The 70,625-nt window shown below is 32.2% G+C and overlaps 3 protein-coding genes, 1 long non-coding RNA gene and 1 pseudogene across 4 annotated transcripts; 3 read left to right on the top strand and 2 right to left on the bottom strand.

Annotated features, from left to right (window-relative positions):
• Window positions 1-28,066: 28,066 nt before the first annotated feature.
• LOC130824552 (uncharacterized) lies at window positions 28,067-28,590 on the bottom strand. Its single transcript, XM_057689607.1, has 2 exons — window positions 28,487-28,590; window positions 28,067-28,411 (listed from the first exon to the last, which is right to left on the bottom strand). The coding sequence occupies exons 1-2, from the start codon at window positions 28,571-28,573 to the stop codon at window positions 28,106-28,108; spliced, it is 393 nt and encodes a 130-aa protein (XP_057545590.1). The 5' UTR covers window positions 28,574-28,590; the 3' UTR covers window positions 28,067-28,105.
• A 3,851-nt stretch (window positions 28,591-32,441) lies between these two features.
• Window positions 32,442-33,702, top strand: LOC130823316 (uncharacterized; annotated as a pseudogene).
• Window positions 33,703-46,267: 12,565 nt separating this feature from the next.
• On the bottom strand, window positions 46,268-48,820 carry LOC130823315 (uncharacterized). Its single transcript, XM_057687933.1, has one exon. It carries the CDS (start codon window positions 48,818-48,820, stop codon window positions 46,268-46,270), a length of 2,553 nt encoding a protein of 850 aa, XP_057543916.1.
• Window positions 48,821-54,687: 5,867 nt separating this feature from the next.
• LOC130823313 (uncharacterized) lies at window positions 54,688-57,240 on the top strand. Its single transcript, XM_057687932.1, has one exon. It carries the CDS (start codon window positions 54,688-54,690, stop codon window positions 57,238-57,240), a length of 2,553 nt encoding a protein of 850 aa, XP_057543915.1.
• Window positions 57,241-62,733: 5,493 nt separating this feature from the next.
• On the top strand, window positions 62,734-67,043 carry LOC130824551 (uncharacterized). Its single transcript, XR_009046734.1, has 2 exons — window positions 62,734-62,956; window positions 66,775-67,043. It is a non-coding gene; the product is annotated as an uncharacterized LOC130824551 (long non-coding RNA).
• Window positions 67,044-70,625: the final 3,582 nt, after the last annotated feature.

Here is a 70,625-nt window from a genome sequence, read left to right as displayed (position 1 = left end):
ATGGGAAAGTATGATTAAGGTTTGATTATGAAAATATAATAGTTTACTTAGAAAATTTTAGTTAAAACTATATTTAAAGTTAATAAGAAAAATGTTAGTTAATTTTTAGGTATAAAATAATTAAATCGAAGTTGTAAAGTTAAAATGATAAGTAGTAAAGTTAGTTTAAGGAAACGAAATTGAAACTTAACGTTTTAATAAAACCGTAAATATAATATTAAAATTTTCGTAGTATAAAATAATAAAATACTATTTTAATGCTTATAAAGAAATTTAAGAATATATATACATAATTTTTTTTAAAGTTTAATATTTGGGAGAAATTACAAAATCGGAATAAGGTTTAGGAATTAAAGGTGATTTGAATTAGATAACCAAAGCATTAGGAATTTGAAAAGAAATTTCGGAATAATTAATCGGAAGATTAAGATTAAGAAATTTGAACCTGTTACATTGTTGGTATAGAGTGGATTCAATATGTGAACACGTACTAATACGTAATTTTTATATGTGTGTTTAGGTGTAGGACCTTGATTCTTAAGAGGTTGAGATACTGTACGTGAGGTAATTGTGTTGGATTGTCGTGCTACTAAGGTATACGCTTAGACCATACTTTTGTAAATGGCTATGTAAAATAATGTTGTATTCATTCTATGATGGGATATTGTATACTCCCTCAGTCCCATATAGTTTGAATCAAAGTTAAAATTATTGTTATTTAAGAAAAAAAGGTAGATAATGGTAATAAATGAAGACAGAGAATAGATTGTATGGATAAAAATAAAAGAGACTTAAAATGTATGGATGAGATTAAAAGGTTGTGGTGGGCCATAGTCCAAAAATAGAAATGATTCAAATTAAGCGGGACGAACAAAATGGAAAAATGCTGCAAATTAAATGGGACGGAGGGAGTATCACTTAAGGTTTAGACACCCCGAATAATTTGAAAGAGTTTAACTTGTAAATTAAGGATGATTGTTTTTATCACTCGTATGGGATTATTAGATTGGATTTGGAATTATTATTATTATTCGTTCTTATGGCAGTTATATTACGGTCGCCATGAGGGTATGCATACTTTACCTTTGACGACCCGAATAGGACGGGCAACGTCTTAGGTCAGAGGTTGCCTTGGGGTTAGCTTTCCCATGTGTATTCCTCCAAATTTTGTTAATACTTTGGCGACCCGAACAGGACGGGCAATGACATGAGTTGGGAAATTGGAAAATCGAATATGAATTAAAAATGTTAGAGCCTTTGCATGCTAGGATGAACTCATTACTTGTATGTAACCGATATAATGCACTGTATGAAGTCTCTAACGTGTACCTGTTGATGTTCTTTGAAACATACAATGATATTGTTATTCGATAATTAGCAGGCTGCTAGCAGGTTAATTGCAGGTAGGATTGAAAGAGTGAGAATTAGACATTAGATTCTGTAGTTGAGATATCCGATACACTTGATTATTGTTATATGTTTAATGAACATTAATTTATTTTTAAATCCCAAGTACTTTTACCTTATAGAAATTAATTGGTTTGATGAGGCTAAAAGGTTCTCGAGTTGTAAACTATTAAGACGCTAGTTGTGGGGCCACGTGCAAAGCACGCGGTCTCCCAAGTTATACTATCAGATTTGGTGACATTATGCGAAATCATGGTAAACGAAAACCGTGTGGAGAAGAGTGTGCAATAAACATTGTAAGTTTTGCTGAAATAAGAATATAATTTAAGCAAGCATTGGTTTTTTTGACATAATTTATTCAAAGGGATACATATAGAGAAGGTCTATGAAGTAGCATACTCCATATTGTTACAAATATAATCTAATGTTTTCAAAAAGTATCCCATAAACAAGTCTTAAGTATCCATGATTCGTCTACAAAAGTTTAAATGCATAGCATGAAGAGTTTTCAAAAGTTGTGCATAGCATAAAGAGCCCAAAGATAAGCATAATATAATTTTAGAGGTGGTGTCATCTGGATTAAAACTGCACTTCATCTGTCCAAAATCTAAACGGTGACGCACTTGCAGATCATGTCCTTTTGCATTCGGCGCTGGTGGACTTGTTGAAGATGATTTAGCGAGAACAACTTTATCATTTGGGCTTATAAACTCTGCTAACTGTTGGCCTGGAGTTGCCCGATTTGTGACTTAATTTCTTGTGTCGAAGCTGGCTTGATTGAAAGTAATTTTAATACCCACTTTAGGACTCCTTTTTTTGATAGCGCAATTGTGGGCTCTACTTCAATGCAGATTGGTCTATCTTTGAATGAGTTTGCTATCTCTTGATAAGCAGTAATCTCTTCCTATTATTGCAAAATATATTAATAATTACGGTTATTAATAAACGAAGTATGATTTTCATTACTTACATAAGTTGTGGGAGCATATAAAGCATTAATTGTTTTGCCAAACAACTTTGCAAAGTTGTTATTGAAAGCCGTGAGATTAATACAACCTGTGCTATCTACTTCGTCAAATGTTAGAGCTAAAGTGAAAAGATGCATTATATAAGAACATCAATGCTAGGTTGAAGATACAAATAAAGCATAATGGTGGTCTGTAATCATAAACCTTTGTAAGTTAATGGCATGTTTTATCACGATCAGATGATACTAATCTCTTTCTTCCTAAATGATTCCCGTGATAATTTGGTAGCTTAAGAGAATAAATTTGAGCTGAATGCAAAATTAGAAAATTCAAATTAGTTAAGACAAAAAAAGAGTAGCAACTATTGGACATAATCTAAAGTGGAAAGAGGACATAGCAAAAGTATTAAATTGAACAACGAAAATAGCAATAGCAGTAAATTGCAAACACAATAATCAGCATTAAATTGTAAACAACATAATCAGCAATAACCGATATAGCAACATCACAAAAATAGCACCAATAACAGTGAATTGCAAATAACATAAAATTAAATTGCAACAAATTGAACTAAAAATCGAAACTTGTGTGCATTAAAATTATTAAATTGCAAGAAAAAAAAAAATGCAAGACATAAATTTAACATACCATTGAGTTGGAGCGTATGAACAAGGGAAGTTGTGCAATAAATAGAGTTGCCATGGAAATGAAGAGAGAGGAGATGTGAGAAGCAACTAATGAAGTCCCTGCCAAGGAACTAGGCGCAACAATGAGAATCAACTTTGAGATCTTGTTTAAGCAAAAGCATGGATGGAATTGGAAGTTGCAGGCCGGAAGAGTGAAAAGTTAGGAAGACAATGGAAAAAGGCAAGGTCAAATGGAAAGCCATGGATTGAATTGGAAGGATTTTGCAGTAGAGTGAAAAAGCTAAGAAGAATAGGATCCAATAAGGTGCTAAGTGGCAAGAAGACAAGAAGACTATGGAAAAAGAAAGGTTAGCTAAGTGGCAAGAAGACAAGAAGAATCTGGAAAACGAAACGTCAGCTGAGTGGCAAGAAGACAAGAACACTATGGAAAAAGCAAGGTCAAATGGAAACCCATGGATCAAATTGGAAGGATCTTGCAGAGGAGTGAAAAAGGTAGGAAGAAATAGGATGTAATAAGATGATGAGTGGCAAGAATATTGTTCATTTCAAATTAAATGAACAGTGTATGAGGCTTACAAACATTTTATAGTTTAAGGATTCGCTGACTTATTTATTATTGTTGTTGTTTATTTATTTCTTTGTCACTAGAATGTCATCGATCCTAGAATCCAGTTTAACTTAAATGTCCGATGTGTTACCCGGAATTATATTTACATGTGAATATTTAATTCATTTTAACTCGGACTATTACAGACCGACTTCTCAAGGTCAAGAATAAAGTGTTAGAACTACGAACCCAGCATTATGCATTGGGCAATCTCCATGATTAGTAGCTCCTAACTAGAGAGCATGACAGATAATAAAAAGTAGGATAAATCACAAAATGTTGAATACTTTTAAATTGGATGATTGTCGGTGCAGTTGGAGCGTACTGTGTTGCTTCGATAATACCTAGTGGCGTCGTCCATCGATGATGGAGAGGAACCACGACATGTAATCCGCACTAGTAGGTGCCCCAGCCTCCTCAACAGACGTACTATGTAATAGAAGCTCCAACCTGTGGTCCCACCGCGCTATATGACGTATATTGATCATACTCCAATTTTTCAATATGTTGTCCTTTCTCAAAATGCAATGCATCTCGACGTCTGGGTCACATGCTAGAGGGATGCCTTGTACCAGGACATATTAGAGCATTACGTGCTATAGGAGATAAATTTTAATATCAAAGCAAATGAGTGGTACAAATGCCCTCAACACACCTATCAGTGTCCTCGAGTACTAAGTTAATGTTAGTACTTAGTAACATTGTACCTATAACCCTCATCGTGACACATAGACCAATAGACATGTCAACCACTTAATCAATCAAAAAAATGGCCTCTTACTTTGAAGCTCTAAATGCCCTCAAGCCGTTGATTACGTTATGTGGTTCTCTTTGTTTTATAGTCTTACCAAACAATTTTTTAAAATTCACATTTCCCTTATGGTGGTTAAAGATGCTAAGCAAATGACGTGTACAAAACCTATGATGGTGATGAGGTATGTGGTTACCATTTTGTCTCCTTCATTCTCGCTAAAATGCCTTGATGTCTATCCATATGATACATAAACTCATCCTCTATGCCAAATGCTTACGAATACAAGTCTCAAACCAAGACCACGCTGCTATGAATTTCTTCTCTACAAAAGCAAAGGAAAAAAATAACTCCTCTTTTACCATCTTAGGCAATCGTAGTCAAAAGGGTATGACGCGATGGCGATAAGAGGTTTACAACGCTTGAACCCCTCAATGCTATATTTAAAGGCCTAAAACACACATTGGTAGGTTCTATTATTACTACGAACATTCAAATTGACATTATTGTCCTCTTTGAAAAACCACTCAACCATTGTCCCCAAGTTAGAATGTTGCATTGCTTTCAAGAAGTGTGGGAGGAAAGGATAAGAGTCTTCCAAAGTACCGTATATGCATAAAAAGACTTGTCACTTAGCACACCATGCCCACTTATAAGTCACATTTATACCAAATTCGTCTTTCACCATCTGTTGCACCACCGAGACCTTAATTGATGGGTCTTGTGCACTATAGTTTCTAGTTAAGTTGTTAATCACAGTATGTTAAAATGAATGTGTCTAGCTGACAAATTGTCACCACCTAATACACAAGACTCATGGTTCCCTTTGTGTCTTACAATGTACCATGCAGATGAATACGTATTTTTCATAGCCCTATGTTTCCAACTACATCCCTATTACACTTCAACGCTATGACAATTTGATTGGAAGTCTCAATTTTATACTTAAAGAGGTTCAAATCAAAACGACAATTTTATTAAAATGTTAAAGTACACAAAGATGTTAATTGGGTCTCGCAAGAAAAGTAATCTAGATACGAAATAAATAAATAATAATAATAATGAGTAAGAGGCTTTAAAAACCCTACTTGCCAAACCAGCCGCCATTCACCTCACCTCATTCCCCTTCTCTCTTTCTCTCACTCCCTCCTCCCTCACTGTTAGCAGCCGGCAGCATCCATGAGCAGCAGCAGCAGGCGTGCCTCCTCTTCACGAGCAGCCAGCAGCAGGCTGCGTTGTACCCTCACAGCAGCAACATAAGTTTGCGTCCCTTCTCACCCACCCACGACAGCTGAGCTGCGAAACAGCCACCAGCAAACGACCGACAGCAGCAGCCGCTCCTCTCCCTCCTAGCAGCAGCCACGGCTGCCTCCTTGGTCCCCTAACAGTACTGGGCTGCTGTAAAGCCATAGCACTACCACAACACCACTTAGTCTTCACTCCTTTTTGTAATTGCCCCTTTGTAAGCCTCTCAAGTTTACTCTAAGTAATCTTCCTAGTATCTAATTTTAATTTTACTAAGTTTATGAGTTTGGTGTTAATTTTGTATGATTGTCATTGAATCTTGTTATGGGTAAGAATTTGATTGATGATTACTTTGTTATTGAGTTTACTAACTACTTGAGTATTTGAAATGGGTAATGGTTAAAAATATCATCTTTAGACATGAAATGATTAGGGTTTGATTTAGTGAGGAGATTGTTAATGGTGTGTGCTTTTATGCTATATTTTGGTTTGTAGAAATGCTAATAGATGATCGAATGCAACAAGAGGGGGGGTGAATTGTTGTATATTAGGTTTAAGATTTTTGCCTCTAATTTTTGCGAAATTGTATCAAGTAAAGAACAAAACTTAAACTCAAAAACGAAAAGAAAAATAATAAAAGGAGACAAAGATTTTACGTGGAAACCTTCTTGGCCTAATAAGATGGAAAAACCACGACCCCCCGGGATTTCAAAATTCTCACTATGTTTTAGGCAATCAATTACAATTACATAAAACAAATATGCTTCACTTGAAGCTTCTCTACTCTAGACCTATTTCTCTTCTCTTCTTTTCTCCTTCTCTTTCTCTTCTCACGCTTTACTTGAAGCTTCTCTATTCCCCTAGACTTCCCTTAAGTCTAGTTACAACAAAAACACTCAATTACCCTTACAAGGCCAATTCTTAAGAAGATTAAAATTAAGTAGTTGCTCAAGAAAAATATAATGAATTAATTGGCATTAAAATAACTTTGAATATTTTTCTTATTTTGATCTCACCTTAAGGACACTCTAAGATGGATATCGGTTGAGCATAGCTTCCCTCGTTTATAAAGGGAACAGCCAACAGTGCACTCACCCCACGATTTCCATGTAGTGCACTCACCCCATGACTTCCATTTACTACTTGCTCCCAAAGGAAATTGGGAAGTTATTGAAAGTAGAGGTGGAAAATGACTACGGTTCTCTTGTACGGTTACTAGTACATGAGTCACTAGGAAGATCCTAATTTATAGAAGACTTGTTCAAAGTAGAGAATAAATCTCTTGGGTGTCCGAATTTATAGGAGACTAATTCAAAGTAAAGAATAAGTCTTCTCCATATTTTTAGGCGTTTAAAAAGAACCTTTTTGCCAATTAATAAATAAATTTAATTAAGCAACTAATTAAACTTTTAACCTTTTACATTAACTAAAAACAGAAAACGTAATTTTCATAACTTCCAGTCAACGTCTTCTCCAGACCTGTATCGTGGGGAACAGCGCACTGTCTCCATCTACAACTTTAGTCAGGACTTTAACTCTAGGAACAGTAAACTGTCTTCTAAAGAAATTGTCCAACTTCTTTGGATATTTGAGACATGTACAACTTCCACGAACCAAGTCATAGGCTTCATCAACGATTAACAAAATCGGATATTCACCTACAAAACAATCTCTAAAATATGTTTGTTTATTAAAAGTGAAGTCATCATCAAAACCTAAGAGGCCAACAGGTGGTATGATGATTGTTGGATAATCTTACAAGTTGTTTTTAGGCCTACTTGATTGATTAACTGTTGTTGTATGAAAGTAGTAATGGTTAGTTGTCAATTGGGAGTAATAGTTGTTAAATGTTGTGGTTTGATTGTTTGAATTACGACTACCCTTGCTAGATTATTGAAGTTGTAAATAAATAGTTTTAGTAAAGTTATGACCATAGTGTCAACTTATAGTTGAGAGTTGCTACATGGTATTTGATTATAGTTCTTCCTAACTTTGGAGAATGTAATAAATGATGTTGTGACTCGATAACCTTAAGAATTGTCGTTATTATCCCATTAGTGCTATATTACCACCGTAAGATTTAAATGTGACGCGTTATTCTATTAAGTGGTAACGTAAATCTTTATGACTCAAAGTTAGTTGATGTAAGGAAACAGTTGACATAATCTTTTTATTCCTTGTCGATGGAAAGACTTGTGTTATTGTTGAATTGACGATTATGTTTGGTGCTAAATGAGTTGCGTACGTGCTAGAAGTAATTGGAAACATGTGGTGAATGGATGATAGTAGTCACTTTGGCTTTTAGCTGGTAAGACAAAGTAGTTAAGAGAACTTATTAGTTCTATTCCTAACTTGTATAGGTTCCCAGTTCATAAGAGGAAAGTGGAACTTTAGTTGGGTGATTTTTGTAACTTTGGTCGTGCAGTGACGCTTGTAGGTACGTACACGCAGTAATTAATTATTATATTCATCGTTTCAAAGTATTATCAATATTACATGATTATATGCATCGCATTAGAATTATAGAACGCCAGAAAGTAAACCATGCTAGTGAATAGTCATAATAGTGATATAGGCAAGTAGAATAAAAGCATTAGGAGACTATGAGAACAGATTTCTAAATAGTAGAGAACGCACCATGGTTGTGTGTGGTATCAAAGTGATTCCCTACTTATTGAGCCTTGATTTATGATTAGTTGGCGTGACTCAACTGGATTATGTCCGGTTGATTTAGTAGTCCCCTAGGTGAGGTCCGACGGGAGCACCGTAAGTAGGGGTGTTCAAAACCGGATACCGGGTCGACTCGGTTCTGAAAAACCGGGTACCCGATTTTCCAGATACTTAAAATTCTGTTACGGATCCGATCCGGCTTAAATCGGATTGGATACCGGATACCCGATTTTGTTAAAAAACTTTTTTTTCCTTATTTCTTTTAACATTTTTTTATATATAATTCAAATACATGTGTAATTAAATGGCTAATAACTATTGTCTACTCTTCGTACTTCAAGGAACATCTTATAAACAGAATCAACAAGACCTGTTAACGTCAAAAAATCCATAGCTACATGACAATCCAAGAAAATTTGTTTTCCAATTTTTGGTGCTGAATATACAAGTGCTAATTTCCTATGAAAGTTCAAGTTAACTAAGTTACTATATGCAAATAAACTAATAATCTAATATCTTAATGAATTAATTGTTGTATTTTCCCATGATTTCTACAAAATAGCTTTAGATCTTCAAGAGAAGTGGTTCATTAAAAAGCAATTAGAAGTATATAGAAAGTTGACCTGGAAAAATCCATTATTCTTGAACTTTCTACACAATATGAACTTTCTAGAGACACATGTTTATGCATATAACTACTTAAAATTCCTCTTTTGCTTTTGAAAATAAGTACACTGTAAAATGCATCTTTAAGCTTCATGAAGAAAAATGCATCAACAAGTAAATGCGAAATGGCGAAACTGGCGAAAATGGCGAAAACCCGAAACTTACCTAATTAAAAACGGTGAAGAAGAAGAATGGCAGTGGTCTGGATTCTTGTCGACGTCTCAACGTGAACGGTGAAGAAGAAGCAAGATGACGACAGCAAGATTGAAGAAGATGGGAGTCAAGCAGCGGTGAAGAAGAAGCAAGATGAGTAGATGACGGCCAGCAAGAAGCCAAGAATGAAGACGGGATTTCCAAAGGTAGATTTAGCCAAATTCATGATTTAGGGTTTTGAAAATAAAATTTTTAAAAAAATATTAAAAACCGGATACCGGGTACCCGGTTTCCCAAAATTCGCGATCCGTATCCAACCCGAACCGAATTATCCAAATTTGGTAAACCGGGTAATTTACTCGGTTTTAAAAATCGGATACCGGGTTTTTTAGATTGGGTTTTTCAAACCGGATATTTTTGAACACCCCTAACCGTAAGGGGGGTATGAGCATGCTTGGGTCATAGGGCGTCAGGTGAACGATACCGCCCCTTGACCGAGTTGTTGCCATGCGAGCCTTGCAAACCCTAATATGGTGGCCTCTTCACTGGTTTAGTACCCCAGTGTGTTAGTTTTTCCGAAGGTAGGACCCGAGAGGGTCAGCTGGAGGGGGCATGAGCTCATACTTAGCCATGGGCGCCGGGTGGCTGATAACGCCCTTGGCCGTGTCACTATGCCATGAACAGAGAAAGATCCACTACCTTTGAATAAACTTCGAGAGATTAGTAGTTTGAAAGAGAAATTATGAGTAAATGGAGGTGTTTAGACAGATAAGTAGACTCGTTATTGCCATACTATATCGTTGTCTATAGTTTTGATTAATGGCTCTAATTGTTATAAGTTCATTAATTACTGACGTATATGTGTTTGTTGTTGTTTGTTCATGACTCTCTATGATATTCCTGCTATGACACATCTGACTATGGTCATTATGTTGAGCAGCAGGACGATCATAGCTTGACATGACAGGTATAGGAGCTTCTTTTACTTTGCATTGGGGGAAAGAGTGGAGTACGGTCGTAACAATTGTGTACAAATTGCCTAATGCTTGTAGCTTCTATTTTACTTGTAAAGTTTTCTTTTGGGATTGTATAATTTTATTTCGTATGGAGCCATGTGACTCCTTGTATGATCCATAGTTCCGCTGCGTAGTTTTTGGATGTATAGTAGTGAGAATACTTCTTTAGTATCCGTCAAATTGATGCGTTAACATTGGAACCCCGATCCTCGTTAGAGTTGATGATTTGAGAAACCGACGATGATTCATTCCGTCGTGATGTATTTTTGAAAGGCATTAAAGGCCTTAGATTAGTTTAGTTATGTTATCCATTTATATATCCTTATCACATTCTGAGTTTTTAGAAGAGATGCTGCCGAAATTTCCACTTACTCACCTTTTTAATTAATCTTTAACTTCTATTTTAATTATTTTCCCTTTTCTTTTTATGTAACGCCCCAATTTCCTCCCTGCCTTCACGATTCTGGTTTCGTTTAAGGGGTTGGAAATTCAAGGGTGTTATAATCTAACATACGTTTAGAGGAATGTTGCCTATCGTGGAATGTTGCCTATCATCAAGTCATTGTCTAGGGCATCCTCATCTATACCCACATCGCCCTTAGAAGGAGCTTCCATAAATAAACTACTCTCATTATCCAAGTCCAAATATACTTGCTTATTTATTGCTCCTAAGTTAAGCCTGATGTCATTTGAAAGTTGGATTTACGAGGTTCAATAGGAGTACAAGAGGAGAATGGAACAAAGGGATTTTGAGTTTCTAGGGTTAAAAATGGCATAAGCATCGGGGAAGGAGTAATAAAGTTACATTCAAAACTTAATGCGTTTCAAATTTTTTTTTCTTAAGGGTACTTCTTCTACATACAACTATAAAGAAGGAATATGGATAGACTTAAATGCTTCCATATAGTCTCTAATGCCTCATAGGATAGCTAAGAATTATTCATTTAAATCATTTAAAACGTATATTCACACTGTACTTGTTGAGTTAACCCCAATCCTTGAACATAAATAAAGTTATAATTCATTCAAGTCCATGTTCGAATTGCGTACGAAAAGTTTATGTTTACACCAACATACTCAACATTCCTATTGTTTGAATTTTTTCCATTCCAAAAAAGGTATAATCACACGATATGAAGTTATTTTCTACTAAAATTCATATAAAATCAACATCATTATCAATTTCATGAAAAAACAAGTACATTAAACATAAGCATCATGTTGTAATTCATTAAACAAAACTAATTATAACTACTAAAATCATGAACAACTACAATTCACCATCAACAATTATGCTCCAAAAAAATATACATTAAGTACTAAAATCAACTAATAAGTACCTTAATAAAATGAGGATAAGCTAGTGGAGTATTACTTTGTAAATGTGTGACCTATATTTGATTGAACATAGGACAATAGATAAAACCCTAATATAAAAAAAACACATAAATTGAGCAACTTTTTACCTTAGAGCAACCTAACTATGTTCTAGAATACTTCACTAAATTCAAAGATGTAAGAGTGATTTTAGAGACTAAAGAAGTTTTAGTGGAGATTTTGAAGGTGAAATGTCAATTTTTTTAAAACTTAGGGTTTACTGATTTGGGGGAAATAGGAAAGAAGAAGACATATTGTTAGTTTTACCCCATGTATGTTCCCTGTAATTAATAACAAACAAAACAACTGGTAAAAAAAAGTCAAACTTCTTTATTCGCTGTTACCAATAGCGTACAGAGTTGTCTGACTTTTTTCTTGACCATTTTCTAATTTGTTCGTTGTTACTAATAGCGAACAAATGTCATACCTTTGGTTTGGACTGGATATGCTTATTTTAAAAATTTTGTTTTTTCAAACTAAGTTTTTTTTTTTTTGAGAAACAATTGTTCTTTTATTTCAATGCTTCTAAATTGAGCACTACAAGTCCATGTTTAATAGCAGGGCTGTAAAAACGGGTTAAAAGGTCGGAAACAGGTCTGTCAAAAACAGGTTCGGTAAAAAACGGTCGGTCAAAAGCAGGTCGTATAAGTCTTTCGGTACCGGTCGGTATCGGTCGGTTTATTCGGTATCCGGTCGAATCCGGTTTTTTTCTGGTTGCGGGTGTCGGTCGGTATGGGTCCGGTATTTTTCGGTCCGGTCATTACCGGAAACAGGTCACATTCGGTCGGTCAAAAACGGTTTTTTGCAGGTCGTAATCGGTATACAGATCATAACCGGGCGGTCAAAATCGGTAATCGGTCGGTCACAATCGGTATGCGGGTCAGAATCGGTCGGTCACAATCGGTCGGTTTTGGTCGGTATCGGTTCAGTTCAATTTAGTTGAACCGGGATTCAGTTCTGTTCAGTTCAGTTTTGGTTGGTATCGGTTCGGTTCAATTCAGTTAAACTGATATTCCGGTTAATTTGGTTGATATCGGTTCAGTTCAATTCGTTTAAACCATGATTTAATTCAGTTCAATTATGTTCCAATTATTCTGTTCCAATTTGGTAAAAAATCGCATCGTGTTGCCTCATAATGTCATTGATCATGCGTTTATCCATGATGGGAATGATATATAGAAGGTGGAACCTCACATCAAGTTTTATAGATGTCGTTAGGTTATGAGTTTTATGACATCAAATTCAACTAATCAACTCCGTCTAAGTTAATTAATAGATCATAACATGTTAATTGATCGACTTCATCTAATATCAATTAGACAATTACAATTTACAACAATAATATGTTATTAATGTCACAATGTAAGTTTGTTAGATTGTCTTAATAATATATCTTCATCACTGATTGAATTGACCTTCGTTTGTCCATGGGGTGTGTTATTTTCAACTAATGTGATCGGTCATAATTAGAGGTGTTCATTCGGTTGATCGGGTCGGTTTCGGACGGGTGTTATTCGGTTCGGTTGTATTTCGGATCGGTTATTTTTCGGCTATCATTGACTTATAGAGTTATAGTTATAGACTTATAGACTATCATTGACATTTGACTGTTAACTCAATGTTATTACTTATTACTATTAGTTATTAGTTATTATTGATCTTGAATACTCTAAACTCTAAAGTAATTTATAGGCTATTATTAATAATCGATCGTAATTCAAAGTTCACTTATCATAATTCGATCTATTATAGATTATAGTAAATGAAACTAGTGTAGTACTCCACCTTTTTTTTTACTTTGAATTAAATAGCCTAAATTATGTAATTTGACCAAATTCAATAATAAAAATATTTAATATTTGATATAAAATATTTATATTACTCAAATAAATTATTTTAGATATAATCATATAATTGTCCAATTTGATGATAAAATGTTATTGGTTATATTGATAGCACACGGATAACGGGTTTAAGCCGTTGGATTTATAATGGTAATATCATATCAGTGGTCAAGATTGTGCCACGTCGCCGGCCCTAAAAATTAAAAGAGGAAAGACGCTTTATTTCATTTCACTATTTCAGCCGGCCCTAATCTGCAGTTCTCCTTCCTTCTTCTTCATCCTCATTCCTCAGCCTTCCTTCTTCTTCATCATCTCCATTCCCAGTCATCATCATCTCCGGCCCTAAATTTGAAGTACCAATTTCATTTGTTTACTTGTTGACTTGTAGTTAATTTTAGTATGAATCGATGTTTTCTTCGAATTCCTCGCGAATTTCTCGGCGTGTAGGTTCCAGTTTCTTCGTTGGTCCTCCTAAGATCGCTTTCATGTTCCTCACTCGCCGTCATCTTCCTCTTGACTTTTTCTGGGTTAGCTTCTTCAAGGTTTTTGTTTTTCGAAGAAATTGTTTAAATTTAATTATATTTTGGTGCTTGGTTTTTGTTGTTTGATCTTATTTTGGTAGCTTTCCTGTTTAAACTTGAACTTGAACTTTACTGGGTTGATTTTAATGGGTTCTTGTTATTTCTTGGTTGAATTTTGTGTTTGTTCTACCAAATATTACTCTATATATTTTTACATTATGGTGCATTTGTAATTCTATTAATGAATGTACTCCATATCCTTTTGATTTTTTGGTCATTTAATTTTGGGTTTTTGTGAATTTTTTCTTGAGCTTTATTGAATTGGTACTGAATTATGGTTTTAATGGGCTTTTGCTCTTTGTTCTTTAGCTTTACTAAATTGGGGTTTTAATGGATTTTTTCATGTTTCTAAATTAACTTTCTTTATTCTTGTTCTTTGTGTTTGTGAATACTGTATAGCAAGCATTTGTTCTTTAGCTTTACTAAATTGTTGTTTGATCTTATTTTGGTAGCTTTCCTGTTTGTTTTTGTTGTGCCCATTAATAAAATTGTTCTGGATTGTTCTGGATTGTAAGTAAATATTTGCACATCCCATATTTGCTTAATGCTTGCTGAGCCATGTTTGCTGATTCAGAGCTTTAAAATATTTCCTGATTGTTCTGGATTATTTTGGTAGCTTTAAAATCTTGCAGAGAATTTGGGTTCAAAACTTACTGATTTCATAGAACATACTAATGCATAAAATTTGGTAGCTTTATTATTTGGTTTATTTAAGCATAACATAAAACAAATCTGAAACATTTATAAACATACTAATGCACAAAGGTGAAACTAATATTTGTGATTTTGCTTCATTTTGTTTTGCGGTATGGTGTTCAAAAGTGGTATTGATTTTTAAATTTAAGTGTAATGTTGCTTCATTGTCTTTCTTTTTTTGCATTTTGAGAAATAAAGAGATTCATAGCTAATTAAATAGTTCGTTTTTTATTTGTGTGAAGATAACAATTCTCTTGAAGACGGTGTTGAAATTCCGATTTTGCGGGATCCAAACAAAGAACCTCAAGTTATCGGCGTAGAAGAGAGCGGAGTTGAAATTCTTGAAGATGATGATTTTTAGTAAATGTTGTCTTAGATTATCAAATAGTAGACTATGAACAAGTTTATTAAATTGTAATTGTCATACTTTGTTGAACTAATTTTATTTTCTGTTTCATGCAACTTTTGATATGTACTCTATATAAGTTACAATTTTATCGTAATAGGTACATATTAATATATTATCGTAATAGGTACACTACATAACATATTAATATATTATCATTGACGTAAATTATTTTTTCAAAAAAGTGCAAAACCCGTTGGGTCAACCCGAACCCGATAACTTAGGGTCTTAAACAAGGTAGTCAAAACCCGAAACCGTAATTTTTTAAACCCGTTCAACCCGAACCCGAAAATATTTTTATACAACCCGACCCGTCCGACCTGTTTGACAGGTCTAGTTGCAAAGTATGAACTATGTTTATGCAATTTTGCAATTTCTGAGTTTTGTAAAATTTATACTTAATTTTTTAGAAAAGAAAAAGGCTTTACTAAATTACTGAGTTAATATATATTAACTTATAATTTATATATTTATTTTATAAAAATTTATATTTAATTTAATTTTTATCATATAGAAATAATATAATTAAGTTTAATTTAATTATTTTATATAAAATTTTATTATATTTTGACAACTTAGAAGAATTATGTAGATAAGTTCGGTCCAAAACAGGTTCGGTACAAAACAGGTTCCAGGTTCGGTATAATACAGGTTCGGTACAATATAGATTCGGTCAAAAACGGTCGGTTAAAAACGGGTATTAAGCGGGTCGAAAACAGGTTTCGGTCTGAAAACAGGTTCGGTATCGGTCGGTCACGGTATGATAAAAACAGGTCGAAAACGATTTTCGGTTTAAAACAGGTTCGGTACCGGTCGGTTTCGGTATGTGTAAAACAGGTCGGAAACGGTTTTGGTCACCATTCGGGTTCGGTAGCGGTCGGTATCTGGTCACTTGTATTCGGTCAAAAACGGGTTCGGTATCGGTCGGTAACAAGTCGGTAAAACAGGTTTCTGACCACATTTACAGCCCTATTTAATAGTGTAAGTAAGGCCTGACTCTTCAAAATTGATTTGATTTACCTAAAATAGAGTATAGCCCGACCTAAGCGAAAATAATTCCTATAAAAAAAAATCAAAATTAAATTGTTAAGATATTTATATATGTTCAAGAATCAAAATTAATCCGACTCGAGATCAAAGGTGTTCAAAATAGACCCAACCCAACATTTGCTCGATATTGTATAACTAAACCCGACTTTTACCCATCATCAAAAATAGATTTACATGGAATGATATAAAAGTCATTGTTGAGTCAAGATCCCATTTTAATCCGACCTAAAAACATCGTATCTAAAAATTGATCCAAAGGGCAGAATAAACACCTCTATCCAAAATTTTACTTCCTCCTATTCATCGTAAGTGTCTCATTTCTTTATTTGGTCAAATCATCCTAAATGTCACAATTCTATTTAGGGTATGTTAACTTTACCAATTTACCCTTACTAAACTTACCTTTTTCAAACATTTACACCTACTAACCCCACTTTACCTCAATTAAAATTTAAAAATACTATACTTTTTCTTTCACATGTGGTCCCATTTAACCATCTAAATATGCTGAAAAGTCAAATAGGACACAATAGATGAATAGGAGGGACTATAACTAAAACTTTCCCCTATACTCGTATGGAGACTTCTAGTGTAATTGAGGTAAAAAAAAGTAGATAAGATTAAACATTATGGTTATTTTGCTTCATTAAGCAGAATAATCATTAAAGTTGATTTCTTTAAATCTTGTTTAGTATGCCTTAGAGTTGTTTAATTTATAGACGGGTTTAGACGGGTTAGCATGATTAGCTTGCCTTTAAAAATTATTTTGTAGGTAAATTTCAAATTTTCAAATTTCGTCTATTTTAACAAACCTATTTAATTGCCGCAACTCGTCTTTTTCTTTGTGAGTGGGACCCACAAATTAATTAACTTCTTTAAAATTTTTTTTTTTAAGTATTCTACTTTTCGAGCATTTTTTAGGCATATTTATTAAGCATTTTCTTAATAAACTACTTAAGGGTGTGAAGATTATGCTAAATCCTCAAATAAAAGTGGTAACACTATTCTCCGAGGATTAAGAAATATGCTAAGAAAGAGTTTTACGAGTTAAAGATTTTTCTAATGTAGTTTCTACACTAGAAGAAAAAACATTATATGTTATGTTTTTTTTGGACTTTAAATAATACCCTTATTTGCTCTAGTTTTCATAGAATGGGAGCTTAAAGTCTCATTTATATATATATATAGAATGAGACTTTATATCTATTTTAAAAACCAGTGCATAATGTTTCATTGTTTATAATATATTTATATTTCGAAAAATAATAATAGTATAATAATAATTATTATTTTATATTTTTACCTAATAACTCAAAAATCCATTGCAACCATCAGTGCATCACAATATCCCCATATTCACCGAATAATAGTGACGTAGCAACTATTACCATATATTAAAAAAACCATAGCAAGATAACATGTAACATATAATTTTTCCACCAGTGCTATGAAGCTTGATACTATTCCCTCTGTTCTTTTTTGTTTGTCCACATTAAACGAGTAGTTCTATAAGTTTGTCCACTTTAAAATCATATTCTTTATTTGGACATAAATTTTTCTAAAACTATCCTCATACTCATTGTACTCTATGTTTAAGTAATCTATGTTAGTATTCAACTAACCAATATTTAAGTAATTTATGTTAGCATTCAACTAACTAATAGAAAACGAGATTATTATAAGACATGGATTACCATATTAATGATTAGTAATGATTATCATATCTATTTGTTTTTCTGATTTTATCTTTCCAAAACATGAATAGACATTTTATTTTTTCTTTTAAATAATGTTCTATATTAAGTAAAGATTCCTTTTTAAAATTTTGCCTAAAAGTCAATAATGGACAATCATAAAAAAACAGAGAGAGTATAAGAATTACTTTTATTGTTTAAATTAACATTAGGAAACAAATAAGTGGCGGATCTTCAAATGACATTTTTGATGAGGTTTAATACTTGAAAAACTTGATGGTAACTTTAGAAGAATTACATACCCTTAAAAAATCCCCCCTCTAATAAACAGATCAAATAAAATTATTTTGTGGTCCATGATCCGACCCGTAATGTATAACTTTTTCCGTTTTGTGACCCGCCAATTAAAATACGGGTCAACGGGTCAGGTCAAACAGATCGGTCTTTTGTTTTGAATAGGCCTAGTGTTGACATTCATAGGAAGCACATACTTTGGCATAGGTTTAGGCATCAATATCATGATCGGGTTTGGCATGGTGTGAGAGAGTTTACGAAGGAAAATTATTCTAATGGGTATGAGACAGATGAAGAAAATGTCAATGAGCATGCATATTGTGTTGATGAGATGATGAAGGAGGTTGAGGACGAGTTAGTGAAACGTTCTTGTGTTGTTGACTTGTTAATAGAGGCTTTTCAAATGCCTTTGTACCCTGGATGTGCAAAATTTACCAAACTAACAATCGTGTTGATAATTTTCAACATTAAGTCAAAGTTCAATTTGAGTGATATTAGTTTCATAATGTTATGAAAAACATTACGTGATGTTTCCTCATAGAAATGAACTCCAAAAGCGACATATTATGCCAAAAATATCATTAGTCCTTTGGGCTTAAAGTATTAAAAAAAATTATGCGTGTCTCACTAGTTGTGTATTATATTGGAATGAAAATGAAAACTTAGAAAACTATCCACGGTGTGGGTTGTTGCGTTACAAGCGTAAAGGGTTTAGTAAAAAGAAGGGAGGAGTGCCATTAATGAATCAAGAAAATTTTGGCAGTTAAAAATTTAAATATGTGATGCCCTTCTAGTAAAATGTATTAGACATCATCATTATTATCATCATTATCATCGTACCCAGCGTATTCCGTCCTTAGAAAACTATGATAAAAAAATGTATTAGGCATATGATGTTATTTTTAACCAATTAAATATGTCAAATGGGAAAATTGATGATAAAAAGAATTTTATGAATTTTTTTTTAAAGAAAATAAATTGGAAGAATAAAAAAGAAAGAGGGAACATTACCAACTAGTGATGGCCGTAGACGGGTTACCTAAAACCAAATCGATCACGAAACGATGAAGAATCGTTTCGAACTGGAATTGATCTGACCCGCAAATCTATGAAGGTTCCGAAATCTCATTTAATGGAACCAATGACAACATTTGAACCAAAATTGACAGAGGGATTTGAACTGAAATCGTGAACAAGAACTATCCAGGGGAGCCGAATCGTATGGTTTAATGGAATAGACTCGAAACTGAACAAAAATCACTTGGTTCTACTAAATCTTCTAATTCTCCTTAACCATCAAAATTAGCTGTTGGAGAAGTAGTCGTTAGAGCCTATACTAGCTGTGCACGTCAACAATGACGGTTCTAATAAATTCTTAACGTCAATACTAAAGAGAATGATAGATAAGTGGATAACGTATTTTATTGATTTTTCTTATATATATATATATATATATATATATATATATATGGAATTACAGTAATTTTAAAGTTTGGTCTTAAGAGAAAAAAAATATGTTCAAATTGATAGGCTATTATTATAATTGTGTAGGTCCTCCGCAAAGTGATATGGATTTTATTATGTTGGAAACTGTAGGCCGCTATAAGGAAATTGTTTTGATTTTTATACAACCGTATATAACACTAACAACGATATGTCTAGGAATGCTAGTGCCTTAGTACGTCACACTAGGTTTTATCCCATCATAGCTAACTTAATTAGTCAAGATTATAGTCTTATAGGACCTTCTTCATTCTCATCCTCTTCATATATGGAAATAGATAATTATCTAAAACATCGTTATGAAATAACACCATATTGTTTTAATGTTTTAGAATGTGGGAAGAAAAATAAAAAATTTCCAATACTACTGAGAATTCACCATTACGTCGGAGTCTACTTTTAGTGCATGTAGGAGAATTCTTGATGAAAATAGATTTTGTAGTTATTCACTTACTATACAAATATGTATTTACAAGAAAGATTAAAATCAAGTTGATGTCAAAACACAAAGACTCAAGTGTAACATTTGAGAAATCAATATTTCAGAATTGTAGAATTTTAAATAAATAGCAAGAAGATAAGGTTATTTGGGTCCAAGTATATGATTAATATTAGCTCTATTTTAATTATTTAGTTGTTCCTTGCCTTTTTCTCATTTTAATTATTTTTACTCAATTTTAGTTTTCTTATTAATCTCATTTCTATTTCTATTTGGCAAAAAGAAAAAAAAAGAAAAACGACAAAACAACAAAACAACAAAACAACAAAAACCAGAATTTTTCTAATTCCCATGTTACTATTCATCACCATCCTCATTCGTCCAAAAATTAAACCGTGCACATCAAGAACCCACATATATCCTCCATTCGAAAACCCTTAATCCTCTTCCTCTGAATTCTTGCAGTCTTGTTCTTCACTCACCTCAAGTTAAACTTAAACTACCATTGTTGCTTGCTCAAGCATCGAACACAACAACACACTTTGAGATTTTGAAACCCACGGCTCACTAACTCAAAAGAAAAGCCCCATTGCTGCTGTTCAATGATCCATTCATTCAAAACAAGCGCTCAATCTCTCTTGCAATTGAGGTAATTGTTTTATGGGATATTCTACTTGTTAGGTACAAACTATTGCAAAAGACCTGAGATAGCAAATCTTAAAAAAAATTCCACAAAATGACGTTGAACTTTTGGAATTCAAGCTGCCGTAACATTATGAACCAAAAAACGTTTGATTTTCAGTTATCTTGAGAATTTTCCTTTTGCCCTTATTTTCTTCTTCATCCATATTCTCCGTCTTCATCCATCTTCTTCTTTCGTTTATCTTCTTTCATCTATTTTCTTCTTTTCATCTCACTATCTCCATTTTCAGTTGCCAAATCATCTACATCTCCATCTTGATATGGAATTCATGGTGTTTAGCAGAATGTTGTCGATTGACCTTTTATGGTATTGAGAGCTACTCAATGCTCTTGGCTCGTGGATTTGTAGGCTTGAGCCCACGGGTGTCCCGTGTCCACACGAGTGGGCCGCGGTGAAAAATCATGTGACGAATTGTCACAACCTAATTTAACATGGTATCCGAGCCGATGGTTCAATCAACAATTTAAAAATAGTAGGTTCGAAAAGAATGGCGTTCCTACCCTAATTGATTACTCCCACATGCGAACTTGTCGGGGGTTCGCATGTGAGGGGGGTGTTGGGATGAGTTATCCCACATCGATAAATTGAAAATGGTGTGCACGCTTTATAAGCTATTAGAGACCTTCTTCCCACTGCCATATGGTTTTGGGATGGTATATATCTCCTTGGTTTATGAAGTGTGTGCACTTGTATCCTCCGTTAATATGCTGGCATTCACAATAAGTCCAGCCTAATTTAATATATCCAAGTCATTTGTAAATGTTAAAGGAGCTCCTTATTCTACTTGAGTCGCAAGTGAAGTGGCCACGCCTTCTTCTGGACCTACCTTCATCAATCTAAAATAGGCATCTGCAATGTACAGATCACCAGTCTTTTTGTCGAATCTAAGGCCTAGTGGCCTACCACATATATGCTCTTTCTTTATGTTATCTAATGGATATGGTTGTGGATCACATACTCTTCTGCATAGCAAAACAGTAATTGAGAAAATTTTGAGAACACAACCAAGTCATCAATGTTCAAAATCAAATAGAGTAGGGAAAATTCCAGGATATACATATGCAAATTGTAATGAAGTTGGATACTCCTATTTCATTTCATAAGAATTTAAATAGTTGGCATAAAAAATTTCTGCTCAATCAGTAATTCAAAGAAGTTGAAAGATAATAAAATTTCTGCTCAACACCATGAATTCCAAATTAAGACGGAGATAGAGATGATTTGGCAACTAAAAATGGAGATGGTGAGAGGAGTAGAAAAAGATGGAGGGAAGAAGAAGATGGATGAAGATGGAGAAGATAGATCAAGAAGAAAACAAGGGCAACAAGGAAATTTTCCAAAATAATAGAAAATTAAACAATTTTTGGTTCATAATGTTACGGCAGCTTGAATTCAAAAAGTACAATGTTATTTTGTGGAGTTTTTTTAAAGATTTGCAACTATAAGTCTTTTACAATAAAATATCTCTTGTTTTATCTATTCAACTTTAATATAAACCCTAGATTTTTATTCATAACCTTTTTCTTTTCCTATTATTTTATTTCATTTTTTCTATCATCCATGAACCTTCATTCATGAACACGAAGGTATTATTTCAAGATTTGTTGTTATACTTGTTTTAGTTATCTTTGGCAATCATGATGCATAGCAAGTAATTTGATATTGAGATATCAGACTATTGTTGGAAATTGCAAAATGAATCGGAAAATAATGATAATGCCAAATAATTAAATAATTTGATGTTAAGTTTCAATATCAACAATGGTAGATGGTGAAATCTAGAAAATATTATAAGATCTTCAAATCGAACAAAGAAAGGACCAAAATTGAACAAAGAAGAGACATGAAATTGTGTAGACAAAATTGAACAAAAATTGAGAAATATAGAGTAACCTTTGGATCGTAATTATAGAGTAACAAAGAAGAGACAACAATGAAGCAAGGAAAGTAGGGGAGGGAATTCGGTTTGAATCAGAATATTTTGGTTTAGAAACAGTAGTGAATAGTAGTAAGGGTTTAAGAGCATGAGTAATGGTGATCTAATTTTAGATCACATGACCAAACTAGAGTAAATTTACTCTTATTGGTAACCTTAATTGAGGTGGGTTGGCAAAAGGTTGCAAAAAAGAGTCATTGTGTAACCCGCGAAACAGAACGGTCACCAATTTTTTTTAACAAATCTGCCACGTGTCACGCACCCATTGGCCCAAAAAATCAGAAAAAACAAGATTCTGACAGCCCCATGCATACATTTCCACGTGTCGCTTGTTCATTGGGCAGCGAAAAAATACCCGTTTTTTGCCTTTAACGGCTATTTTCGTATTTAAATAATTTTTTTTTAAAAAAATTATACCAACGGTCATATTTTTTCGAGATCTATAAAATGAGACCCATATTGATATTTTTTGACATAATTTTATTTTTACATATTTTGTTCTTATTTTCCTACTTTTTTTGCTTTAAAAAAAATACCAAACTAATCATTTCAAAAATCCCAAAAAAAATATGGATTCAAATAACCCAAACTGTGGAAGAAATCCTGTAAAAAAAACCAAGAAAAAAATTTTCTAACAATCAAAGTGCTCAAATTCAGTATCAAAATCCTCCGTTTAATCCTCCATTTTCTCAAAATACTCCAAATTCTTCTTACTATATATTCCTCAAAATATCCCAAATTCATCTTATTATGTTCCTCAAAATACCCAAAATTCTCAAACTATGTTTCACCACCATCATCAATCTCACAATGTCAACTCTAATATTGATATCTATCCAACTCCAATAAGGGGTGAAAGTTTAGACGAAAATGAGATAGAGTATGATGATGATGATGATGATGAAAATGAAGGAAATGATCAAGATGATCAATATGGTGAAGATGGAGGAAATTTTGTTCATCATGTTGATGCTAGTCTTTACACCCAACCATCATTTCAAGATCTAGTTTCACAATTTGGTTCACCACCGAGCTTCACTCAATTGGTTCAACCATCTCAACAGCTACCTAATTATAATGATGAAGCCCCTATACCTTCAAAGAAAAGTTGCGATTGGATTGAAGATATTGCTCTCAAATGTTCAGTCATGAACACAAGTACAGATCCAATTGTGAGCACCAACCAAAAGATAAGAGTGACGTGGCAGAAAGTTAAGGAAGCTATTGAAGCAGCAAGGATGGAACGACCCCATCCACTAGTGGAAAAAACCTCATTTATTGCGGTTTTTTTTGCCATTATTTGCTGCGGTTTTGGCCCCAAACAATAGTGATAGCAGCAAATAGCCTATTTTAACTGCTGCGGTTAAAAACCGCAGCAAAAAAGGGTATAATTTACTGCGGTCATGGGCAAAATCGCAGTAAATAAGTGGGGCATCATTTGCGGCGGTCAGAGGCAAAACCGCAGCAAATAAGTGGGGCATTATTTGCTGCGGTTTTGCCACTAACCGCAGCAAATACTTCTATTTTTTTTTTCCATTTTCCGTTTTATCCTTATAATAATCCAATAATAATACAATGTAATAACAGTGATTAATCCAATGATAATCACAGATAATCAATAATAATATCTTTGTAATAATAAACTCTCGCTCGTATATATAATATAATATTATGTACGTACATATATATATATATATATATATATATATATATATATATATGTATATATATGTATATATATATATATATATATATATATATATGTATATATATGTATATATATATATATATATATATATATATATATATATATATATATATATATATATATATATATATGTATATATATATATATATATATATATATATGTATATATATATATATATATATATATATATATATATATATATATATATATATATATATATATATATATATATATATATATATATATATATATATATATATATATATATATATATATATATATATATATATATATATATATATATATATATATATATATATATATACATATATATATATATATATACATATATATATATATATATATATACATATATATATATATATACATATATATATATATATATATATATATATATATATATATATATATATATGTATATATGTATATATATATATATATATATATATATATATATATATATATATATATATATATATATATATATATATATATATATTTATATGTATATATATATATATATGTATATATATATATATATATATATATATATATATATATATATATGTATATATATATATATGTATATATATATATATATGTATATATATATATATATATATATATATATATATATATATATATATATATATATATATATATATATATATATATATATATATATACATATATATATATATATATATATATATATATATATATATATATATATATATATATATATATATACATATATATATATATATACATATATATATATATATATATATATATATATATATATATATATACATATATATATATATATATATACATATATATATATATATATATATATATATATATGTATATATATATATATATATATATATATATATATATATATATATATATATATATATATATATATATATATTTATATGTATATATATATATATATGTATATATATATATATATATATATATATATATATATATATATATATGTATATATATATATATATATATATATATATATATATATATATATATATATATATATATATATATATATATATATATATATATATATATATATATATATATATATAATATACATTAAAGTATAAAAAATAATCTATACTAATTACAATTTATCAAGGACAAATATTAGCAAGATACGCGGCAATCTTGTCTTTTAATTCGCGTATCTCTTCACTTCTCAAAGAGCGTGTTTCCCGCGAAATGTCGTTTAAAACCTATATATAATATAAAAATAAAAGATTAATATAGAAACGTTAGATTTTACCAATAATATATTTAATTAAGAACGTAACAAATACTTACGGCATCTATATTTTCGACTCCAAAGTCCTTCACGGATTTTATAATATCGTCCATATACTTTAGCGCGTAGTAGCCGCAGTCAACGGAAGAAGAAGGTTGTTGAAAGCACTAAGAGAAAATAGATGTTAGTGTCAAAAACGGTTAAAAACCCTTAAAATCGCAACTTAACTTCTAATTTCTAGCATATGGCTATTATTTTCTATTCTAACCATTTCAACACAATAATATATGCCAAATAGTGTTGTGTGCCAAGTTTCGTGCAAAACAAACCAAGTTTGAGCTACTTTACGCGTGAAATTGACAAAAACGCACCCTTAAAATCGCAACTTAACACCTAATTTCTAGGATATGACTATTATTTTCAATTCTAACCATTTTAACACAATAATATCTGCTAAATAGTGTTGTGTGCCAAGTTTCGTGCATAACAAATCAAATTTGAGCTACTTTACGCGCGAAATTGACAAAAACGCTTAAAAACCCTTAAAATCGCAACTTAACACCTAATTTCTCGCATGTGACTATTATTTTCAATTCTAACCATTTCAACACAATAATATATGCCAAATAGTGTTGTGTGCCAAGTTTCGTGCATAACAAACCATGTTTGACCTACTTTACGCGCGAAATTGACACAGCAGCAAACTAGTGACCAGACCACCTTGCACGACACGTGGAGACCAAACCTATGCATCCAGGACCTAGGCTAAAGTGGAAATGGAATATTGGTACTTGGATCTAGCTATCAAGGTCCTAAAACCATTCTAACAATCCCCGTGGACTCTTAGAAGCTGAGCTGAAGGAGGGCTGCTCGACAGTTTGCTAGATCACAATTGTTTAAGTGTTTGTGGTTGTTTCGTGTTCTTTTCATGATCATTTGTAGTTTTTCTCTGTGACATTAATCAAAGCTTACCCAAAACATTAATCCTTGCATAACCAAGGCCTTAATCAGCCCCGGTTTCGCATCAAAACCAAGTTTGAGCTACTTTACGCACGAAATTGACAAAAACGCTTAAAACCCTTTAAATCGCAACTTATCTTCTAATTTCTAGCATATGGCTATTATTTTCAATTCTAACAATTTCAACACAATAATATATGCCAAATAGTGTTGTGTGCCAAGTTTCGTGCAAAACAAACCAAGTTTGAGCTACTTTACGCGCGAAATTGACAAAAACGCTTAAAAACCCTTAAAATCGCAACTTAACACCTAATTTCTAGCATATGACTATTATTTTCAATTATAACCATTTCCACACAATAATATATGCCAAATAGTGTTGTGTGCCAAGTTTCGTGCATAACAAACCAAATTTGACCTACTTTACATGCGAAATTGATAAAAACGCTTAAAAACCCTTAAAATCGCAACTTAACTTCTAGTTTCTAGCATATGACTATTATTTTCAATTCTAACCATTTCAACACAATAATACATGCCAAATAGTGTTGTGTGCCAAGTTTCGTGCATAACAAACCAAGTTTGACCTACTTTACGCGCGAAATTGACAAAAACGCTTAAAAACGCATAAAATCGAATTTGTGTACCTTTATTGCTGTCCATTTTGGAAATGTGGCTCTGGATGTAGATCCCATTTGTCCACGCACTCTTTTCATTGCGCTGAAACGCATGGGAAAAGTAATACTATTTATATATATATATATATGTATATATATATATATATATGTATATATATATATGTATATATATATATATATGTATATATATATATGTATATGTATATATATATATATATATATATATATATATATATATATATATATATATATATATATATATATATATATATATATATATATATATATATATATATATATATATTACGTACGCATTCAACACTTAATTAAATCAAATTGGTAAAATAATTAATATTACGTACGCATTCAACAACGCTTTGAATTTTGTGTTGCGAGGTGGGCTTTGAGGTTTTTGTAATGAGTCGAAGACGTGCACAGTGTTCGTTAAAGGACATATGACCAAAAGTATCCAATGCAAACTACAAACACAAATTTAAAATCAACAAATTAGAGATTAGGTGACTTTAAAAATCAAAAGATAAGTTCAATTTCAAAAATAAAACTTACTCTTCCACATATGGAGCCAGAATGAATGTGTGTTTAGATGCAAGGGAATTAGTCAAAGCAGTCTCAATGTATGCTCTGACGTCATCTGGATCATTTCTACATTTACTACCCGAAATCGACTCCGGACAAAACCATCCGATTTTTATTGAAGGTTGGCAAGAATTTAGCTCCTCGTAAGTCGCACTAAACTCACAAATAAGAGAATTTTGTTAGTAATTCGGTTATTAAAACAATTAAACAACAATGCCTAACTTGTAAGATAATGAACATCACCTCATGTAGACATGGAAAAGAGCTACATTCAGCATCTCTCCTCTCAAAAATTGCCCGATGTCACTAGGACCAATAATTACAAACGGGCTCTCTAAAAAGCAGTATTGCTCCTTCAGCAGGTTCAAAATGATTGGGTCCTCCTCACTTATGCGAGATGCACAATAATGCAGCCATTTGCAATCTTGAGAGAGATCTTTTAGCTCCTCATCAGTCAAAATTGGAGTGCTTGGCATCGACTTTGACCTAGTCGACACCTTTGCTGAGGAACCGACCTCTCTCCAAGATCCCTTTGGACTCTTTTGCTATTTCAATTTATACAATTAAATTAGTGTGAGCATGCAATTAAAAAAAATAAATAAGGTACAAATGATTCTTACCATGTTAGTGAATCGGACCCAAGCATATGGCCATGTGACGAAACTACCTAGGGCGTCTGATAGTTTCTCAAGGCTCCATGCTGGCATTGGAATTGGGAGTGAGAAATCTTCAAACCCCTTTACAATAGTCTCCACGGCCACACTGATGTGGCTACTTGTAACAGACATTGAATGCACTATTTGGCCCTCTTTATTTGGCTGGGCCACACCATATGCAACCTCAGTTAAGTCGCCATCACTAGCAACACCTAACTGAGCCAGCTAAGAGATCAAGGAGTCGCCTCCTGAAAATTATGTCGTTTAGTATAATAAGCATCATAATAAAATATTAATTACGCGTTGCAATTTAAATTAATAAGTGCTTATATATTTAAAAAATATTTACCTGTAGCACTGGCTTCGGAGTTGGCTCCGGATTTTGAGCAACGAAGTTTATGTTCTCCGGTGTGGTGTTTTCCCCTTCAGGGGTATTAGTCATGAGCTGGGGTGCTACGGGGGTAATGCGCTCGGGTGTTAGCTCGACCAAAGCGTTAGGATCCCCATGTTCACTTTCCTGATCCTCGACAATCAGGTTTGCCAAGTCCACAATGGGTGCTCCCATCTTCTGCAACACGGCGGCCAGCTTGGCGAGAACGTCCTTCGTAATCTCCGCTTGGAGGGTTGCTACTTCTTCCCGCAGTGCCGTTCGGGATTGAGTAGCAACACACTCTTTGCCGAATGCCTTCTGTAACCCCACGCGGACGCCTCTTTTTCCGACTACCCGCCCACTGTGGTCTTTCCCTAAGACCATATGCAATGCGTCAACATTGCCTATTGGGCTGAACTCCCCCGTAGCTTCTTTTTCCTTCCAGCCCATCTGTTCAAATAAAAAGTGACATATATAGTAATTAGTATAATTACATCAAAGCCAAAGATTACAAAACAAATGAAGAATATACTTAATAATTTCAAAACTCACCACAGCATCAGCAACCTTCTTCGTTCCCGGATCATTAATGGTAAATTTACCACTTACATCTCGGGAATGAAGCCCGCAATACCAATCACGCACCCGATCTGCAGCAAGAGTATTCATGGATGCGGAGGTAGTCATAGATGAGGGCGTGGATGAACTTTGATTGGGGTATAAACCCGCATCCACCTACTCTTTTCGGACCTCATCGTACGTTTTCTGGCCTAAGCGATGGTAAAACTTTCTTTTGCTTGCAGAATCAGAAGCTTTACCACGCTTTTCCTAATTAATCAATAGAAATCGAATGTCATGTATTAGTTTAATGACTGAATCAAAAGAAGTAAATTCAAATTGGTAAACTACAATATAATATGAAATACTTACAACTTCTATGGGAGTTGTTCTTTTGGCAACAAAGGCCTCCCAATCCCTCTTCGATATGTGACCCCATATTTCGTAGGGCATCTTCGAAGGTGCTTGCTCTCCACCTTCGTTTCCCATTTTGACCTTTTTGGTCGTACGGGCACGACTCTTCGTAATCCAGCCAGTTACTAGCTTGGATTTGAAATCTCTGAATCTTTCAGCAACAGCTGAAAGAAACACATTCTTCTTGTCCTCATCGCTCTCGATGTGGAAAAGATTCTACAAAAAAATTTATATTTATTACTATCAATCAAATTAATTTTAAAATGAAAATAAATGAGTAAAAATAGTAAAGTTGGTTACCACAGTATCATGCCATAGAGAGTTCTTCAAACCCTCTGGAACCTCGTTCCATGCGTGCAATATGGAAAGCTTGCGGATACATAGACCTACTTGTTTTCCATATTGCCTACGCCATTTTCCGCAGGGTTGACCCAATGCATTGTATTCCAAATGTCGTTCAGAAGTTAATACATACCTCAATCATGAATCGATGGATGAAAGTTTCGGATGATAATGTGTTTATTAATGTTTGAATCATTATTGTCTCACTCATAGCTATTAGTTTTAGATTATTGGGTAAACTAAGAAAAGTAAAGATTAGACGAAAATCGTTTTAAAAAATTTACGTAAAAAGTTATTTTTACTCTTTAGCTGATACAAGAATCAACTTTCTATATATTAATTTTTTGATTATAAAATCTCTATATATTAAGTTTTTGATTATAAAATTTCAAAAAATTTGAATTACAAAAATATAAACTATTTAAGATAGCATAAATTTGTCTTTGTTTATTCTTTTACAAACTTTTAGAACTTAATACTTGGTTTTCAGATTTAAGACTACATAGATTTCAATTCCAAATTCCTTTTCTAATTTTATTAGTGAATGAATAAATTCTTGTCATATTTCTAATTCCTTTAGTCATGAGTTATATCAACTTATTCCATTTCCATTCTAAATTATTGTGCATCTTTATTAATAGGTTTTCGTTTTCAACTTAAATTACTTGTATTCAGCACTTAGACATATAATTATACATGTAACTTTTCACTTTATGTAAATTATATCAATTTATTTTCAAGTCTAATCTAGTCTAAATCAAATCAATTTTAAACTGCAAACTAATTAAAAACCAGATAGTGAATTAAAAATTATTGAAAATCATAGTAGCAAAAGAAAAGTTGAAAAAATAAATTAGCTTGAGTTATAAAATAAAGAATGATGATGATGATGAACAAGAACACGTACAGTAGATGAACAGAAGCAACAAGAACAACAACAAGAACAGAAGCAACAAGAACAGCAACAAGAACAGAAGCAACAAGTAGGTTTATGAAAATTCGAAGTTTGATGATGAACAAGAACAGAAGTAAGGATTTACCTTCAGAAACCGTTTGTGAAGATGAACAGCAACAAGCTAAGAATGATGAACAGCAGCAAATGACCGTTTGTGAAGATGAACAGCAACAAGAATGATGAATAACAGCTAATGACCGTTTGTGAAAATGAAGATGAACACAAGAAACGAACACAAATGATCTTGATGCTTAATCTTATACGTCTGTGAAGATGAAGAAGAGGAACGAAGCAAATGAAGATGAAGATGAAGCGTTTTTTCAATGAGGAACAAAGCAAACTGTATAACGTATTTGAGAAGATATGCGAATAAAACAGAAACTGGCGGGTTTTAACAAAATTCATTTTTTTCCAACGGTCATTTGCTGCGGTTCAAAACAAAAATCGGAGCAATTAATCAAACTTTGAAGAAGTATTTGCTGCGGTTGTGGAAAAATCAGAGCAATTAGTGCAATGTGAAAAGTTATTTGCTGCGGTTCAAGCATAATCGGAGCAATTAATCAAACTTTGAAGAAGTATTTTCTGCGGTTGTGGAAAAACCAAAGCAATTAGTGCAATATGAAAGGTTATTTGCTGCGGTCAACTGCAAAACCGCAGCAATTAGGATATATTTTTTTTTTCTAATACATTTTCCTATTTTTTGCTTCTAATACACAAAAACCGCAGCAAATGATGAGCAGCAAATACATTTTTTTCCACTAGTGATCTGATCCCACGAAGAACCGCCGACATGCTTAAATGTCGTTGGGGTAGAGTTGCTCCAGCATGTTTGAAGTGGTTTGGAAGTTATGATGAGGCTCTTAGGAGGAAGAAGAGTGGCACGACAGACGAAGATGTGCTTAAAGAAGCGCATTTAATCCATCAAAGAAAACACGGTAACTTTAACTTGATTGAGCAATGGAAAATTTTAAGAAAGTATAACAAGTGGAAGCAAGTGGTAAAAACTAATCAAAAAAAAAACAATTGGATCAACAACCAACTGGTGATGTTAGTAGTAAAAGTAGTGGGAAAAGATCAAGGACGGAAGAAGATTCTGAAACACCAACAAGTGAATCTCAAGGAGGATCATCCACTCGCCCCGAGGGTGTGAAGAAGGCTAAGGCCCGCATGACTGGGAAAATGGTTGCAGATCAATCAATTCAAGCTTTGAGTGCATTTGGAGAGAGTCTTCGACTTAATTCAGAAATAATGAAAGAGAAGAGAATGAACTAATACATAATATGGTTGATTATGCATTTCAATACGCAATTCCTCCCATTGTTTCAACACTACAACCAAGGGTGAGAACAAAAAAAAAATGTCAAATTCAAAGAGACCATTCAAAAGGTCATTCCCAACTATTTAATGATTATTTTGCTGAAAATCCTACATATTCTTCTCGATTGTTTCGACGTAGGTTTAGGATGAGGAAACATGTATTTTTACGGATAATGGAAGCTGTTTCCAACAACGATCCATGGTTCACTACCAACATTGATGCAACTGGTAGAAAAGGTCTAAGTGCTTTACAAAAGTGTATTGCAACTCTTCGTATGCTAGCATACGGGGTGGCTGCTGATCAAGTTGATGAGTACCTCCAAATTAGCGAAAGCACAGCACGAAAAGCACTCAGTCATTTCACAAAGGGAATAATCAACCAATTTGGGCAACATTATTTGAGAAAACCAACACAACAAGATTTGACGAGATTATTAGCCTTTAGTGAAGAACGAGGATTCCCTGGCATGATTGGTAGTGTTGATTGAATGCATTGGGAGTGGAAGAATTGCCCAGCAGCATGGAAAGGGCAATATCAAGGCCGAGCTGGTGTTGCAACATTAATTCTTGAAGCTATCGCCGATCATGACCTATGGATATGGCATGCCTTTTTTAGGATGCCAGGTTCATATAATGATCTCAACGTGCTATATCGATCACCTCTTTTAGTTGATTTGTTTGAAGGAAGGGCACCACCTGTCAATTTCACGGTGAATGGAAATCAATATGGCATGGCTTACTATCTCACTGATGGCATTTATCCTAAATGGGCTACTTTTATTCAGTCTATTACTGAACCGCAAACAGCAAAAGCAAGGTTATTTGCCCAACATCAAGAAGCAGCAAGAAAGGATGTGGAGCGAGCATTTGGGGTGTTGCAAGCTCGATTTGCAATAATTAGAAAGCCCTCACTTGTTTGGGATGAAGAACGACTCTAATATAATTACTTCTTGTATAATTATGCATAATATGATAGTGGAAGATGAAAGAGATACATATACACACTATGCTGATGGTAGAGAGTTCATGGGAGATCGCCCAAAAGGTCAATTAGAAGGTACAAGTGGATTAAATGATGACTTTGAGTATTACACAGATAGAATTGTTGATATCAATCGATACTTGGCAAATAAGGAAGATGTTAAAGATCGACAAACACATTTATCCTTAAAAGATGACTTGGTTGAAAATATCTGGCGAAAGTTTGGAGAGAACCGCAATTAATGTATCATTTAAAATTTTAGTTTTTTAATTTGTGTATTTATTTTATGTATGTGCATTGGTAACATTTATTTGAAGTTAACGAATTTTTCTTAAATATTAAAAAATATTTATTAAAAATTATATTTATATTTATATTTATTAAAAAATATTATTTTTATTAAAAGAATAATTGTTTTTAATTATAAAATAGTAGATCTATTTTAATCAAATAAAAAATTATATTAACTTTGTACATGAAAATATTATTATAAAAAAATAAAGATAATTGTTAGATAAATTAAGGGAGATAAATTAAGGTGGAGTAGAAAAAAGTAAGAAAGAGAGGATGATGACCTTTTAAAAGAGGTCATTGTTAATAAAATTAGGTTGAAAGATGAAATTTTAAGAGAGAGAAAAATTATGAAATAGTAAGATAACCTTTTTTTTAAGGTCACCATTAAAGATGCTCTAAAGAAGCACTTTACATGGATGCCTTATATATAATCATATGAACGATCAAATGCGTTACGAACATGACACTGAGTTATAGGATCCTATTCACGCATATCTATCTATCTATTGATCTATTACATTTTAAAAACCGTCTATACTCCACTACTGAATATTGTTCATTTTTTTTCTTCAGCTCGAAACAACATTACCTTATTTTATTACCACAGTAATATTTCATTATCATTTTAGCCTAATACCAGGTTGTTTGATGGTAATAAAAATGGTCTTTTTTGATAATTTCATTACCTTATTTTATTATCATTGAAGACATCTAAACAACCAAATTTTTTATTACTTAATTTTATTACCATTACAGCCCTCTAATACCATGTACCAAACAGGCGTAAAGGTTTTCAAGTTATCTGTTTATGCTTATGATTCTTGTTCTGTTAATCATATGGTTTTATTTAGATGAGGGTAATGAGTTGATAGTGCTAATTGACTTTGCCTCTATTGTTTTACTGAGAAATTAAGCTTGTTTTTTCATTTTTTCACTCTTTACAACTTAATCTTTGTGGGTTTTTTTTTTTTTTTTTTTTTTTTTTTTTTTTTTTTTTTTGGTTTTTTGGGTAAGCTTAATTTGGTTGCTTTGCATTTTTAGTATTTTTAGTTGTTACTGTAATAGATTCTGATGTTTACATTTTTTATTAATATTTGGGGTTTTTGTTGGTTATAATTTTTGGGATTATATTTAATAATTTTTGTTGTTGACCCCTGCGATCCCGTACCCATTATATGTGTGACGAGCACTTTTTACAACTTGATCTTTTTGGGTTTTTTTTGTGGGTATCGTGAAAAATTACACTGTTTTTTTCTTCGGCTAAACTATAACCGATATCTTAAACATGGTACACCTAAGGTTTTTGGTCAAGAATTTGGTGTTTTGTTTTGGGTATTAAATCAACATTTGTTCTATGGATTTGGTGACGTTATGCTCTTGTTTCAGCGTAAACATTCTATAGTGAATGCAGATCGTTCAAATTTGCATTGTATCTCTTCAATTGCCACAAGCTGAACTTCTTTGCACACTGATTTCATAGGACTATTAATTTTTTTTGGTCATTAGCCATATATCATCATACAACAGCATTGTACTACCCCAATGTCTTTTGTAGATAAGGGTTTAGGACAATTAAATATACGTAAATTTACACTTTTCACTTTCTAAAAATCATGTAATAACATTTGTTTGGAATTTAAGATATAAAAAAGATTTATTTTATTAAATAAAAAGGTTTATTTTATTAAATAAAAAGGTTAACTATGCATAGGAATGATAAAATGGACAAACGTAAATATCCTCTCTACCATCCTTAGAATCATTTAAAATTTCCAAACTCACTAATCATTTTTCGTAATCCTTCTTTGCTATTAACGTGCAAAGGGATTTATGCTTTGACTTACCAGAGAAATGTACATTGAATTTGTTATCTTCGATTAATATTTGGGATTTTGTTGGTCGTAATTTTTGGGATTATATTTGATTTTGATTTGTTCTTTAGCTAATTCATAATAATTTTTGTTGGCAAACCGTATGATCCCGTACCCATTACCTGTATCACGAGTTTTACTACATGTTTAACTAATAAATTCATGGTTGACACTGTTGATAGAAGACACCAAATTATAGAAAGAAATGCCCATACTCCTAATTTGAGGTAAACGTGATAGTGTAGGATATTTGTTGTAAGAGGAATTTGGTATGTTAAGAGGAATTGATGGAAAGGATAAGTTGATTGAAGGAACTGTCTCAAAAAAGGGCAAAAGGAATACTTTTCATTACATAACCAATCATAAATTAAACTTTAATTATGATGTTTACATTTATTGCTAAAATTATAATTTTTTGGCGTATAATTTGAATAGGTAACTCAGAGCAAATAAGATTATTTAGTTAATTGCAAAATCTGAGTATCTTACATAAATAAACTTCACTATTTTAATTTGCATTTATAACTGATGTGTTCATCAAAAGCAATTAGTGTTGCGCTTAGTAATCTGGATATGTTTTTTGGGGTTTCATTTACTATTTACCAAGTTCATTTTTCCATCTTGGCTGCGTAGTTAATTGTTAATACTTATCTATCCAATTTTGCATTTCCCCAGGGATCTTCTTCCAACGCTTTGTATGCCTGAAATCGAAAGCTAAGGATAGACATTACAATTAAATTAAGGAGTGAAGACATATTTCCATACCCATATAGTTGAGCATTCTGCACACCTTTACACTTGCTAAAGCTCTAATCTTGATCCATGAATTTTGTTGTCTTGTGTAGGATACCTGCTGTGATGATCTTTGACAAAAGAAATGGAACCAGTTTCTGTGACATCTCTACTATCTTCTCCTAGCTTCCATTGAACAACACTTGACCAAGTACATAGAGATCAAAATCCACTTAAGGGTCATTAAGATATCTAAGACATATTTCCATCTATGAGGGTTGTCATTTTTTCCATTTGTGTGGTCCATTTCTTAGTCATGTTTAAAGTATTGGTCATTGTTTTGCAACTGAAGTACAGAGAAAACGTTAGGAGCTACATTTATAGTAACCGCCTCGAATTATGAAGGCAAACACTAACTGGAATTTAGTATTAATCATGCGGAAGCTTACTTTTGCCAACACGATTAAGGGGTTACTTAAAGGTCAAACTAATATCCAAGTAAAATATTTAAACCAAACCAAAGCAATATAACGAAAGTCTTAACTGTCTAAAATATAGAAAAATTACAACCAAATCGAAATAAGTCCAAAGTTCAAATTACATCCTTAAAATAGTCTAAATCTAAACAACTAAACTAATAGTCTCTCAAATACAATAAAGAGATCTAAACAAAAGGGGAGTCATACTCCAACTTGGGTTCAACTTCCGCTCGCATATCCATTCTCCGTCGAGATGCCATAGGGGATTACTCTAAAAGCAAAACCCTTGGAAAAACATATAAAGCATAGTATCAGCAAAAAGGCTGAGTATAAATACACTAGTGTCTGTCAAACAAGTTATTAAAACCTTTTTGATTTGAGTAAATTCATTTTGAAATATGCTTTTTCATTTGATAAATCATATTATCATTCAAACCCAGTTCAATGGCTCTATAGTCATTTCAAATTCTCATTTTTCATCATAAATCATAGGATTTCAATGGATCCAAATCAATTTCAAACTCATATCATAAGTTTGCATGGGTACTTTGTGAGTCATCCTGTGACTCGTTTGGTAGTTGGTCTACTGTCCGCGACATGTCTGGCAAGTATAACACAATGGTATTGTGAACAATACGCGCTCAGCATTGGTGAGCCGTTTAATCATGCACACAACATTTGTTGTGGCATATGTACCCGCCATTTAGGCTAAAACATTTTTGTATGTAATATATATCTTGTTATTTCAATAGCATTTGAAAAGTCAAAAATATCAACTTTTTCCATGTGATAAACATCTTTTATATGCAACACAGCAAAACATACTTTATTTGCGACTTAGCAAAATCAAATCATAATATTTTCCACATGGGTAAAACATGATTAGCATAATTATATCATCAAACATAACCTTTGTATTATATTGAGGCATCACTAGCATGTATCAAAATGCATCGTAACAAAAAGTGATTAAATTCAATACGATTTTTCAAGGAAACCACTAAAATGTTTCGTTTCAATCCTTCTTAAAGTAAATATAACTTAAAAGAGTTTTGAAATTCATTCAAAACAACTAGAATATGATTTAAAAGTCTATAAAATCATTATGGCAGAAGATTTCATAAAACACTATTTTCTTAAATACGAGATAGTTTTTTCGGTAATAAAATCGATAATTGATTTACAAAATACATATTAATTATCCAACCAGGCCCAAATTAATCAAGTCATTATAATACCTTATTTAAAATGAATTCAGGGTTCTCCCATCAGATTATAATCGATTATGCGAATTTATAACGATCTTACGGATTATTTTCGACAATTTAGGTATTTACCGTTATTTAAATGGTGTCTTGAATTCATAAAATTTATAAACCATCTAAGTTAAACTTATTTTATACTATGAGGCAGTAGGTTATTAATATAATTATAAATTTTTGGTATAGGTCTATTTTTACCCAAATTTAATCAACAATATTACACCTTTTATTTTATATTTTACCATTTTCTAACTTACCGATTATTAATAACCAAGTAAAAATTATTAAGGTCCTTAAATGTCAACGAAACCCTCCCAATTTTACCAATTTTACTTACTATCCATTTGAGTATGTGATAAAAATATCAAGTCCATATGTCTTTGGTTGGTAATTATTTTATATTTTACCATTTTACAATTTACCGTTAAACAATTTAACGATTATTCAAAAATCATGAAAAAATTCCAAACTAAATATATTCTGGCCAAATCTTGTTGGAGACATTATAATATGCTTTTAATAATTATTTTTGATGATGGAGAGTTTATCTAATACTATGTTTTATAATAAAAGTATTTAACACCTTAAAATCCATTAAAATATCAATTTAACGAATAATTTCAACAAAAAGTATTCAAGAGATTTTTTAACACATAGCTACTGGAAATTTCTTTTAAAATGAATTTCAAATGTTTTCAAAGTTCATATAATCATTTTCATTACAATAACTTTCACAAAATAGTGTTAAACATGCCTTTAAACATACAACAATTTATAAAATCAACCTGCATGATGCCCACAAAAATAATACATGTAATGAATTATTCCATACTTAAAATTATCATTTTGACATCATTTTTCAAGATTTAAGAACTTCTCTTTGGGAAGTTTATTTTTAAAAACAAGTTTATACACAAACTTTACCAACATGTTCTTAAATCCTTTAAAAATCACCCCATGTGACATACCTCGACTCCAAGCCTATATCATTATTCTGTAAGCTCCCACGTAAGCTCCCACGCATTCTTAGAAGTGGTTCTAACTTCGGGTGACCTTTCAAGTCTCAACTCCAACTCTTCAACTAAACATATTGCATTCATCCAAAAATCAATAAAAATTTTGGATTTCTAACATGCACTTAACTTTCCTTAGTTGGAGTTATTAAACTAATTCTTGCGATGGTTTTAACATATTTGGAGTATACTTATTATGTTAAGTAACATACTTAATCAAGTCCCATAATTATACTTAAATCCTTAAAGTAAGAAAATTTATATGTTTGTTGAAATACATTTTCTTATTTTCCATTATAACTGATTTTTATAGATGTATAAGTGATGATTTTCTTAGTCTTAGAGATAAAATACCCATTTTATAATGATCTTAGTTTATAGAAGGATTCATGTTAAAAAATATGTTTTACATGAAGAAATTCTAACAAAAAGTAGTGGAAGAAAGAAATAAACATAACTAACTCTATACTTAATGAATTTCTTTAAGTTTGGTGTCTATGGAAAGCTCTTGAAATGAAGATTATTTTTATGGGAGATTTGAGTTTATAAACATAAATTTTTAGAAGTTTTAGATGGATTTTTGAAGAAGATTAGATGAGAAAAGAAGGTGTTTTAGTGGTTGAAAGTTTGAAGGATTCTAGTGTTTGTTCATGGATGAACTTGGGAGCAATGTGTTGAGGTTTATGGCTGAATAATTATTCAGAAAATAGAGTGTTTTTGCTTCAAACATTTGCCTCTTGCATGCTTATAATGATGCACAAGCTTTGGGTAGAACAAAAGGAATTTTGGGTAGAGTTTTTAGCTTGTATCTGTAAGTATACAAACGGCTATAGGGGGGAGTAGAGACAACTTTAGCATGGCTAGTTGGGGTTGTTTTTTTTGGTGATTTTTGTCCATTATTTGATCTATTATAGTGTAGCAAAGGTTTATCTAAGATAGTTTAAGGTTTGGGTAAAAATTGTTGTACATGTAATAAGTTATGTAACTTGTACTTCATGTTTAAAAATCACTTGTATATGTGTGAAATATTTAATTTACTCCCATCATGGTTATATAATATGCTTGGGTAATAATTAAAATTTTCTCGAACTGTTATGGGTAGTTGCTCAAATTTAAGTTTTACCTCCAAAAGTTTACGTTACTTGTTACTAATCATTGTAGAGATTTTTCAAATTACTACCATCACTAATTAAATTATAATTAGTAACGAACAAATGTGTAAGAAAAATTAGGCGTTAAAAACGACTAATGAAATCTCATAATAATGCGACTGTTTCATTTATAAGTTAATCACGTTTTTTTTTTGCGTTGGAAAAGCTTTATTATTGTTAATTATTTATGCTTTAAACCAAATTACATGTACAATAATTAAATTTGTACGAATTTATGAAGTATAATATAACACAGACTTAGAATGTGTAGCGATAATAATGTTCAAGAACCGACAAAGTTAAAATAATGGCTTCGCGACTTTCTAGAAACTAAGGAGCAACTGAAGATTATGCCTTAATTAATGGCATACTATTGGAAGGTGGGTATTTTTGAGTAAGGACAAAGACACAAATTTGTTCTTAATATTGCCATTATTGATGCTAAAATTAAAATTTAGTTTTTTGCTTGTTTAAAAAGTAATGGACTAAGAAGATTTGAAAGCAATTACGCATTGTGTCATTCTTGTAAACTTGGTCTCAATTCATCCAATGAAAGCTCAAACATCTTTTACAGTTTGATTAACAATTTCTTTTATTATTGATAGCCGAAGACAAGTTGACGATCAAATTAAGATATTAGCCAACCACCCTTAAGTGTCTATTATTTAATTTGGCGTTTATTTTTTACTTTTTATTATGTTAGTAGGTCTTGTTTTTTGTGTTTTGTTGTTATGATGTTTAAATGCAATTGATGGTTGCTTTGATTCATGGATTATATGTGAAAATCTTATTGATCATTTGGTCAGTTTATACACTTTTGTTATTTTTCCATGAAAGTTTATTTTTGATAATGTGAGCATGGTTTTTTTTTTTTTTTTTTTTTTTTTTATAGTGATTATTTTTAAGGATTAATTTTCAATGCAACTAATCAACTATGCTACCGTCTTTTAATTTAAGTTCTGTATTTATTATTGTTTACATTTGTCTTATGGATCAAAATGTTATATGATGGAAACGTGTGCGAAATAAAATATCAAAGTGGAGATACTAGCAAGTTAGTGCATACTAAGATCCTTTTTATGCATAATGCAGTTTTGGTGCACAATGCTGCTTTTTCATATATTTAATTATGTATCATTAAATATCGTAAATGTTAATAGAATCTTAATTCAATTAAACTTTTTGTGGTTCTTGTACTTGTTAACATAATGATTATTACTTTGGTCTTTTACATATATTTAATTACGTATCACTAAATACCGTAAATATTAATAGAATCTTAATTCAATTAAACTTTTTGTTGTTCTTGTACTTGTGAACATAATGAATACTGTTTTCGTTTTTCATATTTTATAGTGTAAAGTAGATGCTAATATTGAATGTTGAAGTTCTCTTGTTTCGCTTTTTATATTGTCACATATAAGTTCATCGGAGGCATCAAGAAGCTTATCAACGCATAATATAACCTTAAAGGTACTATTAGCATTTGGTTTAATAGTGATACATTAAATTTTTGTTGTTTTTTAATGCAAAACTATAATTTGACTTTTTTTACGCAACGTTGAAAGCCATACAATCTATGACTCTGACGCTGAAGCTGGTTATCTTACAACTTCTGCTAAAAAAACAGTATAGTTGCAGTTCATCTAAAAAACTGTACAAAAGTAAATGAATTATACAGAATACCCCTACTTTCAGTGAGGTCACACATGTAATATATGATTTTATTTTTCATAGTGGTAGTCCTGCATGTTCTGCTACACAGTGTTTCACTTACGATTTGCAATAGAATCAAATTGAAGAACATAATACTGGTATTAACATATTACTAATATTTTGTATTTGTGTTGCATTGTTAGATGTTGAGTTTTATAATATTTAGTGCATGATTGAGTTTTATTTATTGAAGTCACAAAAGCATTGTTAACGAATGTACAATCTATAAACTGTAATAATGGAGGTCGTTTGAGTGCAAGTGTATCTATTAAACGTTACAAGAGCAAACGTTCGGTTTCTACAGAAGTTGATCATTATAGCCAATCTAATAAAACAAACAAAAGTAAGCAGCTTACACAGAATAACACTGTTCATGATGTTGTTTTCAACTCTTTTGATGCGCAATGTTCATCTTCTACATCTCAACAACATATCAAGTACTATGGAGGTAGCAATATATTAGTCGTATATTATAGTTTTTTTTTTCAACGTTTAATACATTTATGCTATATTTGAGAATGATGATTTCATTTGGAAATCAGGAATTGGCTTAAATTTATTGGTTAGCAAATCAAAAATTTTCAACTTTGTTTTTGGATCATATTCCACCATTATTTTCAAAGTAGTTACATTTGATAATTTGTGAAGGAGATAATATTTTCCTTCATTTCTATTTTCTACAATTCTACTATTTCCAAATTCATGAACTAAAGAGCTTATATTGTTTTGGATGGTCTTCCCAATAGGGTTCATGATAGTTTTTAATATAACTTGTGGTTCTCTCCATGCATTTCATTTATTCTGAACCTACTGGCGATCCCCTTACTGCTGTACCGTATAGCATAAAGCAAGAAACTGCAATTAGACAATTATTAGAGTATGAAATGGATTAATCAGCAAAATTTCATTTTGATACATGGCACATGGGTTTTATATGATTTTGATTTGGAAGATGCTGTTAAAGCTACTCAAGGTGAGGCGATTAGAAATTATTAACAAGGTTGGTGAGCTCTTGAATGGATCCATCGCGAAATGGAGGTACTGATAGCACTGAATCTATACTGATATTTGGGTCCACTGTCACAAGATAGCACTGAATCTATTGATCTTATAGCATTTCATGACACCGTTGGTACTGATATTTGGGAAAAACAATAGATCCAAACTTATGTAAATAAATGTAGTTAAACATTAAACAACATACATCTCCACACTTTAGATTAATAATATAAATGAATAGTGATGTACCTATCTTTATAAAATAGGATTAAATTACCACTTATCAAGAAATAGCACAATCTGTCACAGTAATAAACCCCTACAAAGACGTTATCTAAAAACCCTAAGTTCTTAATTAAGCCCATCACCTTGAAAAGGAGATAATACAATTAAAATAAAATTAATAGAGAAAAAGTAGAAATCATATATAAAATAAAAATTTGTAGAAAAAATATGAATACCACAAACATTAAAAAATATTGAAATAAAGTAAGTGATAAATACGTTAGAATGATAAGCATTATAAAAATTTTAAACTAAAGTTATTGGAAAAATGATAGGGCCATAAGCATCAAAAATACTAAAATTTAGATTAGATGACTAATGATAATTATGTTTAAAAAAAATTGATATAAATAGAAAGATTTTTTAGGGAATAAGAAATAGAATTGTATTAAATGGAAATTAAAAACAGCAAATAGAAATGAGTAATTTTTTGTGGCTGACGTCCATGAGTTGCGAGTAATTTCTCCGCATTTATTTAATATTTCTTGAATTGATTTGAATTTGTGTAGATATAGAGCATTTCTATCGTTTTGATATTAAGATCACAGTAACAAACCCTCTTGGGTTTGAATCTTGTTGAATGTTGTTATACTCCTTTCATCCCATTAGATTTACTACATTCTAAGTTACCCAGATTGTGGGATGGTCGACCCAAAACGCGTAACGGTGGCGTACCAGGTTGCCATTGATCATGCACCAAATCGTCAAAAGCCTCGACCCAGAAAACGATTGTCTCTCCATTAAGATTTGATATTTGAGCCATCAAAAAGAATAAGAAAAGAGAACTTAGTGAAGAACAGGAAAATAGTAGGAAATAAAGAGAAAAAATTAAAAAGTAAGAAAAGCTTACTGTATTGCAGTGACTCATGTCCCTTAGGGTTTTACTCTAGCTTATGTGAAAAGTTTGGCCAAAAATCCTTGCTTTCATTAACCGAGTCAAAGCATATATGTATTACAAGTTGTTCCTAAAAACTACCAATTATAACTTAATTGCCATAATATGGAATATACAACCAATCATTATATTCTAGACAAATATATTTTCCTAATGACCAATATTCTAGAAGATATTTCATAAATTTTTTCGTAATACCCCCCTCAAGTTGGAGCATGAGGGTCATGAATGCCCAACTTGGAGAGTAATTTATCAAATTGCATTTTACCAAGCGCCTTAGTGAAGATATCTGCCAGTTGAGATGATGTTGAGACATGAGACGGAGATATTAAACCTTCATTGATTGCATCTCGAACAAAATGACAGTCAATCTCTATGTGCTTTGTTCGTTCGTGAAAAACCAGATTCTTTGCAATGTGTAAGGCGGATTGACTATCACAGAACAATTTAATTGCTTTAGGATGATTCACACCCAAGCTTAACAACAAACCCTTTAACCACTTTAACTCACAGGTGATGGCAGCAATAGAACGATATTCGGCCCCAGCCGATGACCGTGAAACAGTGTGCTGCTTCTTTGTCTTCCAGGACACAGGAGATTGGCCAAGGAACACGAGCCAACCTGTAAGGGAACGACGAGTGATGGGGCAGGCGGCCCAATCGGAATCACACCATCCCTGTAAAGTTAAGTCACAATCTGTACTTAAAAGAATACCTTGTCCTGGTGTTCCTTTCAAATATCGAACAACCAGTAAGGCCGCCTCCCAATGCTCAATTCTGGGTTCCTGCACGAACTGAGACAAGATGTGAACAGAATATGCCAGATCTGGACGAGAGACAGAAAGATATATCAGTCGACCAACAAGTCTCCGATACGACTCTGGATCTTTAAGTAATTCTCCATTAGCCAATCCAAGCTTATGATTCTGCTCTATGGGAAAGCCAATCGGCTTAGCTCCTAACATTCCTGCTTCAGAAATAATGTCCAGAGTATATTTTCGTTGACATAAAAACAGACTCGCAGAACTCCGGGCCACCTCTATTCCTAAAAAAATATTTCAAAGGAGCCAAGTCCTTCATTTTGAAACAATCACTAAGATAAGACTTGAAAGTACACAGCGCAGCGAAATCATTCCCAGATATAATAAGATCATCTACGTATACTAAGACATTGATCTGTATGCTTGTCTTAGTATATGTAAATAATGAATAATCTGAATAAGATTGAAGAAAATCGTACTCTTTCAAAGCTGTGACTAATTTTGCAAACCAACATCGAGGAGCCTGTTTCAAGCCATACAATGACTTTCTCAATCGACAAACGAGAGTAGGATCAGAACTCTGAAATCCGGGAGGCAACTTCATATAGACTTCTTCATCAAGATCACCGTGCAAAAAAGCATTGTGAACATCCATTTGGTGAAGTTCCCAATTCTTAGAAGCTGCTATGGCCAAAAAGGTCCGAATGGTAGTCATTTTAGCAACTGGAGCAAATGTTTCAGTGTAATCAATACCTGCTTGCTGATGATTTCCAAGAACTACCAACCGGGACTTAAGTCTTTCAATTTCACCATTGGACAAAAACTTTGTCCTGTAAACCCACTGGCTACCGAGAGCTCTTTTGCCCGGAGGAAGAGGCTCCAAAGTCCATGTAACATTGTTTTCAAGAGCACGAATTTCTTCCTGCATAGACTGTCTCCAACCGTCGTATTTCATTGCCTCCTTAAAATACTTTGGATCATTGTTACTAACTATTGCTGTAATAAACTTTCGATAATGGACAAAAAAATTATCACAGTGTATATAATGTGCAAGAGGATATGGAGTACCTGAAGGACAATCGGAAACTGGAGTCGGGAGAGATGGACTATTAGCAAAAACAGTGTGAGTAACATGGTCGCGAAGCTTGACAGAAGGATATTTTGTACGGAATCCACGGCCCATATGTTCGACGGATGTGTGTGAGTCTTCTTGGTCAGCAAGAGGCTGCTGAATCAGAGTATTAGTAGGCGAGGGCAGCTGATCTGTCATGTCGGAGCTACTACAAGGGGCAGTGTTTGGGGTTTGGCAGCTGGACGTAGATTGTTGCAAGGTAGCTGAGTTCCTGTAGTCACAACTCGTATCTACCCCCCTGACCATAATTAGACACCTCATCCTCACATTCATCATCACACAAACCAATATCCGCAAAATCTTCATGAATGGCACCACTGTAATCATCACTAGACACATTGTGTACATTATCGGGACTAGAAAACGGAAACACATTTTCAATAAATTTAACATCTCGAGAAACAAAAAATTCCTTCGTATTCAAATCATACAATCTCCAACCTTTTTGCCCAAAAGGATACCCGACAAAGACGCACTTCCTACTCTTACTAGCAAACTTGTCACCTTTTGTGTTTTGATTATGAGCGAAACAAAGATATCCAAAGGTACGAATAGTATCAAAGGTGGGTAATTTATTGAAAAGAATTTCAAACGGTGTTTTATTTTGAAGAAGGGGTGTGGGAGTACGATTAATCAAATGTGCCGCACCAAGAATACACTCACCCCAAAAATAAATTGGCAAGTTGGCTTGAAAACGCAAAGCTCTCCCAACACTCAATATGTGCTTATGCTTTCTCTCCACCCGCCCGTTTTGTTGTGGTGTACCAACACAAGAGGTTTGAAAGAGAATACCATTATCACGAAAATAATCAATCAAACATTTAAATTCACTACCATTATCACTTTGTACAATAGTAATAGATTGGCCAAATTGTCTATCCACCATAGCTACAAAAGCCATAAACATCTGAAAAACTTCCTTTTCATCAATCAACAAATATATCCATACAGCCCTTGAAAAAACGTCCACAATAGTCAAAAAATAACGAGCACCACATGATGACTCATGTCGATAAGGACCCCACAAATCACAGTGTATTTTTTCAAAAATGGGAGAACAACTATTAGCACTTAAAGAAAACTTGTCTCTATGGTGTTTGGAACAAAAACAGACTTCACAATTTTTATTCAAACTACTCCTGGATCGACTGACATGAGAAAGAGACTTAACTACTTTCTCAGAGGGATGCCCCATTCTTCTATGCCACAACTCCACATCAGTTGAAGCTTCGATTGTAGACACCACCTTTGGTTTGCTGAAGTAGTATAGTCCATCTCGCCTAACTCCCGTTCCAATCAGAGCCTTCATGTGGTCTTGTATCAAGCACACATCAGAGTGAAATGTGACAACAGACTGTAAATTATCATTAAGTTGCGAAACAGAAAGTAAATGACAGCTTAGGTTGGGAACATATAGAACATGATGTAGAGTGATCATATCTGACAAATGAACCGAACCCTCCAAGGATGCAATAACATTATCACCATTTGGCAAACCCACAGGACAATGTATATTTGTGATGTCAAATAAACAAGATTTGTCTCCAGTGACATGATGAGTTGCACCTGTATCAATGATCCAAGAAGTAATATCGAACTTACCACTCAAGCGATTTTCCGGTATTTTGTCATTACCAAAGAGGCCCATGATAGTTTTCCATTGAGCAGCCGTGAAGACCTCAAGAGCTGCTGCCGTGAAGGCTGCTGATGGAGTAGGAACAGAACAGCTGCTGGTTGCTGCTACTGTAGATCCTCCTATGCTGCTGCCGGCTACTGTTGCTGCATTGGCACGTACTATCCCACAATTTTGACCAGAGGACTTGTTGCCTCGATTCCCCATGGTCCATCCTTCAGGGTAACCCACGATTTCAAAACAGCGAGAGATATCATGACCTCGCTTGTTGCAGTGAGAACACACTTGTAAAGCATAACAATGTGAAGCCAAATGACCCGACTTCTTGCAATGAGTACACACAGTAACCGAGGCAGGCTTCACAGCAGCGCCACGACCCCGACCAACTGCTGCACGGACAGCAAACCCCACAGGAGGGAAAATTTCATCTTGGACACGTGCAAAACCCTGTACAAGTTCTTCTTGAGATACTTGTTGATAGGCTTTATTCAAGGATGGTAAAGGATCTTGAGCGAGAATATTGGACCTAATGTGTGCATAATACTCGGAATATAAACCAAGCAAAAATTGTTGCAACATATCGTCTTCACGGCGCTTTACATGTTGTTTACTAACATCACAAATACATTGACCACACTTACAAGAAATTAAAGGTTGTAATTGAGCAAGTTCATCCCACAAAACTTTTAATTTTCCAAAATAAATCGCAACAGACATGATTTTAGTTTGCTCACATTTATTAATTTGAGATTTCAACTGATGAATCCGAGGTCCATTCACAATGCAAAAATGTTCATGCAAATCATCCCACAAGTGTTTAGCATTATCATAATTGGAAAGCGTAGATTTTACCTCAGGATAGATTGTATTCATGAGCCATGACACGAGCATACAGTGGACTACAACCCAATCCTCTTTTGTTGCGGGTGACATAACATATGTAATCGTTCCATCAAGAAATCCGAATTTACGACGAGAACAAAGAGCAACTTTAATGGCATGTGACCAAGAATTAAAATTATCAAGTTTGAGTTTGATGGGTGTGATGAAATCTCCCGGCCTATCATGTGCACCGAGGTAGAATGGAGTGTTAATTTCAATTCTTTGTGATGGTGATGGAGCATCTTTGCCGGCCATGGCTTACCGAAGATCGAAAAAAAAATGTTTTGCTCTTGATACCATGAAAAGTTTGGCCAAAAATCCTTGCTTCCATTAACCGAGTCAAAGCATATATGTATTACAAGTTCTTCCTAAAAACTACCAATTATAACTTAATTGCCATAATATGGAATATACACCCAATCATTATATTCTAGACAGATATATTTTCCTAATGACCAATATTCTAGAAGATATTTCATGAATATTTCCGTAATATTATGTCCTTGTACTTCACAAATATGAGTGGATTATAAAGTGAGCTCGACCCATTTCTTTTCATTTACCTTTCTTTAAGTTTGACCAACTTTACATGCCATCTGTTCAAAAACAATAGCACGTGGCAAAGTAGCATTTAATTCTTTAAAGCTTTCTTTTGTTTTCACTTTTTTCTCTTTTACTTTTCTTAGTTTTTTATTTTCTGTTTTATTTTTTAAACTATTCCTATAATTATTAATTATAATTACAGCTGGTCTCTTGGAAACTCTTTTTTTGAGAGACGGTTCTCAAATCCAAGTCCTTAATACTGATTTCATTAATAATATTAAAAAAAACTTGAACAACATGATAACTCAGCAGCTAACAAAGCTCCTTTATTAAGACCTTTTCCAAATTCCAATGAATAAAACACACTTCTGGCTCATGAAGTTTTTTCATAAATTGGATCATGATAAAACCCACTTCATAAATTAGGTCATGAGAAACACGAAAATGGTAGAATGACAAAAATGGTGAACTGAGTTTGACAAGATGAAAAGCAGATGAAAAGGGTTTTGAGCATGAAGAGAAAGAAAAATTAGTGAGATATCAAATGGTGTTTTGGTTTAATGATGAGAAACTTACCACATTAATTGGCACGAGTAACAATTAAACAGCCAAATAATGGGTACAAATTCCAATCCAAGTAAATGCACTTAATTAATTAAACAAAAATCAGTAAATTATAATTCTTATTTTTTTTGGATCAGCCCATCTAAAGGCAATTTCTCAAAAAAACTGTCTTTCATAAGATTTTGTGTTATAATTATTGTACCATTGCCCCGGAGTCACCTTAATTAGCGTTTCATAGTTTTCATTTACTATAAAAAATTATCACAATGAAAATGCAAATATGGCAACTTCAATGGGACAAAGGATTATTGTTTTTGCATTGTGCTTTGCTTTGTGAAGAACTTGAATTAGGTTCATCTATGCTTCTGCTGTTACTTTTGGAGCATCATCTTTGAGGATTCTGTGGTATTAACTAGGTTATGAATAGGTTGGCTTAAAAAATGCTTTTGAGGATTCTGTGGTGTATATATATATATATATATATATATATATATATATATATATATATATATATATATATATATATATATATATATATATATATATATATATATATATATATATATATATATATATATATATATATATATATATATATATATATATATATATATATATATATATATATATATATATATATATATATATATATATATATATATATATATATATATATATATATATATATATATATATATATATATATATATATATATATATATATATATATATATCAATGTATTTTAAAAGACTTAGATCTAACCAATATTTGTGAGATTCATAAATTATTTTTTTTAATACTATTTCATATATCACCACCTAACATGATCGTACTATAAAGAAATGCCCTATAAAGGACATTAAAATATACAAACTTTTAAAAGCTCTCCATTTGACGAACAATAAAGTTTTAGTAGAAAACAAAGGTGAGATAATTATCGGCTTTGCAAGAGATATTTCTTCAAGTTTGCTTAAACAATAAATGTATGAAAAAATTACTTATTTTTACGTGTAGTAAAGACTTAAGAAATTAGCCTTTTATTTTCATGGGAATTTGATTGGTTTATTCTTTATCAATTTTTTTTGAAACATAAATTTTTATTTTTTTTATCATTATCAAATAAATAAATTTGTTAAATTTTTTAATAATAAATAAATAAAATTTAAAAAAAAGTTTTATATGTCAAATATGTAGTTATTTATATCAATTAAACATAAATAAAAAATAACATGTAATTGATTTTAAATTTACAAGAATAAAAGATTTAAGAAATTTGAGTATGAAACCCATATTTAACATAAGAAAAACAAAAAATATTAACTTCAAATAAAGTAATTTCATTTTCTCTAATAAACAAATTTTCAACAAATTTTAAAGTTAGAGGCCAGCTCTTTGTAGTTATGAAAATTTTAGGACATCTATATAAAATTTAGCGAAACTTTAGGTCACCTATGTGAAATTTACTCTTTCTACTTGTATGGCTACTTTCCTTCTTCTTCGTCTATAGCTTTTCTCCATCTTCTCCATCAATTTTTTCATGCTACCTTCCATCTTCTCCAATTTAACTTTCACCATTCAATTCTTAAAGAAATTTTAAATTATGATTCAATTAAGGTTGATATTACGTTGACTAGAGTTAAGATTGAGAATAAGCTTAAGTTTCAAAGCTTATGTAATGACTTTTATTTCACCCATAATTTCCTCCATTTTTAGTTATATAGCAAGCTAGTTGAAGTAGGTGTTTAATACATCTAAAGTAGGTGTATATCAATGTAAAGTGTAAGTTTTTAGTATGTGATATAGGTGTTTGTGATGTAACAAGCAAAGATTTTTAGTATGTATAGTATGTGTTTGTGATATGTGATGTAGGATTTTTAGTATATAAAGTAGATAATTTTGATATCTAAAGTGGGTGTTTATTTATTACAATAGTAGTTTATATTTCTTCATTTTGCAAGATAATAAGTAGACATTTAAACTACGTATAATAGGTATTTTATAATATTAAAGTAAGAGTTTAAGAATAAAAAGTAGATGTTTTAAGATAATAAAGTAGAAACTATTAGATAAATACGTAGGTATTTTAAGATGCTAGGTTGCATTGTATTTTAGCATCTTAAAATACCTACGTATTTATCTAATAGTTTCTACTTTATTATCTTAAAACATCTACTTTTTATTCTTAAACTCTTACTTTAATATTATAAAATACCTATTATACGTAGTTTAAATGTCTACTTATTATCTTGCAAAATGAAGAAATATAAACTACTATTGTAATAAATAAACACCCACTTTAGATATCAAAATTATCTACTTTATATACTAAAAATCCTACATCACATATCACAAACACATACTATACATACTAAAAATCTTTGCTTGTTACATCACAAACACCTATATCACATACTAAAAACTTACACTTTACATTGATATACACCTACTTTAGATGTATTAAACACCTACTTCAACTAGCTTGCTATATAACTAAAAATGGAGGAAATTATGGGTGAAATAAAAGTCATTACATAAGCTTTGAAACTTAAGCTTATTCTCAATCTTAACTCTAGTCAACGTAATATCAACCTTAATTGAATCATAATTTAAAATTTCTTTAAGAATTGAATGGTGAAAGTTAAATTGGAGAAGATGGAAGGTAGCATGAAAAAATTGATGGAGAAGATGGAGAAAAGCTATAGACGAAGAAGAAGGAAAGTAGCCATACAAGTAGAAAGAGTAAATTTCACATAGGTGACCTAAAGTTTCGCTAAATTTTATATAGATGTCCTAAAATTTTCATAACTACAAAGAGCTGGCCTCTAACTTTAAAATTTGTTGAAAATTTGTTTATTAGAGAAAATGAAATTACTTTATTTGAAGTTAATATTTTTTGTTTTTCTTATGTTAAATATGGGTTTCATACTCAAATTTCTTAAATCTTTTATTCTTGTAAATTTAAAATCAATTACATGTTATTTTTTATTTATGTTTAATTGATATAAATAACTACATATTTGACATATAAAACTTTTTTTTAAATTTTATTTATTTATTATTAAAAAATTTAACAAATTTATTTATTTGATAATGATAAAAAAAATAAAAATTTATGTTTCAAAAAAAATTGATAAAGAATAAACCAATCAAATTCCCATGAAAATAAAAGGCTAATTTCTTAAGTCTTTACTACACGTAAAAATAAGTAATTTTTTCATACATTTATTGTTTAAGCAAACTTGAAGAAATATCTCTTGCAAAGCCGATAATTATCTCACCTTTGTTTTCTACTAAAACTTTATTGTTCGTCAAATGGAGAGCTTTTAAAAGTTTGTATATTTTAATGTCCTTTATAGGGCATTTCTTTATAGTACGATCATGTTAGGTGGTGATATATGAAATAGTATTAAAAAAAATAATTTATGAATCTCACAAATATTGGTTAGATCTAAGTCTTTTAAAATACATTGATATATATATATATATATATATATATATATATATATATATATATATATATATATATATATATATATATATATATATATATATATATATATATATATATATATATATATATATATATATATATATATATATATATATATATATATATATATATATATATATATATATATATATATATATATATATATATATATATATATATATATATATATATATATATATATATATATACACCACAGAATCCTCAAAAGCATTTTTTAAGCCAACCTATTCATAACCTAGTTAATACCACAGAATCCTCAAAGATGATGCTCCAAAAGTAACAGCAGAAGCATAGATGAACCTAATTCAAGTTCTTCACAAAGCAAAGCACAATGCAAAAACAATAATCCTTTGTCCCATTGAAGTTGCCATATTTGCATTTTCATTGTGATAATTTTTTATAGTAAATGAAAACTATGAAACGCTAATTAAGGTGACTCCGGGGCAATGGTACAATAATTATAACACAAAATCTTATGAAAGACAGTTTTTTTGAGAAATTGCCTTTAGATGGGCTGATCCAAAAAAAATAAGAATTATAATTTACTGATTTTTGTTTAATTAATTAAGTGCATTTACTTGGATTGGAATTTGTACCCATTATTTGGCTGTTTAATTGTTACTCGTGCCAATTAATGTGGTAAGTTTCTCATCATTAAACCAAAACACCATTTGATATCTCACTAATTTTTCTTTCTCTTCATGCTCAAAACCCTTTTCATCTGCTTTTCATCTTGTCAAACTCAGTTCACCATTTTTGTCATTCTACCATTTTCGTGTTTCTCATGACCTAATTTATGAAGTGGGTTTTATCATGATCCAATTTATGAAAAAACTTCATGAGCCAGAAGTGTGTTTTATTCATTGGAATTTGGAAAAGGTCTTAATAAAGGAGCTTTGTTAGCTGCTGAGTTATCATGTTGTTCAAGTTTTTTTTAATATTATTAATGAAATCAGTATTAAGGACTTGGATTTGAGAACCGTCTCTCAAAAAAAGAGTTTCCAAGAGACCAGCTGTAATTATAATTAATAATTATAGGAATAGTTTAAAAAATAAAACAGAAAATAAAAAACTAAGAAAAGTAAAAGAGAAAAAAGTGAAAACAAAAGAAAGCTTTAAAGAATTAAATGCTACTTTGCCACGTGCTATTGTTTTTGAACAGATGGCATGTAAAGTTGGTCAAACTTAAAGAAAGGTAAATGAAAAGAAATGGGTCGAGCTCACTTTATAATCCACTCATATTTGTGAAGTACAAGGACATAATATTACGGAAATATTCATGAAATATCTTCTAGAATATTGGTCATTAGGAAAATATATCTGTCTAGAATATAATGATTGGGTGTATATTCCATATTATGGCAATTAAGTTATAATTGGTAGTTTTTAGGAAGAACTTGTAATACATATATGCTTTGACTCGGTTAATGGAAGCAAGGATTTTTGGCCAAACTTTTCATGGTATCAAGAGCAAAACATTTTTTTTTCGATCTTCGGTAAGCCATGGCCGGCAAAGATGCTCCATCACCATCACAAAGAATTGAAATTAACACTCCATTCTACCTCGGTGCACATGATAGGCCGGGAGATTTCATCACACCCATCAAACTCAAACTTGATAATTTTAATTCTTGGTCACATGCCATTAAAGTTGCTCTTTGTTCTCGTCGTAAATTCGGATTTCTTGATGGAACGATTACATATGTTATGTCACCCGCAACAAAAGAGGATTGGGTTGTAGTCCACTGTATGCTCGTGTCATGGCTCATGAATACAATCTATCCTGAGGTAAAATCTACGCTTTCCAATTATGATAATGCTAAACACTTGTGGGATGATTTGCATGAACATTTTTGCATTGTGAATGGACCTCGGATTCATCAGTTGAAATCTCAAATTAATAAATGTGAGCAAACTAAAATCATGTCTGTTGCGATTTATTTTGGAAAATTAAAAGTTTTGTGGGATGAACTTGCTCAATTACAACCTTTAATTTCTTGTAAGTGTGGTCAATGTATTTGTGATGTTAGTAAACAACATGTAAAGCGCCGTGAAGACGATATGTTGCAACAATTTTTGCTTGGTTTATATTCCGAGTATTATGCACACATTAGGTCCAATATTCTCGCTCAAGATCCTTTACCATCCTTGAATAAAGCCTATCAACAAGTATCTCAAGAAGAACTTGTACAGGGTTTTGCACGTGTCCAAGACGAAATTTTCCCTCCTGTGGGGTTTGCTGTCCGTGCAGCAGTTGGTCGGGGTCGTGGCGCTGCTGTGAAGCCTGCCTCGGTTACTGTGTGTACTCATTGCAAGAAGTCGGGTCATTTGGCTTCACATTGTTATGCTTTACAAGTGTGTTCTCACTGCAACAAGCGAGGTCATGATATCTCTCGCTGTTTTGAAATCGTGGGTTACCCTGAAGGATGGACCATGGGGAATCGAGGCAACAAGTCCTCTGGTCAAAATTGTGGGATAGTACGTGCCAATGCAGCAACAGTAGCCGGCAGCAGCATAGGAGGATCTACAGTAGCAGCAACCAGCAGCTGTTCTGTTCCTACTCCATCAGCAGCCTTCACGGCAGCAGCTCTTGAGGTCTTCACGGCTGCTCAATGGAAAACTATCATGGGCCTCTTTGGTAATGACAAAATACCGGAAAATCGCTTGAGTGGTAAGTTCGATATTACTTCTTGGATCATTGATACAGGTGCAACTCATCATGTCACTGGAGACAAATCTTGTTTATTTGACATCACAAATATACATTGTCCTGTGGGTTTGCCAAATGGTGATAATGTTATTGCATCCTTGGAGGGTTCGGTTCATTTGTCAGATATGATCACTCTACATCATGTTCTATATGTTCCCAACCTAAGCTGTCATTTACTTTCTGTTTCGCAACTTAATGATAATTTACAGTCTGTTGTCACATTTCACTCTGATGTGTGCTTGATACAAGACCACATGAAGGCTCTGATTGGAACGGGAGTTAGGCGAGATGGACTATACTACTTCAGCAAACCAAAGGTGGTGTCTACAATCGAAGCTTCAACTGATGTGGAGTTGTGGCATAGAAGAATGGGGCATCCCTCTGAGAAAGTAGTTAAGTCTCTTTCTCATGTCAGTCGATCCAGGAGTAGTTTGAATAAAAATTGTGAAGTCTGTTTTTGTTCCAAACACCATAGAGACAAGTTTTCTTTAAGTGCTAATAGTTGTTCTCCCATTTTTGAAAAAATACACTGTGATTTGTGGGGTCCTTATCGACATGAGTCATCATGTGGTGCTCGTTATTTTTTGACTATTGTGGACGTTTTTTCAAGGGCTGTATGGATATATTTGTTGATTGATGAAAAGGAAGTTTTTCAGATGTTTATGGCTTTTGTAGCTATGGTGGATAGACAATTTGGCCAATCTATTACTATTGTACAAAGTGATAATGGTAGTGAATTTAAATGTTTGATTGATTATTTTCGTGATAATGGTATTCTCTTTCAAACCTCTTGTGTTGGTACACCACAACAAAACGGGCGGGTGGAGAGAAAGCATAAGCACATATTGAGTGTTGGGAGAGCTTTGCGTTTTCAAGCCAACTTGCCAATTTATTTTTGGGGTGAGTGTATTCTTGGTGCGGCACATTTGATTAATCGTACTCCCACACCCCTTCTTCAAAATAAAACACCGTTTGAAATTCTTTTCAATAAATTACCCACCTTTGATACTATTCGTACCTTTGGATATCTTTGTTTCGCTCATAATCAAAACACAAAAGGTGACAAGTTTGCTAGTAAGAGTAGGAAGTGCGTCTTTGTCGGGTATCCTTTTGGGCAAAAAGGTTGGAGATTGTATGATTTGAATACGAAGGAATTTTTTGTTTCTCGAGATGTTAAATTTATTGAAAATGTGTTTCCGTTTTCTAGTCCCGATAATGTACACAATGTGTCTAGTGATGATTACAGTGGTGCCATTCATGAAGATTTTGCGGATATTGGTTTGTGTGATGATGAATGTGAGGATGAGGTGTCTAATTATGGTCAGGGGGGTAGATACGAGTTGTGACTACAGGAACTCAGCTACCTTGCAACAATCTACGTCCAGCTGCCAAACCCCAAACACTGCCCCTTGTAGTAGCTCCGACATGACAGATCAGCTGCCCTCGCCTACTAATACTCTGATTCAGCAGCCTCTTGCTGACCAAGAAGACTCACACACATCCGTCGAACATATGGGCCGTGGATTCCGTACAAAATATCCTTCTGTCAAGCTTCGCGACCATGTTACTCACACTGTTTTTGCTAATAGTCCATCTCTCCCGACTCCAGTTTCCGATTGTCCTTCAGGTACTCCATATCCTCTTGCACATTATATACACTGTGATAATTTTTTTGTCCATTATCGAAAGTTTATTACAGCAATAGTTAGTAACAATGATCCAAAGTATTTTAAGGAGGCAATGAAATACGACGGTTGGAGACAGTCTATGCAGGAAGAAATTCGTGCTCTTGAAAACAATGTTACATGGACTTTGGAGCCTCTTCCTCCGGGCAAAAGAGCTCTCGGTAGCCAGTGGGTTTCATGTTAATTAGTTGGAATAGTTGGGGGGAGATTTACATAATATATTACTAGTCATAGGATCAAATCTAATCAAATACATTTTTCTCTCTTCTTTTTTTTATTATTTATTTCCAAAGCAATCATTTTAACCCCAAACATCTTCTTTTACATCATTTAATTTTCACTCATTCATTAAGCATCAATAATCACTAAAAATAATCAAGATTTTATTCCTTGATTTTTCAATCTTTTAAACTTTTACACTTTTTTATTATTGTACATCAACCATTACTTTTTTCTCTTCCTTCTTTACATCAGAGATTAAAATTTAATTTTTAACAAATTAATTTAAGTTATTTTATAAAATTAAAATAATGTAGTTAGATCCCGAGTTGAGTTTAATTTAATTATAGTAATTACAAATATTATTATATTGAGTTTTTATTTTAGTTTAAGAAAATCTGTCTTTTTAATTATAAAGAGTCCCAAATATAAAAATTTATAAAAATTAAACCGGACCTCGAAATACTTTGCTCTGCCATTGATTCCAACAAAGTAACAAACCATGAGATGATGTAACTAATATCAATAAATAATAAGAATACTTTTCAAAGGAAAATAAACAAGAAAAAAACAAAGAGAAAACGTCTATGAACAAGAAACATAAGTAAGCATACAATGGTATGTTGTGTGTGCTACATGTACCAACCATGTAGACAAATATAGGTACTACTATGGTCTAGAGCTAGAAAATAGCGAGCACGAACCGACCCACCCTTTGTAAACCCTTGTTTTTCAGTCAGTTCTAGTTGATAAATTCTTGCCTTTAACTATGTTAGCTCACTAGTCCTTGTCTTTTTAAAGCATTTTTTTACTTAGGAAGTTATTCTAAGAGTCCTCCTAATGATGAGAATCATTCTTATAATAGTAACTTATAATACTTTTTCCGTTTCAAAATACTTGTAACGTCTATTTATTTATATGGTTCAATGCACTAATTCAATTTTTAATATCTTTAATTATGTATAATAAAAAGTTATAAAAATTATATATTAATAAAAAGTAAGGGATATATATGAATAGTATAAATATTTACGATGTTGCAAGTAAATTCAAACGGAGAAATCATGAGCTATTAGATTTTAAATTAATAGTTATAATTAGAACAAAACTAATTTTATTAAATAATTTAAAAAGATAAAAGAGAAAAACGGATTAGATGCCTAAAAGAGATAACTATAAAAACAAAAAGGAAAAAACAAAAACCAATCAATGTCATCACGTAGAGATAAATTGTGAAAAATTGTGAATTTTAGCTTATTTAATTATTTATTTATTATTTTTAGTTATTTTATCAGCATTTAATGTACTCACTCCATTCTTTTTTATTTGTCTCACTTTAAATTTTTTCACCTTAGGAGATAGGAATTTAAATTAAAATTTTGAAGTAGAGATTGAAGATATAAAATATTTATGTGGGATCTTAGATTCATCTTGATTTTAAATTTTTTAATATATAATATTGACAATTTTTTATGATGCGTACTTAGATATATTAAAGCTCAAATTTATTTTAAAATGCGTGCAAAAATTAAAGTGGACATACAAAAAGAATGGAAGGAGTAGAAGTTTTTTTTATGAGGGGTAAGCCTAGAGAATCCCCTAACGGCAAGGTCGGCAACGAGAAGAAAAAATTAATTTTTCTTGTAGATGGTGAGAATTGAACCATTCTTTATTATCTCTAAATAAAAAATCCAAAAAAAGGAAGATCTGATTCTTGAATTTGATAAATTGCAAAATCAATTCAAACACAGTGCAAATAAAAATATAGGTATAATAATTTAAAGTTCGAGTTTGATATTAAAAATAAGATTGTTGAAAAAGGTAATTATATAATTAGCTTAACGTCTTACTTTACATAACAAAAAAAAAACCCTACTTGACATACGATAACCCCTACTACACCATACCCCTACCACACATAAACATATATCTTAAACATCTATTTCAAATATCCTAAAGACCGATTTATATTTGGGACTCTTTATAATTAAAAAGACAGATTTTCTTAAACTAAAATAAAAACTCAATATAATAATATTTGTAATTACTATAATTAAATTAAACTCAACTCGGGATCTAACTACATTATTTTAATTTTATAAAATAACTTAAATTAATTTGTTAAAAATTAAATTTTAATCTCTGATGTAAAGAAGGAAGAGAAAAAAGTAATGGTTGATGTACAATAATAAAAAAGTGTAAAAGTTTAAAAGATTGAAAAATCAAGGAATAAAATCTTGATTATTTTTAGTGATTATTGATGCTTAATGAATGAGTGAAAATTAAATGATGTAAAAGAAGATGTTTGGGGTTAAAATGATTGCTTTGGAAATAAATAATAAAAAAAAGAAGAGAGAAAAATGTATTTGATTAGATTTGATCCTATGACTAGTAATATATTATGTAAATCTCCCCCCAACTATTCCAACTAATTAACATGATATCTTAATATGATTTTTTTTTATATGAGGCCTTTTTAGTCTGGAGGCCCTGTGCAATTGGGCACCCCACACCTCCTAAGAACCGCCCATGGTTGGAACAATTTTAAAAGGATTTAAGTGTCATAATGATTAATTGTAACTAAAAAAATATATAAAAAGGATAAATTATGAAGATAAATACATTTGTATATTTTAGGTGATCGTAGTGTTACGCTAAAAATTAATTTTTATTTGTATATTAATATGAATAGTTTATTGCTATAATAATCGAGTCTTATGGGATTACACATATAAGTTATATATTAATTAGATATATTACATATAGAATAGACCTGATCAAACATCGGGTCGGGCCGGGTGGAAAAAGCTCATTGATGCGGGTCGGGCCGAAGTGCGGGTAAAAGTTCTTGCCCAAACCCGTAATATGCGAGCTTGCGGGCTTGCGGGCCTATGTTATATATTATTTATACATAATTAAAAACACAAATTACAAATAATTGAAATAAACAAATACAATTATTACTTATTATACATAATTTAAAACACAAACTACAAATAATTCAAATAAACAAATACAAAATAATCAAAATATGTAACTAATAAATGATTTGAAAATCGTCATCTTTACGATCTACCTCTTCTTCCTCCTCTTCAACATTAAAAATGGTAGACCGACCTTGATGCAGTATGGAAAAAAAGTGTTAGCATATGAAATAATCAAAATATGTAACTAATTAATTATACATTAAAGCAAAATAATAACTTACCTAAACATAAACCCTTTGCACGTAGCCAATCTTCATATCAAGCAAGAGATTCAATCGTCATTGATGTTAGAGAAGCCCTCCAAGGATTGAACAATTTCTTACCCATACTAAAAGCCGACTCGGAGGGAACAGATGATATAGGAATAGCTAGGATGTCACGAGCTAATGCGGCAAGTTGTGGATGTCTAGGTGCTCCACTATTTTTCCACCAACATAACACATCAAGAGGACTCTTATGATCAACATTCTTTTCCTCCAAATAAAGATTAAGTTGTGATTTTTCCACCACACTTTGTTCTTTTCTAATCATCCAACTGCTATAATTAGCCATCCTATCACTACCAATAGGAACATGCATATTTATCTCCCCACCAACCTCGCCACTTTGACCAATGTCCTCACCATCCACATCCCTATACTCCTTTAGCAAGTCACACAAAATGGCTCTCACTTCCGCCACTTTCTCCTTAGCTATCATTTCTCCATAAAGAACGCTGTAACAATACTCAACAAATTTAAGCTTATAACGAGGGTCCAAAACACAAGCACAAGACAATAACATATTATAATCCGACCAGTACTTGTTAAATTTCTTTTGCATTTCTTTTACCATATTAATCAAGAATGAATGAGGACCATTTGCAGTTTCAAGTAGCATGCATTGAATATCCAAAACCCCCTTGAAATAAACATTTGAAGTTGGTGTTGTAGAGGCAGAGAATTCATTAGTGATATTGTAAAAAACCTTTAAAAAGTCACGAATCACCAACACTTTGTGCCACTCATCATCATCAAGTAAATACATTTTAATTTCAATATCCTTTTCCACCACATAATCAATGGCCGCCCTAAAATAAAGAGCACGATCAAGCATCAAATAAGTTGAGTTCCACCTAACACAATAATCACCACGAATTCTTTTCTTGCCATCTAAATGATAAGTTTGTTGAGCAATCTGGTAGAACTTCTTTCTCTTAGGTACCGAATGCCTAAAATGTTTGCCAATTGATCTAGTCTTTTCTACAACATCATCAATAAGTCTAAGACCAGCTTGTACAATTAAATTTATGATGTGACAACAACAACGAATTTGGAAAGAGTCACCAGAGAACAAAAGTCCTTTACCATTCCTCACAAGTTGTCTCTTTATTTGACTCATCATTGTATTATTGTAGGTCGCATTATTTAATGTAAAAGAACCTACTTTACCATCTATTTTCCATTTGGACAAACAAAGACAAACATCCTCCGCTATAGTAATACCATCAAATGGAGGTGTTAAAGCTCCAAATCTAATGATTCTTTTTCGCAACTTCCAATTCCTATCAATCCAATGAGCAGTTATACAAATGTATTCATCTTGTGTATGATCATTTCTCCAATTATCAGAAATACAACTCAGAATAATAATTGGAATAAAAAAACTAATAAAGTAAAAAACTAATAACAAATAAATTAATAATATAATAAAAAAATAGAATATATCAGAAATATATATCAGAAATATATAACACCATGATTAATCTATTATCCTCCGTTTTACACACTTACACAGTTACACCAGCCAATGCACAATTTAAATCATTAATTTCCTTGAACTATTTACGTGTAAAAATTATAATATAAATACATTTTATTATAAAAGTAATCAAATTAAAAGAACAAACACATGTAATATATATGGCGCTTGGCTAAAGACTTGGCTAAATATCTCATGATCTATACACTATATATAATACATGAGATGAAACAATATAACAGAAACAAAAAAACACTTCCCATCATAAAAAAAATGATCTAATGGAATTGTATCTAATCATAGCAGAGGATTGCTGTTATGTTAGTTCTCCCACAGTTGCTGTTATTACTACAACAACTAATTGCATCTCATCATCTAATGGAAGTCTTTCTCATCCTAAACAGTCCACCTGTGATTCTCTTCCCCAATAGGTTTTCATCTTTCTCCTCCTCTCGTTTTTTCTATCATAGCAGAGGATTTAGATTTGAATCTGCTTAGGCTATGATCCCGATTAATTGATTTACAACTCTATTGATATCTATATTAAATTAATTAAATACTTACTAATTTCACTGATCAGAAGAAAAGCAAGGTAAATGCTTGGTTTTTATTCATCCTCATACTTGACTTGCAGTTTATCAATGCTTGGTTTTATCTTTTATTCATCCAAATGGAATCCAACCGACAAATCTAAGTTTATTTCACCGTGTCTATCAACTTTAAACATATTATGGTTTTCAGATTTACTTAAAAAAAATAAAACTACCCATGACAATATAAATTAGCATGAACATAAAACCAAAATCAAGCATTTACACTTTGCATATTTCAGATTTTAGATTTTATTTTACCATAACCATAAGTCCATGACAATATAAATTCATATTTCACACAAACAGAAACTCATAAAAAATAACTAAACAAAAAACATGGAACTAAAATATAAAATAAAATTACCTTGATTAAGATTTCAGATTGAGAATTTGAGAGTGAGAGGCGTGAGTGAGGAGTGAGAGGCGTGAGTTTGAGAGTGAGAGTAGGGTTTTAGTGATTTACTGATTTAGTGATTTAGTGATAGTGTGATACTACTTCTGAAAGATTGAAAAAAATAAGATAAATAAACAATTTAATTCCGAATATAAGATTCGGGAAAACTTATGTCCCAAAATAAGCTTCCGTACATCCAAGCCTAGCCTCGGGTAAGTCGCTGTTAGTAACAGCGAATGAGGAGAAAAAAAAAAAAAATTAGAAGGCCCTAAGTCGCTGTTAGTAACAGCGACTTAAGGAGTTGACCAGTCAACCCTTTAAGTCGCTGTTACTAACAGCGACTTATAAAAAAAAAAAAAAAAAATTTTCTTTTTTTTTTAAATTTTAATAGTATTGAACTTGAAGTAGCTGTATTTTTTTGTTTTTGGAGCAACTTGTTTTCTAACCTTCAAACAATTATTTAATAACAGATGAACTAACTATATAAACTTGTTATTGTTTGATTAATCTTCCGATGTGGGATTGTTTTCTGGAACACATCAAAATAAATGAAACCAAAAATTAGCTCACGAATAGAGCACCAAAAATTAGCTATTTGCCTATTTCTGTTACAACAATAGTATAGTAATTGCTTGAAGGACAGAATGTGAGAATACTCAGGTCCAAGTCTAAGCCCAACAACGGCAGGCGGCGTATGCGAGTTGTTCAAACCTATACTCAAACCATTTTCTCAAAACTCCTAGTAACATAAAACCTGATATTACAGTTCAATTACCTGTTCATCAGGTGATAAGAATGTAAATCCATTCCTGAACTGAGGTGGTATTGCCTCATCATCAACATCAAAAACACTAGGGCATAAAATATAGCATGACTTAGATTAGCCAAAAAAGAATCAATGTATTAAATTACAAAGTGAAGAAATAACCTACCTGTCATTCAAGCCACCGGTCTTTCTTGCAATGGGTATGGCACCATATCTCATTGCTATCATCTGCAATTTGGTCACTATTAATCAAGTTTTGACAGTAAAGCATATTGATTGATCAACCAAAGTCGATCGTAAAGTGCAACCACAAATATCCAATAATGTGCACTGTGAATACAATACTCAAGTAATTAGCTTTGCTTTTGGTCATTTTTTATTGGAGTACAATAGTGATATGCCATCACCCCAAATGCCAAGTGGCTCCCACCTAGGCACGGTTTGGGGGTTGAATGTACTCGACATTAATGTAATAAAAATTAACATGTCATAAGGTTTATTAGTAATCGAAACCCACTATTGTATACAAGAGAATATTTCAACAACAATGTCAGAGCCTTAATCCCAAAAGATTGGAGTCGGCTACATGAGCCAATATATTAGTTTCTATGGTCTATCTCGTTTGTACTATAGTAACACTCCATGTACTTTGTCTTGCTCCGACTTAATTTGAAACCTTGTAACTCTAATTCTTATCTCAATCATTATAACTTGACATTTACCCCCTCCCTAGTCTCATCTACTAGAACAATGTCATTGGCAAACAACATGCACCAAGACACATCTCCTTGTATCAACCGAGTTATCACATCTAGACCGCTGCAGTTCAAAAAAAAATTGAAATGTTTTGGGAACACTGCAAGTCTGCAAGCAGAAACTTGGCATTTTATTAACTGAAATACTCCCAAATATCAGCTCATTCATATCAAATTGCAATGAATCTATTGGTCTTCTTCAATGGTGGATGTCTTCCTCTTCAATAACTTAGTCCCACATCGGTGCTCTATTCGTGAGCTAATTTTTGGTTTCATTTATTTTGATGTGTTCCAGAAAACAATCCCACATCGGAAGATTAATCAAACAATAACAAGTTTATATAGTTAGTTCATCTGCTATTAAATAATTGTTTGAAGGTTAAAAAACAAGCTGCTCCAAAAACAAAAAAATACAGCTACTTCAAGTTCATTACTATTAAAATTTAAAAAAAAAAAATATTATTTTTTTTTTTTTTTTTTTTTATAAGTCGATGTTAGTAACAGCGACTTAAAGGGTTGACTGGTCAACTCCTTAAGTCGCTGTTACTAACAGCGACTTAGGGCCTTTTAATTTTTTTTTTTCTCCTCATTCGCTGTTACTAACAGCGACTTACCCGAGGCTAGGCTTGGATGTACGGAAGCTTATTTTGGGACATAAGTTTTCCCGAATCTTATATTCGGAATTAAATTGTTTATTTATCTTATTTTTTTCAATCTTTCACTACTTCTTGGGCCATAAGCCCATAATCATTTATTTCTTCTACTTGGGCCAACATAGCTCCTTTTGGGCTGGGCCGGGCCAGCCCGCAGGCCAAACGGCAATCCCAAACTCGTCCCAAAAAATTCAGGCCGCTTATTTTCTGCCCAAACCCGCCCATCGGGCCATATTTTGGTACCCAAACCCTCACTTTTTCGGGCCGGGTCGGGCCAAGTCGGCGGGCTAGGCCGCCCATGATCAGGTCTAATATAGAATAACAACTTAATCACCACGATTATTACATGTTTGAGAAAGTCTTGTATGGTTTTGGTCAACACTATTTTAGTGTGTGTCAACTTTAAAAGGTATTAAAATAGTAAGTATTTTCCTTTTACAAGTATAATAAAGTACAATTATTGAGTTCAATAAAAACAATACAATTATTGAGAAATACTTAATATTATTTGATTCACACTAAATTAAATAGTACTCCCGCCGTTCCTTAATGACGTTCTCAAAAGGAATGTTCACGGAAATTAAGAAGAATAGAATCTTTTAGAAAGTGGAGTTATTATTTTATTAAATATTAAATTTAATGGATGAAAAATGGGAAGCATACATATTTAAAAAATATTAAAAGAAAGTTAGTGGATAAAGTATGGAGACTACAAAAAAATATATTTTTATGAAGTTAGTGGGAAACATATGAGGGCTATAAAAATGTTAAAATGAAGTTAGTGGAAAATATGTGAGATCATAAACATTATTAAAATATTGAAATGAGGATGAGCAAGGTTATTTTTGTACAAAATTTGTGATACAAATAAAAAGATTTTTATGAGAACAACAAATGGAACACCTTAAAATGAAAAGTGGCAACTTTTTTAAGGAATGAGGTGTTCTTGTATGGTTTATAGGACAATTATGAGAACTTAATCCCCTGATTTATAATTTAATAAGAAATTAAGTGCTGGTGGAAGTCTTTCTTTGCTATCTTGCCAAACTATGCAATAATATATCTGAAGAAGATGGCTATTCCTGTAGGTCCTTCCAGGAACACTGTGGCTGCAAGGTGGATTACTACTTAGGACTTATTTTAACGTTAGGTCTTTTGTGATTAATATTTGACAAATGTTCTTTTGAAGATTATTTAGTACAATAGAAATTACTCTCTTAGATTTATGATTGTGCAATTTAATGTTCTTCTGAAAATCAATGTGGGTCCTTGAAAATCAAATGTAATAACTCCGTCGCAATAAATTTCTTAGAGTCTTTTGTATCTCTCTTAGTAGTAGAAGTTAGTTTAAAATTAATTAATCACCTCATTTATGTGCTCCTTGTGTGTATTTATAGTCTATCATTGTGCATGTAGAACATTCTTCTATTATTTCATCAATCCGCAAAATTCCCTTGCATGCCACTGGAGTTTTCTTGGACGTGTCAAGTTGCTCTTTATTTTGGTGAATTTTCCTTTATTTTATATGGCGCTCTTTGCTTCTCTTATTAACATGTGTCCCACTAGCTTATGATGACCTTCTATAATTGACAAGTGTCTTTTAATCGCACGTGACCTTCCCATGCACTAATATTACTGTATGTTTAATGCTTCATCAATCCTCCCAGAGAAATGTTGCCAGATTACCTACTAATCTTACTAATTTCTTCCAGATTAACATTAAATTAATCATCCTAGATAATTTTCTACTAAAATTACTTCTGGCTAATATTTTACATATACAATTTGCCCTTCCAGACCTATGAATTCAATTTCAAGAATTCATGTGTCTGTCTTCAGAATCAGAACTTGATTTTAACAGATGGCTTCTTCCTTGTGGTCATGTAAGAATCAAGCAGAATTTTCCACATTATTCCTTCGTCTTCAGTATCAGATATGGGTTTGAATAGATTGTCAATCATCTCAACTATTTTTGTTGAGTTTAATTTTTTTTTTTGGTAGTCTTCAAGTCTTTATTCTTCAAATTTCTGGCAACATGAAAAATCTGAGTACTCTAGTCTTTTCCTTCTTTTAGGGACACCCATGAGATTTCTTTTATCAATTTTTCTGATCATTTTCCACTTGATGCAATTTTCTGGAAAATTATTGAACATGCCACAACTACTGCAACATATTTCATCATTATTCCTATTTGACGGTACTAACATTAAATGCACATTCAATCACTGTTCCCTACTCCTACAATTTTGAATTTTTGGCGGTTTCATCTTGACTGTTGATCATCTAATTCAAATTACTATGTTTCTTGACGGTTGATCTTCTCCTTTTAAATTCCTCAACAATTATCGTGCCTATAAATATTCTTATACTTGCATTTATTTTGATTACGCTTTCTTTAAACCCAATTACTCTCAAACATTCTCTAATTCACTTCTTTTTAAACTATTCTTCTGCAAACCTTTGTTTCTCTTCGATTTACTCTCGCATTAATTTCAACAATGATTTCTTCAAAGACTTCCCTCCGTGACTTGACTTTTGATTTCAATAAAGAATTAACCGATGCACCAGTTTTTGAATTTCCCCTTTTTATGCAACCAGAGGCATTACCACATGAATCTTCAACTGATTGGAGCATGAAACCTAATGGCTGGCCATACCTTCGATGGACTGATCCAATTATTCCTCCCTCTTTGAAAGATCTTGAAGGTATTTATTTCACACCTTTCTACCTGGAGGGTTCATCTGATACGATGAAAAGATTACTGAGTACTGGGCTCACTTATCAAACTTTCAACCAGATGGTAGAGGGTAGGGCCCAGTTTGTGCTTGAAGACTACTGCCATATTCCAAAAGAGAAGGGATATTAGTGCAAATTTGGTGAAGAAGGGATGATGGCCCATGAATACATCGTCTCAGAAACCAATTAAGAGAACATTTTCATCCCAGTTTGTATATATCACTTTGCTTTTGGTTTACGCTTCTCTCTTCACCCATTATTCTCCCAGATTTTATGCCATTTCCATCTTTCTCTCAACCAACTTCTTCCTCAAGCTACCAGAAATAATATATTCTTTATCTAGACTTGTGAATACATGAAACTTCCCCTAACTCTTAATCTTTATAAGAGTCTTTAAGCTAGACGAGATAAGAACAAGCCTTTCATTACTTTTTCTTCAATATTATGGGGCTATGCTCATCTACCCAGAACTCAATGACCTCAAGGAATACAAGGACAAAATCATTTGGGTCAGGGTACCCAAGAGCCTTGGTCACCTGTTCAGGTATATGCCCTTTGTTGATCCTGAGGCCTGAGTTGATCCACATCCAAATGTCTTTCAGGTCTCAAAGCCCTTTGTTGGAGGTGGTTCTAAAAAGGGCAAATCTAGGGGCCCTACTGCTGATGTCTCTTCTTTCCAGTCCTAGGAAGGTGATGGTCTCCCTCTTCTGGTTACTCCTTGTGCTTACCTGCCACTTGGGAGTACACAAATTGTTGTGTTGCTCCCAGGTTAAGACTCAAGTGGTTGCTTTCTTATCAAACAAAATTTCATCAATTATATTAACATTTCCCATATATCTGACTTGTCATTTATTTTGCAGCAACTGTCACCAATGCTGTTGTTGAGGCTGTTGAGAACGCTCCTGTCGAGCCTGTCCAGGAGCAGGTGGTAGAGGAATTTGAAAGCATTCTTAAGTCTCCATTTGGGACTCAGGAGATTGTTGAGGATGTGAAATCTCCATCTCCATCTGCTTCTCTTTGATACTCAAACATATTCTCTTTCCCAACTGATGATGCTGTGGATAAGTTCTTCTATGGGATGGTGCATGTATCTTCAACAATTTTTTATTTTATTTTAATTTTTAATTTTTAATTTTTATTTATTTATTTATTTTGCAACTTTCATTGAGTAATTTGTTATCTTTTAGCATCTTTACTAACCAAATTTAACATTTTTCATCTGTTGAACAACCAGCTTCCCCTGCTGTATTCCCCACCAATGAAGTCACCTAGACGGAGGGTAATAAAGCAACTGAAACTGTTGTTGAACCCTCAGTTTCAACGACTGTGGTAACCATGGTCCCAGTAGATGTTACTATGGACCCTTCTGCCATCCTTGCCCCCCCAGGTTGAGGATGTAGTTGAGGAAACACTAGTCCCAAAAAGTAATGTTAGGATCCAAATTGATCAATCTAATCTCCCAGCCACTGATGCTGAGGAAATTTTTGATGAGAGCCCCTCTCGTGACTTACAACAAGTCATGGAAGGAGAGGCTGAAACAAAAGAATTCTACCCTACTTTACCTATCAGGAATCTGGTAGGTGGAGACCCTAGTTCCGCTGAAATTATTCCTGTTGAAGGTCTCTTCTTCTTCTTCTTCTTCTTCTTCTTCTTCTTCTTTATATATATATATATATATATATATATATATATATATATATATATATATATATATATATATATATATATATATATATATATATATATATATATATATATATATATATATATATATATATATATATATATATATATATATATATATATATATATATATATATATATCATTATTATTTTTATTACAACATTCACTTACATTTTCACTGTCAGGAACACAAAATGTAAATAAACGGGCTGCTGAAGGCCCTCATCCAGATGAAACTACATTCTTCGAAACAAAAACTAGATGAGGTGATTACTTCCCAGCAATCTAGGTCAATGGATATCATGGCCAGTGTTGGGAGGTTTCTAGAAGGCCCACACCATGATTTTGATGAGGTAACCGGATCCATATTCAAACTTTATACTTGGCTTTTTCTTTCTTCAATTTGCTAACTATTTTTGTCTTGCATGCAACTGATTAACTGTTGATTCTCAGAGTTGGGTTCTTTTGTGAAGAAGACTTACCATTTTGATCTTAAGAACCTTCGTTAAAAGAATCAA

Source organism: Amaranthus tricolor, chromosome 9 (assembly GCF_026212465.1).
Source record: "Amaranthus tricolor cultivar Red isolate AtriRed21 chromosome 9, ASM2621246v1, whole genome shotgun sequence".
Taxonomy (NCBI): domain Eukaryota; kingdom Viridiplantae; phylum Streptophyta; class Magnoliopsida; order Caryophyllales; family Amaranthaceae; genus Amaranthus; species Amaranthus tricolor.
The sequence above is the reverse complement of the archived record's forward strand: the minus strand, read 5'-3'. Positions and strand labels throughout refer to the sequence as shown.

What these genes read in the sequence shown, in the direction of transcription:
- LOC130824552 (XM_057689607.1), bottom strand. Translation starts at nt 28,573, where the DNA reads ATGCCAGCATGGAGCCTTGAGAAACTATCAGACGCCCTAGGTAGTTTC. An exon ending in GGGTCCGATTCACTAACATG is followed by an intron (nt 28,412 to 28,486) that starts GTAAGAATCATT and finishes AAATTGAAATAG; the next exon opens with CAAAAGAGTCCAAAGGGATC.
- LOC130823313 (XM_057687932.1), top strand. Translation starts at nt 54,688, where the DNA reads ATGGCCGGCAAAGATGCTCCATCACCATCACAAAGAATTGAAATTAAC.
- LOC130823315 (XM_057687933.1), bottom strand. Translation starts at nt 48,820, where the DNA reads ATGGCCGGCAAAGATGCTCCATCACCATCACAAAGAATTGAAATTAAC.